The sequence below is a fragment of the Danaus plexippus genome, chromosome 11, assembly GCF_018135715.1.
Source record: "Danaus plexippus chromosome 11, MEX_DaPlex, whole genome shotgun sequence".
Taxonomy (NCBI): domain Eukaryota; kingdom Metazoa; phylum Arthropoda; class Insecta; order Lepidoptera; family Nymphalidae; genus Danaus; species Danaus plexippus.
In genome coordinates this window covers 9,359,079-9,431,167 of record NC_083544.1, presented here as the reverse complement: position 1 = coordinate 9,431,167, position 72,089 = coordinate 9,359,079, and the positions used below count along the sequence as shown (strand labels likewise).

General features: G+C 30.4%; 1 protein-coding gene and 1 long non-coding RNA gene across 3 annotated transcripts; one reads left to right on the top strand and one right to left on the bottom strand.

Moving 5' to 3' along the window:
• The first annotated feature begins 17,451 nt into the window (after positions 1–17,451).
• On the top strand, positions 17,452–18,388 carry LOC133319055 (uncharacterized). The gene is made up of 2 exons (XR_009752749.1): positions 17,452–17,654; positions 17,786–18,388. It is a non-coding gene; the product is annotated as an uncharacterized LOC133319055 (long non-coding RNA).
• A 13,478-nt stretch (positions 18,389–31,866) lies between these two features.
• LOC116765880 (lachesin-like) lies at positions 31,867–71,263 on the bottom strand. 2 transcript variants are annotated; one of them, XM_032655513.2, is made up of 11 exons: positions 71,111–71,263; positions 58,878–59,010; positions 54,537–54,643; positions 45,116–45,323; positions 43,219–43,380; positions 40,818–40,946; positions 38,528–38,702; positions 37,546–37,655; positions 37,107–37,169; positions 34,646–34,783; positions 31,867–32,765 (listed from the first exon to the last, which is right to left on the bottom strand). In XM_032655513.2, exons 2-11 carry the CDS (start codon positions 58,948–58,950, stop codon positions 32,668–32,670), a joined length of 1,263 nt encoding a protein of 420 aa, XP_032511404.1. In that variant the 5' UTR covers positions 58,951–59,010; positions 71,111–71,263; the 3' UTR covers positions 31,867–32,667. The 2 variants fall into 2 exon arrangements, with proteins under 2 accessions (XP_032511404.1, XP_032511405.1); XM_032655514.2 differs by lacking the exon at positions 34,646–34,783.
• Between the last annotated feature and the right edge of the window lie 826 nt (positions 71,264–72,089).

Genomic DNA, 72,089 nt, shown 5'->3' with positions numbered 1-72,089 from the left:
AAGTGGAGGGAACGCGATTGAGACATACAAATGTTTGGCGTTGGATTACTTTCCAATTGGAACGTGCCTACGAAGACAGCCGTGGATACTACTTATTTGAGTTTCAATTATCTTCCATCTCTGAACAAATTATCATAGAATTGAATTACAAAGCATAACACTGTAACTATATTGAATAAGAGATTAATGTTAAGTGATTACTAAAATTATTTCGTGCCACCGATAACAAGAGGTTTTCAATGCTTAGCAATCACAAATGAAATGTGTCTCTTGTTATACTCGTATACAAAGACGTGTAATTTGATATCTTGGAAATTGTAAAACTAAGACCGAGTTTTGTTTTTGACTCTATTGGTATTTGAAAAAAAAATCTGAAATTTTGTGTTTATTGATTTTAGAATAATTAACGGTATCATTTTAATTTTGTACTTCAAATATTTATCCTCCAGTTTTATTTTGATACCATTAATATTTCAAATTAATTTGTTATTAGAGTTTTCTGATGTAATTTGGTTGAATTCTGTGTATTTCTTACGGAGTGTTACCGAGTCATTGTTATCTTTTTCTCATGGGCTATTGTTAAATTACAAATGATATTTATATCAGTCAGGGACAAGTCTGATAACAAAAGTTTAAATAGATCTAGAAAATTCTTTTTTTATTTCATATATAAATATTCCTTATATAATATTATTGTAAATGAAGAAAGGTTTCGTCTTTTGTAACTTTTTTTTTCATATGCATTTTAACTTTTCTTAATTTTTGCATCATATTTTTAATGCTCAGCCTCATAGCCTGCACAATATCCAACTGTTATTTATTGCTTAGACATCTTTCTTACATATTTATAGCTCACTCCAGCGATAGATCAAATTGAAATTTCCTCTTAAGTTCACCTTCAGCTAATGCAACTTCTCCGTTCCGTTATTTATGACCAAGTGATATATAAAATGTAAGTTTATTTACAAAACCTATTTTTTTAATGAAGAATTTTTTTTTGAGATAAATAAATGAAACTTAACAGATTCTCGTCGTTACTCTTTTATCATTGGAAAGTAATATTACTTGCAAGTCGCAAGTTAAAGTACAGTTATACATACTAAATTCACTTGACTTATTCTTCAGAGATTAATAAAAGATTCTTTACATAGAACACCATCTTAAAATATTCACGTAAATATTTCTGATTTGTTATTTTGATATTAGGTAATTAATTAAAATCTATTTCGCAAATGCTACTAATATGCTGTTGTAGAATAGTCTTATAACGAATGACACTGCTGACTCCGCGGACTAAACTTCTTACCGTGTGTCCAAAACGTTCCTGATAACATCAAGTCATATACATATAGATTATACGACGCAACCATGTAGTATTACTTATAGATTTTAAGTTATAGTCGCATAATTTTTATTATAATATACTTCTCAGTTAGTTTCTTAGTTTTCCTGCAACCTCTGGATGACCGTGAACCGCACCTTACACAACGCATTCCTACAAAAATGAAGATAAATAAATATGTTTATTAGATTCCTAAGGCAGGAAATAGCTCAAAACCTTAAATACCAGGAGAAACTGACTGCCCATGTAAATAAACTGGCACGCGCTCTGGGTGAAGAAGAGGCTCTTCAGCATAGCCGGCTAAAAAGAAGTGACATTCCGAGCCTACATAAAAGATTTACTAATTGACAACAAGAGAGTCGTGTGAAAAGGACTTTCACACAAGTATGGTACTTGAGGAAAACTTAAACTGAGAAATCAAACAAAAAAGTGGCTTATTGTAGGAAAACGGATCGCCATGAACAAGAAATCATCAAAAAAGAAAAAGTTTCCTACGTTTTGTCACCATAAAAGTGCTCATAAAATATTAATTGTGGGGCTTCTTCTGTCCTTAAATAGTACAGCTTACGTATGATACAAAATATTCTTAATGCTGTTCCAGAAAAACTTAGTAATTTAAAGTCCATATCAATAATATTAACAATAATTAAACATCCATAGTATATTCTGAACACAGATAAAATTTAATCGCGTTATAATATATAAAAAATGTAAATTGCAAGTATGACAAAGAGGTTCTCTACAAATAAGATTACTGAGGAAAGAATAATCTTATTGATTACAAAAATACAAGGAGATAATTTTTCATTTATCTTTACACTTTAAATATATACCTCTTCTATATATTTCAATTATTTTATTTGGAATAAAACTAGTTGAATCAAAAATAATTCTAAATAAATAAATCTTTTCTTGGAACTAGAAGACCTAATTATTATATATACTATAAAATAAAAATATTATAATATCAATAAATGACGTTTTGTTTTTGTTGAGTTTGTTCACAAATTTCTAAGCGAAAATAACAAATTTTCCAAAAGCAAACTAAGGTGGGGAGCTGAAGTTAATTACATCGTCGTGTTGAACAACCGCCTGCAGACTTAGGAATACATTTAATGTATCACGCTATATTATATTCAAGTTTCATTGAATTTTGTATAACAGTCCTTTGTTTGTTGTAAGGTAGTTAACCGGCTCAGATGCGCATACTAATGTTTAGTTAATTATATTTTTATTATAAAACATAACATAACATAACATAGATAATTAGTTTTAATCCTAAATGTTAAAACCGTTTCCTCGTATAGCAGTGTGAGGTGCTCGGGTAACATTAGACTTCACCGAGTCCATTTTCCGGAAAGTTTTATAAAAACTTTTAACAAGCTAAAGTTTTCATAATGGAGAATTAATATATTATGGAGGCAATGTATGTTTATATGACTTTGCCATTCAAAAGTCACAAAGTTAAAAGGATTGAAAAAATATATATACACAGGCGATTCTTTGCTTACAAAAGTCACCGACGTCGACAATACTTCCTAAGCGACTTATTGCTAAACTAAATTAGTATAATTTTGGCTTGTGGTGGGTTCGTGTCTCGACTCTTAGTTAATTATATAGATTAGATTCGACAACTGAATTATGTGTTTAATTACAGTTATGATTATGCGGTGCCGTATTTAATTTGTATGATAATCAAGCGTAATTTATGATTTTTATTGAAACACGAGGTGCCTTAACTGTATTTCCTTATAATTTGCAAAGCGTGTTTATTGTTTATGTTCCTACATTAGGCTTGTTGAAAATGCGTACAAAGTCTCATTATTTTTGAAACAGGTACCTTCGTATTTTAAACTTCTTCGGGAATATTTTTTCTCTTTACGCAAACTCAACTCTTTTATGAGACTAGTTTAGCTTTTTATTTATAGTCATTTACTATTTCGACTCCGAAGCTTATACCGTTACTAATCTTGACACATATGAACGTATGTAATCAATCCATTAGCTCCTTTTTGGTGGCCAATTCTTTGTTATTCTCTCCCTGATTTCTACTGTTTCAATTTTCTGATACTTATCTCATATACTAAAAAACGGTATTTTAAAGTAAGTACAACAAAAGATAAACAACACTTTTAGATCTTTGCTATGCTTGTATATCCTCATTGCCAATATCATGTTTTATCCTCGAACTTCTTTATCTAATATTATTATAGATTTGTTTTTTTTTATAAATATTTATATAAATAATAATTTAATTTACTAATCACATGCTAATGCGGCGAGTTATGTTTCAACAACAAGCTACAATATTTGCCTGCGGTTTAAAATTTTCATAGAATAAAGACGGATAATCAGATTAAATTACGTTTACTCAGGATTTAATAATACTTTTATAAAAAATATATGTATATATTTGTAGGAATTTTTGATTTAATATCGCAGCTTATTTAATGTACTACTTTGCAAATAAAATTATCATGGCCCAAGAACAAACAAAAAGACTTACAAAGGGTTATAACCTTCGTCAATGTGATGTGTAATTTTAATACTTAATTAAAATTTGGTGGACTGAGCTTCATATAAGAACGTTTGCATATTGTCGGTGAATTTAGAAATGATGTTTGCATGACAAATTTAATTTAGCGTACTTATTCCCGTTTAGGCGTAAACAGTGGATACGTAATGAATAAAACATGCCCTGCTCATACTTCGTTCAAGTTTACTGTCTTCGGCCACGAAAACGGAGTGTGAGACAAGAAATACCAGATTATTTATTATTAATCTAAACTTCTTTCCAGTGTCTAAACTGCAATTAGTTTAAAGTTTCATGACAATGTCGAGTTAAACTTTATATTTCGGTTAATTGTAATCGAAAAATCTCTTTATTTTCAAACTTAATTACACAAACATTGCTTCTATCAGTGTTTTTTTATAATTTTTAAATTTGATAGTAAGGAATCCTTACACAGCTATTCTACTGGCCATAATCGGGCAAGTCAATATAGAGCTTTGACGATTTTCTTTTCAGAATTTCAAGCGATTCTAAACTCTTTTAGAGTTGTATGGCGCTGCATTTTATGGAAGCGCTTGCACTTTATCTATGTAAATAGGTATGCCTTATTGAATCAGACTGTATACGGTCATCCTTCAGGCCTTATTATTATATATTCAAATACGTTCTATTCCTATGAAGATGCAGTTTCAATATTTACTTTTCGAAATGTCACAATTCAAAATAGATATAAATATGTAACTACACATACGTTAATATTGCGTTCTATAGTTCATTTAATATTTATGTTTTGTAATAATTGTAATATTTCATATTTCAAGCAATAGTGATCCTACGTTTCAGAAGAGTTATAAAATAAAATTTTAAGGTGAAATGAAAATATGAATGAGTATTTATTGGTGGTGAAAAATGAGTATTTATTGGCCAGGCAACGATAACAAAAGACATTAAATGGATTGAGAAAAATTAATGACGTAATATGAACAAATAACAAAATATTCTCGGTGTAATGTTCACAGGTCCTCTAAGAAGTTTCGAGTCTATAACAAAGGTAATTGAATCTCCGGAGCCGATCCCCCGAGACAGCGTCGGCGCTACATTTGCATACAATGCAACGTTTACGTGTCGCACTTTGTATTTATAAAAGAATTTTGTAGCAAATAACATTTATCACTTTAGTGTCTTTGTTTTTTATTGTGTCACTTTGAAGTTGAAATGAGGTCGTTTTGTAGAAATTATAATTAAATACGCTAAAAATATCCTTGTACAGTTGTTGTTTTATGTGCTGTTTATTGCGTCTTTGGTAGTTATTAAGATCACTTAAAACTCTCACCATTTTCAGCCTTATTCATAAACTAGATTATTTAACTTAGTTACTTGAACTTTAAGATAATGACATTGTCGATGTCATGGAAAACCTCAAGATGAAAATTATCCTTATCTTGTAAGTGTGCACAAAGGAACATTATGACTCACGTACAAGATGTGCGATAAAACCCAATCTGGTGATCAGGATATGGGATCTGGCTTGTGACGAAGAATTTGCTCTAATTAATAATTCACCTCTTGCTGAATACATGAAGTAGAGTTTTTGTTTTGTTACTAAGGTTTTGAAGCGTCCTTCTTATTGTTTGTCGAAACCTGGGTTTTAAAAGTAAATACGCAAACAAAACCGTAATTAAAACGCGTAGTTTCGTCCGTATATAAACTCACTGATAAAATATTTGTTGACATTAACTATTTAATTTTCATGATGACATTGATGAACCCATATTACTGCTACGTTATTTAAAAACAAAAATTTTAACACTTTTGAAGTTTATATATATGTTAAAAATGACTACCATTTTAAAATAATTATCATCATCAAGTAACTAGGAGAGCCTGTCCATACATACAGGTAACAAGTCTAGAGAGTGGCCGCATTTTTTTTTAAGTTTTGCTTAATACCGTAATGAAGCAGTTTTACCGGATGATGCTTTTTTTTAAGATTTCCATCTAGTAAAGATTGGTTCTACATTACACATTTACTCACACACTCTGCACTATAGTAGCAGATCTGTGCCTAGAATATTCCAGATTGTTCTATTTTGATTTTAAAGGGATAACAACAATTTTCCCTATTGCCAGTAGAAAATCAAATAAAAATAATAAAATAAAGTCCCCGTTATTACGTATAATGTTTTTGGCAGTTATCTAGAGAAAAATGAGGTTAGTTTCTTAATATAACAAAAAAAAACGTAACAGCTGGAACTTTTTAACTGAACTTTGGAAATTCCACAAGTTTATGGTTTATGTAGATACTTATATACATATAACAAAATAAGCACTCACGTGGTGTGAAGCTATGAAGCAATAATGTAGAAGTTAGCGTAGTTGTAGGCACTCGAGACGGAATAAAAGACTATATCGCAAAGAAATGTTATGAGAAAATCCCATAATATAAAGTTATAAATAGGTCAATATTATCCGTTTCCAATTCTCAATATTAATATCTGAAACTGAATACGTCACAATGATAGGAATAAGTCGCATTGAATGCATTGTAAATAAACGTAGGAAATAAGTAGCGTCTTTGACGGAAATTCAATCGCTCCTCTCATAACACGCCAATCTTGAAAAAACCAGACAGTGAAAAATAAATACATTTCAGTTGTTTCTCGTTGTAACAAGAATAATGTACTGAAACATCGAAATTATAAGTTAGTTTACGAAACAGCTATGAAAATAAAAACAAAATAAATTTAATCTAAAAATTCTGACAATTAATACATTTCCAATTTATTTTCTTTATAACATCTAAATGATAAAGGCCCAAGGTTTAGTCAAAACAAATATAATATAGATATCGCTCAGTATTTCTTAAAAACCAAATACCGTAAATTTCATATACAATATTCATAACATGTCAAAAGAATATCAAATTCCAACAAATTGTGGTTTACAGTAAGAAGCAAATCAAATAATACGAAGGAGGTGTGCTCAAAGTCCCAAGATAATTCGCACATTCAACCGACAGAAATATTATTCGATAATTCTGAAAACAGCGAAAGAAAAAAGTCGGGAACAATAAACAGTATTCAAATAAGGGGAGGTCTCGCGGGACGATGCTAGGAAACAATGATGATATTACAAACTTATTTAAGGGTTGGCCATGAACCAAGAGGTAAAGTCTAAATACGGCTGTAAATGTTCTTATGCTTGATGTTAATTTTATATGTTAAAGATACCAGGGAAATTTCTGCTATAAGGGACGTTGTAAAAAGCGTTTATGATTTTTTGTCCGGGAAATAGAATATAGGATTTTAAAATTTTAAAGGATTAATAGTTCATAACCGCCTATAAGTATGAGGTCGTTGAATATGAGGTCTCAGAGACCTTTTCTAAAATCAAATATAGGAAGTGGGTACTGCTGAGCATCATTATAAAATTTAATTCACTACCTATAGTTTTTAACCATTATTTTGATGTTTTATTTTGAAAAATAATTTCATTTATTATATAAACAGAGAAGACTTTAGAAAAATTTCTTAGTAAGGTTTTTGGTGGTGATACCTATTTATATTATTTACTTCTTTGTAAGCATCTTGTTTTTATTACAATCAAATGTAAAATTTCTTTTATTAACTTAGTCATTATCTCCTGTAAATATTTGCAATACAAAAAACATATGCATATGTTAAAAAAACATATTTTATTGACTTCTCTTCATTACAGAGTTCATTTGATAGCTTGATATATCCGATAATGAATTGGATAAATGGAGCTTAATATAATTTGACCATTTGGAGTGCTTGTAAATGCAAGTTTGAAATACTTTTAATTAAATCAAATCTGTATTACCCTTGCTAGAGAAGATGAATCCCGATAAATAAATAAACTAGTACGTAAGTCATCTGTAAGTTTGGGATGGTCAGCAAATTGTAATGTCCAAGTTTGTTCCCAGTTAAAAAAATTCAATGAATAATAAAGGTCCTGGATTGATGAGTTCTTTATAAAGGTACAATTAATATATATAATATATTTGTTTCGATGTGGGACAACGTTTCGTATTATTTTGAGTTTCTAGTTTTGAGGAGACCAATAAAACTTTAAATTTCAATTAATATTGTCCGCCAAGATTCCTATAGGTTTACAGATAATAGAAAAATAGAAAAATGGTTACAGCGATTGTGCTTTCGGTGATAATAATTAATGAAATAATCTCAACCACATAGAACGGACCTGTGCATAAACATCTCGTAAAAGCACTATTGAAGGACAAGTTAAATATTCCGCAAAGAATTTTATAATACCGATTATAAGTTGTAGGGGCTGTATTGTATCTGAATTCTGTTATTGTAATTCAAAACATCTTTATGGTTATTTTCTTATTTTTGTATCAAGTAAAAGTTAATGGCCTCAAACGCCAAGCGGGTAAATTTGGAAAAAATTGTGAACGCATCTGTAACCTTGAATATTTACGAGACGCCCGAAAGGGTTGCCTTTCTGTCCTCGCGACTGATATTCTATGTGATGTCTTATGAAATTTGGTCTCAGATATTTACATTTTCACTACATAAAATTATTATTTAAGTACATATATACTCGTTCAATTATTTACGCAAAATCTTTTTCTGCCAATTATATAATTAAAGAAAGATTCACGAAAGTTATCTTTTAACGAAACAATAACTAGAGGATAGAATTAGAGTCTTTTGTTGTAGAAGAAATCCACTTTCTACAGACATTAGAGATAATCAACACATCGACATTACAAACGTAGCAGAGGAAAAATTGCTAATAAAAATCTTTTTAAGAACGAAACAACCTTCATGGTGATTATTGTTTTGTTAAAGACGATCGTTAAAAGTATTAAAAAGTTAAACGTCCAAAGAACAATAGCCTGCCTTTATATTTTATCAAGAATCTAGCAATAGGATCTATCGTATTCAAAAAATATTAAAACTTTTAAAAACCTTTTAATAATTGTTTTTCTTAAATTTGAAGAAAATTGATAATAGTAAGTATAGATGAAATTAATAATATTTAAATAAAAATTTCAGTATTAGCAGGATTTGAATCTGTTACCTTCGGAATACGTGCGCCAAGTCTTTGACAAAGCAATTTTCATTCTTTATTTTATTATTTTAATCGAAGTTTTAGCCCAGCATTGCTTTAATGTTAAAAACATAATTAAACAATTTTATCCATATAGTACCAATACTCGTGAGACGAGGTACTTAGTCCTTTTAGCTGAAACGCAGATAGATAAAAAACGTGTTTAATAAAGACTTACACACACGAAACTTTTATTTTTATAAAAATATTTGTCTGTTTAATACGGCGTCTATTAAATTTGTTGTTATGAAAAATATTTATAAAGCATCGTCGAGTACATTTCAAATATTTGTCTAAGGTAAGTTTTCCTTCCACCGACACTTGTTAACAGCTGCATTAGAGGACGCCCTTACCTTTATTCCTCTAGTCACGTGCTGGCACATTGATGTAGGAATATAATATGAGGTGCCATACACTGGAGTTACGTTAACACATTGTTCGCACCGTAAAACTTTAGTGCCACGATAACTTAGTATCTCTTCCCTTTTGTTGGATAGATTTTTTATTCTATTTACTATTGCTATCTTCGCAAAGTTTACCTAAGTTACCTGTTATATAATTTCTTTAATAATTTTAGGCTATTCTTTTTTTAGATTTCAAGCTATTTACGACTGTAGCTTAAATATAATCATTTAATTATGATAACTAGGAAACATAGCATGCATGAGTTTCTTCATATGATTAGTGTAGTGAAAATTTGGTGAAACATTGGATAAAATTTATCCGCCCGGCGGGAAATTAGCAGGTGTGGATAACAGCTTTAATGTGACCTGTCTCCACATTAGTTATCTTCGCTGCTAAATTTACTGAATAGAATTAAATATCTAAGTATTTTAAAGTAGTGAAGCCAGTTAAAGTGTTAACTAAATATTCTAGCTTTTCATGATATATATTTTTTTTGGCAACAAAAGATAAGTAAAGAAAATTAATTATAACTTTAAATTGGAAACACCACATCTTGTAACAAGAATTTATTACTTGAATTAACATATTCACGTAGATATTACGATAAAATTTCTCTAATAAGTTAATAAGACGAGGCCATGATAGAAACTGAATAGTAAAAATAAAATAAATAAATCACGCTTACATGATATCTATACATTAAAAATTAATCAACAAACTAATAGCACAATTATCATCATGTAACAAGTTAACAAGTCATTTTAATTTTTTTAGTTTAAATAAAGTCTATCGCTAGCTCAGAATTATGTTTTTACGGAAAAGATACCGATATGTAGACACAATTTAAACAATAATCTTGAAGTTAACATAAACAGTCGACCTAGAACTAGAGTGGAAAGTTAGGAATCTGTTATGATTTCAAGTATGAAGTCTGTTTGCTTTCGCATCAGGCAGCTCTATTGAAGGAGACGTAAGGGTTTGACCCAGAGCGGCACTGCGCAAACGACATTTTAAAGGAACATGACCGCTCTGGACTATGAAAGACGTAAACACACTAACTGTAAAATAAAATGGAATCATGGAATAAACTAGAATTTACGTTGTATGATTATAATTCACTGAGCTCATCTTGAAAATAATATTGATAACTTTAGAAAATTTTGAGCACTGTGAGGTTATATTTTTTTCTGATGTTAATATCATAAAAGTCACTAATTTATTAAAATACTATTGATATATAATGAGCTAAAATTTCATATTGCTATATATGGAACCGTCTTTGAATTAAAATTTCAATAAGTTTCACGTACTATGAAAATCACGAACAATAGCTCGAACGAAAGAATAACAGAAAAGTTTTTCTTTTGCAGCACAAATTTTCATTTCTATGAGAGTAATAATATCATGATACAATAAAACTGACAAAACAATGTAATAATAATAAAAGCAAACTGCTCTAGCTGACTGAACGTGATGAATTTAACATATGCAACGGAATTATATGTAACCGTTATCGGTCACACGGCATATAACAAACATGATATAAAATAGTATCCGAATGGTACCATGACACAACAAATTATATTTGTCAAGGATCTCTTCGTCTGGAGGATTATCGTAAGCCCGTAGCCGGAGCAAGACAGCCGACAGCTGAGGTATTATTCATTGAAAACCGAGCTGATTCTCGTTAAGCCTCGATTCTGGCAGACAAACATTTAAACTGCTGTAGTTTCCTTCACAGATAGATGACTGTCTTAAATTTATAAAAGAAACTAATTAAATTTATGATTAAGAATTTGAATAACAAGCATGAATGACTATATAGATGTGAGAGATTTATAGATCATTGTAGTTAGTTTTAGTTTTGTTATATTTATTATTTGTAAAGCTTTTTATTGCAACCATCACCAAATCTAAAATATAAAAAACGTGTAACAGACAGTAAGTATGTATTGTATCATACGTAAAGTTCACAGTACGTGATCGTAGGGTGGTTTGTTATCTAAGAGCGATTAAATATTATATTTCAGAATCCCATTCAAAGTTTCGATCACAATAACAATTCTAAGCCACCTCAGTATCACTAACTACATATGAAATTGCCGCGATCCAATTAAAGTAAATCCCTGAGTCGGTGCGGTACAAAGCGGAATGAAGTTAAATAATTAGAGTACGAGAGCGGAGCTTGCATGATTGACAAACTGAGCAGCCTTCCTAATTAGTTCACTGAATAAACTTGATGCACGGCTCTCTATTACACCGGTCGAAAATAAATTATATTCATACCTTACTGTAGATTTGTTACAACATTCAACAGCGTAATTACCTCCTAATTATTAAATACACACAAAAACTTCTTACACGTTGTCATTTATGTTTAAAATTTAAAAAATGGATTTAATACAGACAAAAAAATATAATTCTGAATCACCTGAATTGATGTTGCTCAAGAAGGAGGTCAACTTCGTTACAGTCAAGAGCGTTGCACTTGTTCGCTTTAATCTGCATGCTAATATAATTAAGACGACCCTATTTTTATTTTTAAATTCTTTTGTATTAGGAGATGTCACTTGGAAGTTAGAGTGAGTTCTCGTAGTTGTCTCCATGAGATAAAAAGTTCAAAGAGAGACACAATTACACACTTTCTACATCTTCTAACCCTCATAGATTTGATTTCTGAAATCATGCTAATTTTTTTTTCTGTTCCTGTTCTGCTTTATTGCATGCACACTGAAAATTTAAGGATTTAAAAATTTTTATACCAATACCTTCCCTCTTACAATCTACAATCGTTGTAAAACATCAATTAAGCGATATTTGTTACACGTCAGTGTGACAACCGTCTATCCTCTAGGTTTGTATTCCAGGAACGCATTATCCATATATCTTTGCGACTTAAATCGCTTGCCTTGCATACATTGCTCGCGCAGCGCTGTTTAACGAAAAACGAGGTTGTAACACACATGTTGCAGGTTACATACTCAATAATATATTCATCTGCTTCGCAAATTAGTAACGTAGCATTTATTTGTCTCGCAATAAATAGTTTATCCGCATTTTCGTTTCATATGAGTATGACACTCGTTGAGGTAACTACTATATGTCTCTGATAAAAAACACAATTTGAAGTCAGTAAATGATTTATACTTTATTTTTTACTTTAAAGATTCACTTCATGGAACGCAGAAAGCTCGAGTTAAATAATTGAGACAATTGATAGAATAATAAAAACATTGGTATTGTATTGGTATTGTTAGTTTCACAGATTATTTAAAAACAAATTAAAAAACCGTAACATGTCAAGATTTACCACAAAATGCATACAATTTTCACGTTGAGGAGTGTAGTAAGAAATAGCTCAACTAGTCTAGTAAAGTAGTACCCAGAATACCAGATACCAACTCCTCAGAACGTGGTGCTACAAGAAAGAGAAATTCAAAAGTATCGAACGAAGAATTTTTTTTTTATAGTCAATTATCTTTTGAATATTTGAATAAGTCTCATAAATACTTATGATGAGGTGATGGATCATTAATAGTTAGACCGCGAGCTGCGAGTATACAGACTTTGAGATTTACGACCTTGTTTGTACATGTTAAGCTCACATTAAACGCTATGTGCCGCCTGGTATAGTCTACAGTCACAATGATATACATTAAACTTAAAACTGATTCGCAAACTTCCTACGAAAATACAATTTGGGTAAAGAATAATAAAATCGTGAACAGAAAGCAATATAAAATTCTAAAATGTTGTATATTTGTACATAAGACCTGTATATTTAAAACAACCAAATCCTCGTATCGGGTCTATACAAGACCCCTAAGTAATACTTTACAAGTCATGTCAATATTACAGCGACATAAACAGCAATAAACAAAGCGTAATCCATCAAGGACCTACAATAAAGTGGCGGAGAGTCATCAAATGCTCAAGTTGACTACGAGTTCCTAAACTACCGAGCAAAGCTATTCCCATGTGAGGTGGAGGGTATCATGCACGGGATAGCGGAAATTATTTATATTTAGGTCACGTAATATCTCTATCGTACCCTTTTTATATTAACTTTTTTAAGATGTTTTGAATAAAAAAAATTGAGGAATAAATAATGTATGACTAAACGCTAATCTTATGGCAATGTATACATACCGGCCCTAGACAATAAATGAGTGGCAATCGCGAAGAGATTACCGCAATCGAGTAGGGCTTGAACTCACCCGCGAGTGGGTCACGGTGAATTAGACCGGGTGTATCAGGAGTACGGCTCTGTGATCAACAATACAGAGAAAGAATTATCTTAACCATTTTATATATATCACTATAGTTACTTATAAATAAGACTTTTATATTAACTTTAATAAAAATATTATCCTTTTGTAATCTACTTATCTCGAACTTTATGAAAATATAAAGATAATATTTATTAACAATCCCTTTATTGATATTAAAGTTTTGATGTCTGAAAAGTTGGAAAAGAAATCCTATTATAAGATTTTCCTAAATAAAAGGTTCCAATCTGATCTGTAAGTAGTGGATATAATCATTTCAGATTCTTTAAAGGGATTACACATAAAAGTGGAAGTGGATAAACAGTCAATACTAAAGATCACTTTTTTTGGAAGTACGAGCGTGTTATTATTGAAGTATATTATAACACAAACAGCTCATCACACTTTGACCAAAGCAATATTAGTTAGCATCTGCATAATCTCGGTCAGTACTCTGAGAGCAACGGTCTCCACTCCGGATTACACAGGAAAGCAATCCTGACTAGCCACTATATAAACTTAGCACACACGGACTTTGATGGTATCATTTCAAAAGTAAAACCATATTAAAAATAATTAGGCGTTTTTGAGTTTATTTCATCATGTATTTCTATTCATCCAAACAAAATGTCGGAGGAATTATATTTCAGTATAGCGAACAGCCGTAAAGAATTTCATAAAAGCATCTTTCATAAAGTAACGCTTTAATCTTCACAATTTCATAAAATAGATGCCCTCATTACCTTATAGTCTATGCGTTAGTTTGCAGCTATTTGTTAAAGTATTTGACTTATAATAGAATGTAGGTTAAGTGGTTTTGAATTAAAGATCTTGTAGAGCGTTCGAGATTATAATAAAATGAGAAGTAAAATTATGAGAAAAACCGTCACGACATTTTCAGTATTATACATTCGTACGGCCTTTTAGATAACGTCCGTGCGCAAACTACGTTCAATAACAATAAATATTGATTACACTGGAACATAACCGCGGAACGTTCGCGAAAATATGACCCTCGGCGCGAATACGAACAAGCGGGGGCATATCATAAATAATGAGGGACCCCTCGTATAGCCCGGAAGATAGCAGTACTGATGCGTCACTGTTAACTGCGCTAAGTTACAATATTGAGAATACTTTATTGTAAAATTTACTTATGGCATCATGGCATTCAAACAATCATTTCAATATATAAGTGGCGATGCCAATTTAATAACTTGCTAAACTTTTGTAGCATAAGTCAATCTTGGAAGAATTAAAATTATTGGAAACATTGGGAAATGTTTTTAAAAACCTACTGACGAGTATGTTACTGATGACCGCAAATTTCCCAAAGAATGAAATGGTTTATGGGGATTTTGTCGTGGAAAAACAAGCAATTTCATTGAGTTCACTCGTACCCTTGTCATGGACGGACGGACGGATCGACAGATTAACGCTTTAAGTCATATTGACGTAGTATGACGGACATATTCAGCTTATTTATTGTAATGTTATATCAAATGATATTCAGTAAGAATTCGTTAAACATTCAGATGACCTGATAATAAATTCAATATTTAATTTTACTTCTTGGATGCGAAGACTACTGCGAATTTATAAATTATTACAGAATATTATGAAGAAAATTAATTTTAAATGTATGAATATATAAAACATATTGCTTATTACTCTCTGAATTTTTAATGTTTGTATCATTGTGTTCCTATCTTCCTACTTACCTACATACGGGTAAACTAAAGATTTTTAAAATTAGGTTTGCGTCAATTTCTTCAAGTCTAAGCGTGATTGTCTGGTTTTATTCTATACATTCCATAAAGATTATTGCCGTTACCAGAAGCTGTTCTATCGAGTTAGGTGAGTTTTTATGTAAATGGCTTAGCATTGGAATTTCGATGTGATATACAATGTGTCTGATCCTTTTAAAATTATGGACATTTATTTGCATGAGTAATATTTTTGATTCTCTTTCCGTTCAAAAAATATAATCAAAATAAAAACGTAACTTACTTTCGCGAAGGCTAAAGTAAATTTAAGCGAACTAAAATAAATTTAAACTTTTTTCGAAGTAAAACTTGCATTCCACAATGTTGCCACTACATTAGCATTCTACCGTTTAAAAATTTTTGCATACGAAAAAGTTTTCATTCAAACACTCCATATTTATGGATTTTTATTCGAATGGGTTACAAAGTGGTAACTTTTAACAAGTTCACACACGGTTACCGGGAGTTGGTACGTTATGCGTTGCAGTGTTCACAAAGCGCAATCGACTTGCTCGCGAGTTACAATAAATCTTGCTTGCAGCGACATGGGCCCGGTAGGGTCTTGGACTAAGTGACGATTGAATAGCGAATTTTCGGTTATTACTTAAACTTATATTACTTGTTATTTAAGTTATATAGATACCCGCTTCCATCGTAACTAAATTTGGAAATTTTATAATAAAATTTAAATTTTTCGTCACAAAAATTTGCAATTTGAATTCATTTTCATTAAATCAATAAAACGAAACCGAAAAAGACAAATCATAGAAAACTTCAAAAAAAAAAACTAGTTCCTAGTTAAAGTTGGTAACTCGCGCCAAGTATTAACGGAATACGAGGCGGGCTGCAGGCCGAACTTCGTGGCAAACTTAGCAGTTGAGATTCACACCTTCCTAATTGGGTAAATAAAGGAGACGGAGAGAACACACAAATTGAGATGAACCAAACAATACGCGAGCAATGGTTTCAAATTTCCATTATTATCATTGTTATGTAAACGACATGACAATTTCAGGATTTATATATTAAGTAACTTCAGTAAGTATTGCATTAAAAGCCACAGAATTCAAATAATTTGCGTACATAAATGTATTTAAACATTAATGAGGCATATGCTGTGACGAATGTAATTCACGATATTATTTATGATGTCAACCTAATTCTGAGCAGCGGTTAAATAATTAAATTAATAGACACTCTGACAGCTGTGAATTATAACCTGTGATATAATAATGGTTGAATAAGCCTCCGCAGAACAGATAACAGATTAAATGTTATTGGTATTATAGAGCAGTTCATATCTACCTTACACCTGTTCTAAATCCTTGCAACTTATTGAGTTTGACTATTTTTGACAGGCATGTATTATCATATTTTATTTCAAAATATCTCAATGTTAACAAAATGCCAACATAATGTCTACTTTAAAGATACCTCAAATGAGAAGGGTGTAACAGAAATAGGATACCTTTTACTATAATATTATCTCATCCTTTGGGCTGCTTTGGTTTTTTTGATTTCTTTTCTAATGTCTTGAACTTATCAATTTAAAACGCAATAATAAAAACATATACTGACGAATCATTAAAAGGATGAACCATAACGTAGTCTAAAAAACGCTTGTTGAGTCATTCGGATCAGAAACTCTTTTGTTTTCCACAAATATTACTTGTTTCGTTAATCTTTAAATGAAAAAACCGCATTAAAACGTCCCTATAAATAATCTTTACCATACAATTTATAAATGATATATTTGATATGACAAAAACCGCAAACATAGCGCTAATATCCGGTATTAGCGGTGTCATCGCGTTAAAAACATTCGCAAACAATTCACGATAATTTAAGCAAATCTATGTGGCTATGAAACTCGAACTGTTAGTTTTCGATCGATCTCTGTTTCGACGCGTCATGGACAGGAATGGTTCCGTAACAAATTGAATTAATTTAAACCTTAACCTTTTTCCTAGTTTAAAAATAGGCTGCTGAAAAATTTTGCACAAACCACAATCTAATAAACTTACTAAACAAAGAAATCTACTACATCAAATTTAGATTATGGAACGTTTTGCGCTCAAAGAGCATGACATAAACAGTATGATTGCAAGTTTGTTGTGTTCAGGACACATAACGAAAGCGTATTTCAGAAATACCATCAAAGAGAGAATGCAATTTTAGTGGAATCTAAAATGCATATACATACCGTTCTGCTAATCACAATTGTGTTGCAAATCCTCACGCTCGCTGGACCATTGGGAATCGTAGGTGTTCTGATTATGTAATTATGAACTTAGTTCAAAATCTGTTCGTTTGACGGAATATAATCTGTGTGTGTGAGATTTAAAAAAAAATGTTTATATTTTTAATTACTTACAAGTTGTATTATTTCTAGTTCATTTTGCTTGGAGTTTTGCATACACCTTTTCCAATAGCGGCCCAAAAAACTACTAGTACTGAAGCATACAGGAAGCTTTCACCAGATGTTTTTCCCCAATCAGAAGAACAAACTTTTCCTCCTACAGAGCAAGTCTCAAATGCTACAATCCCCTCTGAAGTTACAAATGTAACAGTAACAAATGTTACAGTAACAAACGTTACAAAAAACTGTTCACATGTAGCTAGGTGTGTAGCTCGAGTGTTTAAATGATAAATAATTATTTATTACAGGATTATTCAAATAATTACTTAATATCAACATTTTAAAAAATAAACTAAAATTATATACCAAAATTTGTCTGTATTATAAAACCAAAAAATTAAAATTGTAATTCAATGAAAAATATATACCAATTGCCACGTATTCTCACTTGATACTTTAGGATGCACCGCCTTGTAATCGAGTTTCTTTTTTACCTATTTCTATTAAAATTCTAGCCATCAATCCTCCTTATTATTCTGTATTCTCATTTTGTTTGTAAGTATTTATGAAATTGTAAAACAATAATTCATGTTAAGTCGAGGTTAAAATTTTAATAAACATTTGAAATTAATAACACAGGTTGCAAAACTTGTTGCTTATGAAAGTTTATTTTACCGTCTAAAAATTTATCAAGCATCATATACTTCGTCAATTGGTAAAAATATTAAAAGTGTGAACCCAGAAAATTCCATATTGAAAATTTAAATTTATCTCAAATAATCGTCTTAATAATTTTTGACATTAATCGATTTCCAATCACCATTTTTATTCATCAATAATATGTACATGAAGTAAATATAAATGCCATTTAGTGAACTGTAAAGTTGTATAAATTTCTTGTTCTACAAAATAAATAATAGCAGCGACGTCTTAAAATAATTATAATATAAAAATATAGGATCCCGAAAATTGTTCATTCATTTTAAAAATATCAACCGCCACTTCTATTACTTGTCTTGAATATATAGAGAGATTTTAAAGAATGTATATATTTTTTATTTCTGTTTATCTCTATAGTTATATAATAAGCACTCAAATTATTTTTGTGTAATTGAATATTACTGTAAAATTTACAGAAACGCCCAATATACATCCTAATAATACAAAGATACAATTATTATAACGTATCACGAAATACTATTTATATTAAAAAAAGGTAAAGTTATTCAATGCACCAAGAAATCGTCATTTAATTTTATCATATAATTGAAAACCAAGCAATAACTATTACTTCTACCAAGAGCAAAAAAAGGGTTCCGTTTGGTCTGAAGTTTCCTTAAAAGTGCCTGCGTCAGTAACAAAAGTACTTAATGTAATAAAAAAAATATAATCTACACAACTTGACCATAAAATAAACATTGATTGTTTATTTTCATTAGATACTAGAAATACCAAAGAAGTTCTGTAGTATAAGATATTTATTTGAAGTAAATTTGAAATGATTATATTTTATATTGTGCTTATAATGACCACAACTGCCATGAACCTTCTGGGAAAAGAACCTTTGGGAATTGTAAGTTTCTAAATAGTTGTGTTGAAAGAATAAAAATACATTTTTTAAAGTTTTACGACATTGTGCAACAAATATTCAAACATGTTTCAGACACTTCTTATAAAAACTATAAGTTTATGTTCGTCAGTGGCTGGTCAACTCGAAAAGTATGTACACATTAAAGGCGAATCGGGGACTATTGACCCTAATATGTTCACTATACAGAATAAAGTCAATAAGTGTAGCGCTCTTGCAAATTGTAAAATACGTATTTTCTTGCGTGAAAGTGCTCACAAAATAACCACATCCAAACCAGTGCGATTGTAAAATTATATTTAACAAAAATGACTGGTATCTCATATGAAGTGCAACTTTTTGCTTTTGTAGAAATACATAAGAATTTTTAATGTTTATTTGACGTTGAATTTCCTATTTTATGTATTACATATATATTATATATACATATATATCATATACATTATAATATGAAAATAAATGTTTTTGAATCAAATTGAGTGCTTTCAGATCTAACTCTCACTTTACATTAACACTATCTATGTGTTTTTTAATCCTATGCCGAGTGAAATCTATGCACAATCACTGTCACTAGAAGACGAATTAAGATTTTTTTGTCCTTTCTACAAATAATTGTTTTATTGTCAAATTTATATTTTATAATTTCTTCTAAATAAATACATTAGTATAACAAAAGATCTGTACATTTATAGAAATCTTAGGAAACCTCTTCAATAAACATCATCACTTCGCAGAATTGTCTAAGAACTATGGCGAATTAGAGGATTTAGCCAATTTCATTTGCCCAAAACATTTCAATTCTTTATTTATGCTTACTATTTCAAGCCATTTAGGTTATCTGCCTTTTAAGAGAATTTTAGATTTTATGCAAATAAATATAATAAGTTTATTAGCCTTATAATAAACGGAAAATCCAAGCTAGAAATTCAAACAATTGTCTGGTCAGTAAAATATAAGAACTGAAAATTTTCTATATTATAATGTTGTTTCCGAGAACAATATTGCTACTAACCAATGCAAGGTGGATAAGAAAACAAACATCGGGACTCTTTCTTGGAAATAGCCATAATAGTTCAGACTACTGGTTTTATCAGAGTTTTTGATGGAGATATGAAGATGGATGTTTGGAGTTCAATTGGAAATTAATGAATAGTGTTCAGAGGTCGAGTTTCAATTCGTTGGTATTTTTGACATGTAAGTTTTTAAACAAAAGATATTGAGTTCATGACATGCAGAAGAAAAGCTTTCATTGGAACCTTCTGAAAAGAAACATCTGAAAACCGATTAAAATCAAGTAAGCATATCTGTAAAACATTACTGCCCTTCTAAATAAATATATGGTAAAGCTAAATTAAACATTTAAATATTTTAGTCTCTTTTAGGCTCTACATCATATCCTTGTATGCTTTTTAATTTTGCTGAGATATTCACTGATTCGTTTTAAAAAACATAAAATTAAAATTAAGGAAACAAAATGTATCATAAGTTAAAAGAACTTTTTAGGAGGTGAATAAATTTTTTATATTTTCGAAATTTGATCTACCCTGAAAATATAATAATGAAACTCAGAAATTGTTTTACTCTATTTATAAGTGTTATTAAGAGCAAATGGTTAAAATCTTTCCCTATTCCAATATAATTTCATGATCATGATAACATAACCGATGCAATCGATGTTCGAAGTTTTGAAGGTGGTAGAGCCCACCTGTGGTCAAGCTACTACAGCTCGAACATGGGCTGGCTCGATCGGGGAAGTACCACCCTCTCATAGAAAATCGGCGTAAAGTAGCTTTTAACGGCTGCGTCTCGTTCGATGACTGAGAGAACAGGTTGCCCTTTCCCTGTTCCCTCCCTTTCCTCTGCCTCATCCACAATCAAGGTCGGTAATACATCCGCAATATCCCTTATGTTACAGATGTCCATGACCGACGGTGACTACCTTCCATCATGTAGGCCGTCTCCTCGTTTGCCACCTTTAAAAGGATTTAAATATGCTTAAGACTTGAGATTTGAATAAGTTATGTATTTTTGAGTGACTTTTAAAGAAGAAACGATTTTTTATGAACATATTTTTGTAAACTTATTGAAATGTAGTGAAGATAATAAATATTTTCCAAACTGGGTTAAAACAGTTTATCCAAGTCTAAATTGTAACATTGTCATATGGGTTTAAATTATACACCAACATAACATGACGTGAAAATGAGAAATATATCTTTTTCTAACAATTTATTATTTGAATGTGGAATATATTTTTACTTAATTAGTATATGGCGTAGTATTTTCTCTATGAGACAATCTTTTCTTCAAAGCTATTTCAACTGCTTTAGCAGTACCTGATACCATACGACATTTAGCATAATCATTGCAACGTATTGTCCAACTCTCAGTCGATGTCCTCGATTTCTTCTTTTTTGCAACATTATCATTTAACAGTAGTTCCTTATTCTTGTCCGTTTCGTAGTCCAAGCATCCAAATAGTTCATCTTCATAAGAATCTATACCGCAGAGCGGTGTAAACTCTTTGAGGCATTTTTTTCTTCTGAATAAATTTCCTTTGCATGTTATATATTTAATTTGATTTCTTGTTCGTTTTAATATAATCGGTTTCGGCGTGGAAGGTAACAATGGATAAGAAACAGTACAGCTTATCAATAAAGTCGCCAAAATAAGTATCAGTAGCATGTTACCATAATTTGTTATTTATTTTCTCTTGCTTCATTTCAACTAGAATTATTATAATAACATATGCATAACCGAGTATCATAATCCATAAGCTGTAAGCTGGTAATTATTATATTTTTATCAAGTTGTGAGTTTTTGTCAAAGAGCATATCAAAAACATTCTACGGTCTGAGAAGATTAAATGGTGACGTCACAATTTCATGATAACAAATAAAGTGGCCACTGTTGATGATAAAAATACGAAACACTCACACATTCATATAAGACATAACGAGTAAGTGGAATATAATTTATAACCCAAGAGTATTGTTTGCCCCGAAAATGTAGCTAACTAACATATCAAGAGTTCATCGTGTACTGCTTTTATCTCGGTTCTCTCAGTTATTACGCTTCCCGTCGTCCGCTTGACGAGGGTAAATCCCCTTTCTTCATATACACGTCCTATGGTTTTTATGTCTGTCCTCGCGAATATGACGCGAGACACATCGAATATGGACTCTGACAGTTCAGAGAAACTATTTAAACGTTTTTTCTTAGTTTGGTGGTAGACTCTAAAAACTGAAAGTTTTACTTGTTAATATATTAGAAAAATAGTGAAAATTTTCATAAGACTATTTGTGCAGTATGTTATGCTTGTAAGGAACATTTTATTCCAATTATTTTCACAACAGTGAGCCATCTAGAGACCAACAAAAAGAGGTAGAGTCAAGCGAGCGGAGTGAGTTGCGTCGGATGACAAAGCAGTCCCTTGAATGATCATTTTTGTCTTCTGACTAAAATATACACTATGAACACATCCATACATAGATCATTTCTTAGACCAAAAATTAATACCAACAGAGTCACTACATATTATAGATCTTATTTAATAAATTCTTACTTTGTATTTACCTTTACATATTTTTTAAATTTAGCAATTATTTATTGCAATAAGATGATGTCACAACTGTTAATTATCTCTTTTTTAAGGACATTTTATTACATAATATAAGTATAAATAAGAAAACAATATTACAAAATGAAAACAATACTGTTTTGTAGCAAAAAACTTTGTTTTGCTAAGGCAAATTTAAATTATACAGAATTCTAACAGCTGCAAGTCAACCCATGTCAAGCGATGGGTAGTTAAGGATTACCAATAATATAATCTTCAATATTTTATTTACTCAATGTTTTAATAATAATACCATTAAATCTATTCATACGTACTCAATCAAAGATCATTCACATAAATAAAATATTCTCAAATCAACAATTATAAGATTATTAGTGAAAGTGATATGAAATTTTATTAGTTTTTTTTATTTTCGATTGCCATCGCATTTGTGAATATACAATACCATAATAAATATTTTAGAAATCCTCTGTGATTGAAGCCATAGCTAAAATAAAAATAAATTATTTGGGGATAAAATTATTGCCTGAATTATTTAATCCGCTAGTAAAGCCTTAATTTTGTTGTAATATTTCACAGTATTAATTCAATAATTACTCGATAATAGGATTTATTTAATCGTTTTAGATTCTGATGTAACATTAGCAAGCTTGAAAATTTCAGCTTAGGAGCTGATACCTTAATACAGTAAGAGAAAGACAATAATAAATAAATCAATGAATTTATAGTTGGTTATTATATACAGGATTTTCTGGTTATTTGATATAGTACGAAGCACCCGTGAAACCTAATAATGTTGCGCCGGCACTGAAATACGCGTGTGTGAGACGACAAAGTTTGAAAGTGCAAACTACAGCACTAACCTGGAGCAAAGTTATTAACTTCGCAACTTACCATCTTAGTTAATTGCCCTGTCAAATATAGCAACCTACCTTAACTTCATGTTTATGATTTATCAATTAGGTTCATATCAATGAGGGTAGCACAAGAAGGTATGTACAGAACAAAAAATAATTAACCTCTTTTGAGTGTGGAGAAAGCATTTCGCTTCGTCCTATTGCTAGCAACGTCTTTAAAGGTTTACTCACATTTTGTGAGGCAAACATGACTGGACAAGTCTGTTGTCAAGGTGAATATACTCCTCTTGGTGGTGAAAGAAACGCTTGACTTTCGTTATTTTCATAAGATCGGTATCGCCCTATTAGGAGACTGTCTGATGTGTGAAATTAAAATGTTCTTCTAAGGACCTTTCAACTTTATTCGAACCTCGCTAGTCCAAAAAATATATTGCTACACACTGAAACACTGTTGTCACGTGCATTAATAAAATATCAAGTAAAATCAGATCGTTAACTTGTAGAAAAAAAGATTTTCCAAGAAGTCAGACCTAAAGTATTTTTGCTTTGGCCACTATTAGCTGGCTTTGGCGGTCACAACGACGCCTAGAAAATGGTCTATTAGAATGTCACAAATTGAAGATATCAGTTAAGGGGTTATGTCGTAGCTAGAAAGCTTACGAATAGTCTATTGAGCCAGACTTTATAGAATCTGGATTTTTCTCTAGAGCCTTCTCCTGTAAGTACACGGAATAATTAATTATCAGTCAACGGATTTTGATTAAATTTATATTGTCGGTCACTGAGAAGATCATCGTCTTCTAAAAATGCTGACATAATGGAAGGTTTTTGAATCTTTGGAATATAAATATAATTTAAAACAATATAACAAACATATAAAATTCGTTAATATTTTTAAAATAAGATGAAATTACTACTTAAATTTACGTTTGTTCCTGGCCACATTATATTTTTTTCTTAATTAAATAATTTGATTCGAATGAATGTTCCAGTCGCAATGTTTAAATAGGCGCTAAATCTCAACAAACGCTCCTTTCATTCGTAAATTCCATCAATTAGTCAACTCAAATCTTATGCAAATCGGTCCTTAATTACAATGTTCTTTGTTCATTGGCAAAAGGCCTTTCATGAGTTTGAATTTACTTAGTATTTTAAAATCAAAAAGACAAAGGTAAAACGCAGCACTTAAAAAAAAATATATAAATTTTGTATGAGACTCTGTCTAGGGGAGCGTTTCCTTTCGTTCCCCTATTTGGTAAGAACACACATTATTAATTCATATTATGTATTTAGTTGTCCATATATTTTCTTAATGACTTAGCTTCAAAACATTTTCAGCTGCCTCTTCTAGGCTATTCCACTTTCATATCCATAATTTCAATATTATTTTATGTGACTATGAACACACACATATATGTATAAATATGCATATCTGGGATTTTCGCATGTACTTGTTTAAGTAAAACTAAGGTTTTTGGATACTACCCGTTTTTATTAATTTGAAGGGAAATCAACCGAAACGCAGGGATAATGAAGTTTTATTTTTAAAACAAACTAATTTTTATTATGTTATTATGATAAGTATTAGTTAACTTCACATTAAAATGAACTAAAATCATATATTACTTTATTTTTCTTTAAAATCCTAGAGATTTATTTTTCCGAATAGAATGTCAAAAAAATATATCTGTTTTGAAAAAAATATCTTTAACCTTTGTAGAGTCTTAAGATAAGTCTCAGCCATGTGTACATAAACGTGTCGTGCAAAATGTTTTTGTTATTCTATTCATGTTGCTGTACAGTTTATTTGGCATTGATAACACGTCCTCGCTGTGGAGTTTTAACAGAACTCGTATACACGTGAATTTTGTAGTTAAAACATTCAACTTCACCCGTAACTTCCTTTGAACATTATACAACTTACAGTTTACTTGAATTTCACATGGTTCATACTTCATATTTACAAACTGACATATATTTTGTTTGCAAGAAATGTTAATGAGGATTTAATTTCACAAAATAAATGATTTTACTGAAGTGAGTCATAAACTAGATAATGCTAAAATGACGTTGTTACATTGGAAATTATAATCTCCAGTATCTCAGGAGATTTCTTGAAACATAAAGTGTTCTGCGTGTGGTTATGTTGTACCTTTATGACGTTTTTATTTAAAATAATCGAAATTCAAATTGAATAATAAATGTCATAAATATAAACAATAACAGTATTATAAAAACACTACTGCATGGACTGAGGCCAGTAAACTATAAATAAAATAAAGTCATTTGTCAGACGTAGTGAATGAAATAAACAATTTCAAAGTATTTCAAGACCCTGAATAGTTAAGCGTGCAAGGCGCAATGTTGCAGCTCGAAACGCTTGGCGGAGCACTCGGAAAGCGTTGCAACTTTTATTGGAAAACTTAGCCGAATTTACATGTCCCGCACATTATTAAAAACGCTTGTAAAAGTTAAAAAGGCGTCTAGAACTTCTACCTTGCACCCGAAGAGAATTTATATCTGCAGAGTAAAACCTAATTTTTATTGTCCAGGTTAAAACGCTTTGTCGTTAAAGTTAGGCATAAAGTTAAGTTAAACTTCTTTAGGACAAACATAATTTCAAATTTAGAGCTAAAGTTGGCTAAATTTATTGGGTAATTTTTAGCCTAGATTTATTGGGTAATTTTTTTTATCTCATGTATTTTTAAGGTATTTTTCAAAACAGGTACAGTATGGGACATTTTTATTTCCTAGAAATCAGAGTCTCCACTTCTGTAAATGTTTGGTTTTAAAAATATAAAATTGCAAAAATATTTTTGCGGTCATAAATAAAATTTGTTTACCGACATCTAGGTCAATCGATGAAAAAAAAAAACAACCAGCTATTCCCATGACCACAATATATAAAACCGTGACGAGAATTTTTAACGTTACAAAAAAACAAGGAAAAATATGATATTGCTTTTAAATATGAAATATTACGCCAAAAGTGTTCTTATGAAGAAAAAGGGTTTACCCGTGTCATGGCGTAACGGACACGATGTGTCTTCATTGTGAAAACAATGAATTGGTATTACATATCGTATATTATTAGTTACTGGTTAGATTTAGGAGTTGAGGATTTTGGCCTTTTTTATTTTTTGTTTATTTATTTTTTATACACATTGTGATTTTTATGAAAAGTTAAGGGACCTTGTACTATTACAACTTCAACTCGTTTGATATTCATTAAATTTAATCGAACGATGTAAGTTGTATGAATAACTTAAAATGTATATTTAATATTTAATTTGCACAGTGATTCCACGACACAAATTAATATAACCTGAAATAGATATTCCGAAGTGGAGTTGATAATGAACCACGCGTAGAGGACGACGACACAAATAGTATCAATGACAATCAATGGTGAATTAGTTGAACTTAAATGTTCGCCGAGCAGCCGCCGCGCTGTACCGATATAAATAAGATTACATTCCTCACACATCACGGCTACGATACGACCTGCGATAATATCGTGCCTTATACATTTATTGGAAATTTTTTATTTATAGAATAGTTCATTACTTCCCTGAAATATGTAATTTTATATTTCCTTTTCTTTCTTAGCTGTCTCGAACTACTTTGTGAGGTTGTTATAATTATTTTCATTGAAACTAAAAATAAGTAAGATTTTTGTCAATGTGTCTTATCTAAGCTTCATCGCAATCTGTTGAGTAATTTAAAATAAACATAACTAATAGTACAAAGTTTCCTGATTAGTACAGGATGTCATTCATTGAGACACAGATAAATTCGCTCAAATGTCATTTTAGGGATTTGCTCCTAATAAATTTGGTATTACTCATTTTGGACGCAGTGGCTCAATTTAAAATTCTAAGTCTCTTGTTGAGATTCAAATAATTTTGTTCTTTTAAAATAATAATAATAACCTTGCAATTTGTCTTTATTTGATTCTCTAAATAGTCTACTCTAAAGTTGGTCAATATAAATAAACGTAAGCTTTATTAAAATACAAATCGTGAGACTTAAATTTCCATCTACCCACTGTGGTCCGTGGAATCTGCGAATATCTGTCTGGAGAATCAGGAGTCAACACTATTGTATTCTGTCTTCTCGCAGTTAATTAAACTTAGGTATTTATTCGCCGGTAAATATGTCCTGGGTTAATTGTTTCTAGTAAATTTATATAGAACGTTATCAGGTCGTTAAAGCCGTATTAGATATAATCTTAATGTACATCGAAAAATATGGGATCTGTATAGCGTATTGAGTGTTGTGAAAATTTAAAGTTGATATATTTTTTACTTGTAGCTATAACTACGAAGGTTTATTGCAAATTTTTCAACAGCTTAAAGCATTCATTACTACAAACACGACGTATCACCAGGAGAATTGATTAATAGAGACAGTAATAAAAATATTTCTCGTTTAATTACTCGTTGGCTTTAAATAAAATAAGAGTTTACTTAATGTTATTACAACAGCAGATTTCTGTTTTTTTTTTTTTGAATGTACGCCATTGAGGAATATTGGTTTTATATTTTGAGTTACATAAAATATAATGTTTTTTAAAAGTTTTCTATATGTATGGTGTACGTTTGTTTCAAAAATTGACGTTCAGAGCACCTCTTATTTCTGAAAACAGAAAATTTTTCTGTACTTTATTACTATTATTACTGTTGATTTCTATTTATTTTAAACTAGTTTTTGGCCGCGACTTCGTCTGCGTTAGTTTCAGAATTAGAAATGTATAGGTGACCAGGCGAACTCTAATCCTCCTTAAAGACAGTTGATAAGAAGATTTTGGATTTGATCAACTTATTTTTTTTCTTGTTCAATCGGATGAAAAGTATTCTATCTCCTTTTCGTTGTTGTAAGCTATCTCTCCACCAATTTTCAGCCATACCCGTACAGCCGTTCTTGAGTTATAAATGGTGTAACTAATACGACTTTCACTTATATTTAAAGATATAACTCATAATTCATAAGCATACAATAAATAAAACAAGTTAATTAACTATATAAAAAGAAGTTTCCTTATCAAGGATGAATAAATTTGTCTCACAAAGATAAAAACTAAGAAAAATTTCATTAGTGTGAAGACATGTAAAGTTTATGTTTGTAATTTTATTGCCAAAGTTTATGGACGCCCGTAACTGCTTCCCCTACATTTAAAACATCTGCTAGTCTCTCGGCTTTATGTAAAATACTTTTTTTCTAATTACAATAAAATTTAATAATTATTTGTAAAACTGAAGACAAAACATGTTTCTATGATAATGTAACTAAACTATCAGAAAAGATTTGATTACATGTCAAGTCATAACCAAATGCTACTAACTGGCAACTTTTGCCTGATTAAAATAAGACTATAATGAAACTTATACTGTTATACCTCTATTTAGGAACAATGCTCATTAAAAATTCCACGAATGAGGTATCTGAAAGCACAGAAGTTCCTAGAAGCCTTCCTTGTCCGTCCCCATGTTACTTTGTACATAAGCCTTAAGGGTAATCGCTGGGGCTTTGAGTTATATCTTGTAAAATTTACGGTGTCTTTACAAACGCGGAATTACTGCTTTCTGCATTTTAATAAATATGGAGGTTATTCCAGCGCTTTCATCTTTGTCGACATTTAGATTCGCGTGGAAAAGTAAGAAGTATTGCTGGATTTAGCAGTATTATAAACGATCATTTGTACACATCGGTGTTAGAGAAATTCTTTTTTACTAAAGTATTATTCTTAGATTAAGTTTCGTTTCTTGTGATAGTTCATTTACTATTATGAAAAAGATTTGCCATTTTAAGTACCAGTATACTGTCAATCAATATTTAAATTGTAATTATTTTAATTTATAATATTTTATTCATAGATATCCAACTGACATAATAGTAAATAAGACCCGGCAGTTTTCAAGATCCATGACTAATAGTCCCAAAAGTAGGGATCTCGTGGTCTTCCTTATCATATCATATTATGTTAGATGTGAAGTAACTGTGCGTGAAATTTTACAAGTGTCGACGGGCTCGAGTCTTTCACTGAATATTAACAATCAAGTGCTCCTTGAAATTTCAACCTTAATCCGCGGTCTTTAAGTTTTCGTATAAAAGGCAGGCGTGAAAATATAATATACAATAATTTATTTCAGTTTAAACTCTAGTGCATTGAGTCAACATTCAAAGTGTTTAAAATATTCATTAGAATTATGCATTTTTTTTTTGCAGTGAACAGTCGTATAAATTATACGCTGATGTGTTTATTTGATCTTTCGGAAACTAAAAAAGGAAACTTTTAAATTTTATCCTTCATTGAAATATCTAAATAATAAAAATAAAACGATGTTTTCATTTATAATTTGGAAATAACAAAAAAGCTTCTATGGTTTAAAAATTTGTTTCATATATACAATAAAACTGTTATTAAAATACATTTTTGGCTGTGTTATATTTTATAACCATCCACCTATGCCTATGTACATGATTTAAGATAAAAAATTGTTAGACCCCACGATATACACAATTAAAATATTAATTATATTGAGTATCCAAAAATAGTTATGACAATTAAAATTCAATTCCCGATTCAATAAGCATACGTAGCCACGTATAGCAAAACAGTATGAGGCTGCAGTGAACTATTCTGAGGCGCCTCGGGATGCGGTAGGTCGTGTCAATTAAACTTGTTCTGTCAGAGATGTGGTTTTGTTCTCGAAGGCTGTGCCAAATTTACTGCGGAACTACGAGACTTATAGTTCTTTAAGGCCTATATGTTTTTGGGTTACGATTTATAACGTTGCGAAATATAAAATGGATTATGGATAGTCCCCTGGAGGTGCCCTAACTTCTCCTAGATTTGAGTGCTGGTGTTAACGTCACTTTGGTTATAATATTTTATATTAACGCAAATCTACTACATTACCGTCTCTGGTGCATCTTAATGTGATCTGACATAACAGGAGTCTTAGTAATTTCTTATAAATGTTTATTTATTTTGTAATCTTTTATTTCCTTATTATATCAATGGTGCAAGTAAATCACTTCTTTTCATTTAATTGCGCCACATAAATAAAGAAGAACAAAAAAAATGAAAAAGTCTTAATCATAATATTTCACGACGAAAAGTAAACAACTGAACGTTTCAAGAAAATCATCTCTGAATTTCTTTATTGGGGTGAGAAAATTAGGTTGAGCATTTTGAACTTGTTATCGAGGTTAGAATTTCCGAAGTGTCAAATATTAGTTTACCTAATGGGAGGAAATTTAATTTGAATCGAGAATTAGGTAACCAAGATAAAATGAAGATCCCGTTGAGTTGAGCTTATATACATGTATATACATTTGTTCGAGGAACAACAGAGGCGGCTGCCACGAGAAATGTGTTTAAAGATTGGGTTTGTTTAACTAAGTAATGTATTTAATGTCATTCTTTAAATAATAATTCAAATAGTTTTTTTGTAACACATTCAGTTCTAATCTAATATATTGACTATAATGATATTCTTGCTTTATAAATTATAACTTGGTAAAGCTTCCAAATAATATTATGTTCGATTTGAAGTGTCTATAAACAATCGTAAAACCCATTCCTCTTGGCATTTAAAAGGCCGGTATTTATTTTCAGTTTTATCGGGTTTTACTTTTAAGAAAAATTCATTACTACCGCATTCGTGCTGAATTCCGATTACAATAAAACAAAGGAGGTTGGGACCGTTAAAAGCGGGGAATCAATTAAAGAGCATTGATTCAGTGGAACCGATAACGTCTGTCAGATCGAGTCGGAATGGCCACTTGATAAGATTGTCCGACCCACAGATATCGTTTTAATTATTTCAAATGTAAAGATTTCCGATTTTTATACATTTCCTTTTACTTTTGCCTTTTGATTATTTTTTATTCCAGGATTTTTATTAGTAAATTTGTTGTTATTTCTTTTTTTATTAAATGTGCTACTAATAGCATCTTAAGTCAATCATAAATAAAAAAATTGAGGTTATCAAGGGCTCATTTTTTACTATTATATTTCAGGTATAAATTAAAAAATATTTAAATTATCTATTTTTTGAGGAATTATTAAAAAAAAAATAGCTTTTTCAATTATCATATACTAGTTTATTTTAATAACATTATTTACATCAAAATTGTACGACAGTACAATAAAGGTTTAATTATATTTCTTATATCAGGAGATAATATTATACATTCAAGTACATAATCTATTATTGGTTAACAATTTTTACCAACCGTTTAATGTTTACTTATGTGCAGTATTAATATTTACAATATTTAAGCGTGAGGAGCAAGCCGGTATACACTAAAGGTAAGCGCACATTAACCAACATCATATCAACATAAGTAACTCTGAAATTTGAATTTATTGTTAGGTGTGCACTGACCCTAAGAAATAAATGATATACACAACTGGTGATGTTTTGGCACATTGGAACGATTCGACGCGAAGCATGAGACCATATTTTGGACAATATAAATTCTATTCTAGATGTGATGATATGGTAACTGTGATGGTGAGTTCCAAAATACGCGTACATATTCACATAAGTCACAGGATGAGTCAGAATCCATAATTAGTAGCGGTAACAAAACATAAACAACAGAAAACTTAGCCTAGTGTAAAGAAAGCGGATGTCGTTGGGAAGAACTGAAATTCACTTAATTATACAAACATTTTAAGCAAAATTTGTTAGTAAATATATGTATGTATACAATCTCACTCAACTTAATAATGGATATGACGCAAGTATTGATATGTTATCTTATTTACTTTTTAAAAATAAGTATTGATATGGTAGGTCTATGTTATATTTTACAATCTTTGTATATAAACCGACAATTTGAAAACGAAAATTGAGAACAATATAATATTGGTCTATTAAAAACATAACATTAAGAATTCGGAAATGATGTCCATATTAGCCAGTATCATTACAGCCAAGAAAGATTGACGCCAACATAGCAGACTCCGGGTACCTAGAAACAGCGAAATAGAAATAAATTAATATATTATAAATTAATCTTTTAGTTACTAAAAATATTCAAAATTGTGCCAAAATGACAAACAAATATTTAAGAAGTGATTTCACACTATGTAAATATTATTTATGGAGCAAAACAAATTGAAAAATAAAATTGTGGTTCTGAAACAAAATGAAAAGTAAATGAGACTGAACAAAGCACAGAGACAAAATAAAATGTGCATTCAAGCGCGAAGAAGCTGAAAGAGGACCGCATTTTAGTTTTAGATTTATTTATTTTGAGATAGAAGTTTATTTAATAATTATAAGATGGAATGCTACTCTCCTATTGACGTGTCTTTACAATAAAATATATCTTATTTATACATAACTGTTATATCTATCGAAGAGAATTTATTGAGCTGTTTATAAAAATTGGATTTTTGTCTACATTTTAATGTGTAAAACGATGAAACAATCTAAAATCCATCATATTTCTATTATTAGAAAACCGATTTACTTAATTAGCCGTCACACGATAAAATGTCGTGTGATATACCGGTTCATTAAAGTATAAAAAAATAAGATGAAGTTTAGAAATGTTTCTGTTACTTTTAACAAAAACAGTCAAAATGTCTAAATAACGTATAAATAAAAATAGAACATTAATATATTTATAAAACCTCTATGGCTCTAAATACATTTTCCAACGTGACTTCAAATACAATTACTGGTAAAACTTTTCCAGTTTTAAGGTATTTAGAACATGCCGTATTTATTTTGAGGTCTATTTGAGTCAATTGTATTACAGGTAACAAAACTTGCCCACAGCTTGGGCCCTTTCAGGGTTATAGTTAATTTCGAAAATGGATTCCCCCTTATATTTTATTCAAGCGCTCTTCTCTATTTGATATCATATTATTCGGCTGTTCAAACACTTTTTCCTCAAGCTTGGAAACTGAAAGAATTGATTGTACGCGGTCTGTACTGAATATTTATGAGGGTTAAGTGTATATGCGAACTCGTTGAATGTTTAATCTCTATTTGACGGTAGGTGGAAAGCGACCCCGGTTCACCGCACACCTACTTCGGATGGAACTCCTCTCAAAACCGAATGGATGTTTTAACAAAACTATGGCCTTCAAACATTGAAATAAAACCCAATGAGGAGCATTAACTCTGATACTCTTAGGAGATTGCCAATCGATAACGATCGATAATTGATAATACCCTAAGAGAACGCTCTCCATATTTTTTACGATGCTGGTTTAGTTAGTTTGTTTATTTAGGGTCTATTTTGCACTTTAAAGACACACCTCAATTATATAAATGAGTACAAACAGGTTTTTTTGAAGTATTACTTTTGTTATTTTCGAGGCCACATCTAGTTTTTTTCGCTTCTTAAAGATTTTTGATTCCTGAACGCGTTTATTTTTTACTCGAAGGGCGAAAGACGTCTTTAATAATGCAATGTATTGTTACAAAGAATACAAAGCGGTGAGTGAATCCCTTACGGTTCAATGTTTTGCAGACTATGGGATTGTAAACGGAGTAAAGGATTTTTTTTCTTCATTTAGGGTTCAAATAAAACTCTCAAGTAATATATTGCTAATGGTTAGGTTTTGTAAGTGTAATGGATGAAAAGATGGTTTGCACATATTGAGTTGCAAAAGAACATATTCAAACTAAAAAGGTGTGCATCGATAGTGGAACCACGAAGTTGTGTGCATGATATATAAAAATAGTTGCACTGAAATTCTAAACAGTTTTTCTTAAGTTGCGATGCAGTGCGTGTGATCTGAATATGTTCTCTAGGTGTATGTCTAGGTGATTGCAATTTACAATGTGAATATAATGAAGTGCTCTTGTTTATGTGATTTTATGTGCTGTGCGTACCTGATGCCTGGTGAGGATGTGGCGCGCGGTAGACATGCCCGCGGTCCGGTGCTCGGTCAAGCTGAGCGCGCACCACACTTGGGCGCTCGGTCACCGACTCGTGAGAACCCGCACGCGTCACGTTCATGCGACGCACGACTGCAACGCCACGATTTACTAGCGGTCTTGTTTGCCACATATTTAAAAATCTTGGTGTTTGGACTTGGGACTTTGTGGCATCGTAATTTATATTGGCTAATTAATTTAAAGCCATAAAAATCACTTTACTTTATCAAAATAAAATTGATCTCGATGTTTATTCTAAAATAGACTTTAACCACATTTTTTAATTTACATGAGTGCTTACACTATAAAGTCTTACTCTCCGTGAATTTTAATTTATTCCTCTAGAACTGCTAAATATGGTAGAAGATTTAGGTTACAATAATTTTAGGTATATAATTGTATGTGTAAAAGAATTCTATTAAAATTGCATGAATAAATTCTGTGTTGACTGAAAACTTCTGCTAATAGATTAATCTATGAAGGCCGCATTGTCTACACTTTTTCAATCCTTTTACATTAACATTTAATGTACTGGTAAAATGTGGTTCTATTTTGCAAACAAGCTTTTCTTTTTTCGGCTGTGATAAATTTTATAAATATAATGATTTTTTTATTTTTGCTACATTAATGGTAGAAACTAAGGCAAGAAAATGGTCAAATTTTGTTGCGAACTTTTCAAATGGCAGAATCTCTGATAAAAATGACTTTAATTGGAAAAAAGCCACCATTGGAGTTTCTGATTTTAAGATCTTATAAAAAACATCAGAAAACACATGACGACGAACCCTTACAAAGTAGACTTCATGAAGAGACTTGCAAAAAGGCTTTTTGTAGGCATAGCTTGCTTAAAACCAATATATTCCGCCTTGAACACGCGTGTCAAATGTCTCTCGGCATTCAATAAGAAGGAATTAAGATCGTGTTTGCTGGAATTTCATACTTTAACTCCTGTATTTTTATCATCAGACCACTAGACACTCGGCGGGCATCCATATTTTGTTGTTGGCTTTCCGCGCTACCAGATAAAACTAGGATAAGCTTCCTCCTTCCCCATGAACAAAGAAAAGGATTGGACTAATTTGCCTGCGTCTATATTTCCTTCCACTTACAATGTGATTGTTTTCTAGGCTAGACTGAATAAGGCTGTTAAAGAGACATTTCCACATTTTGAACGCCATATAGGTAAAAGAGGTTGTTCATTTAGCTTGAATATCAATTTTTTTAGTCTTCATCCATTCATGGTCTTCATTTTCCGCTAAACTATCGGACTTTGAATGAAAGTGGATCATATTATTTTTGTTCATGGATAAAAAGATAACTGTCCATGTTATTTGTCAGCTTAGCAATAAATGGCCGTATCGAGATAAAAAAGTTAAAATTAAACTAATTCAAGTCTGCAGACCAAAATAAGTTTTTTCTTTGATTACAATATTCATAAAATTTTGGAAATGCCTATTTTATCAAGATACAGAAATAATAAATTTCAGGGTTCAAATAATAATAGGGTTATTTTCTAGTAGTAAATTTCTGTAGTAGTAAAAAAATTTAAAAATAAAAACTTTTTTAGAAAATATTTTTCCATTATTTCCACTGGCTTTATAAGAAAAGAAATATGTGGCACCAATTTAATTATTTTTAAAAACTAATTTATTAAATACTTTATCTTCATAGATTTGATTCTATTGATTGCATGACGTATTTTGTGTAAGTAACAGATATGAAAATTACCATTAACACGTAATTTTCTGTAGTCAAGTGGCTAAATTGTACAATCCAAGATTAAAAAAAAATGTCATGTATTATTCTATCTTACCTTTTTATTATTTGAATTATTTTAATTAAAATGAAGAAGATAATGTTATTCACCAAAACAGAGTAATTTTTAAATAAAGATATATTGAGTATGCACACTGCATTGCGGAATTTAGCAAACACGGCGGTACTGTTTATTGCTTGCTTATTCATGTTTTATTGCCAACAGTCGCCGCTTTTTAATGCTTGTTATATTACAAGTGCTTTTTGTACAAATTGCGCAAAACTTTGTGTATTAGTGTTAATGCGTTAACATAAGCTATTTTTTTCAATTTATTTTGTGAGTGCTAGTATTAATATTCTTATTGTTTGTTGACTTCACATTCATATTTGTTTAGGATTTTCATTATATTTTTATTATGCGGTTAAATGAAAACATGAAACTAGCAAAATAAGCTAAGTATGATTTAAAATAAATAAGTAGAAAAGTAGTCTCGGGTGAAATAATTGTTTTTAAATTAAATTAAATTTTGATTCAAATAAATGTCACTAAGTTAATTAATAATGTGATTAGTGGTGATGGTTCAAAGAGATGTCACTATTACTCGTATGAATAACAAATCTATTTTTAAAATTATATAAAACAGATACCTATATAACTTACTTTCTTTATTGGCGTTGCTCTTCATTTCTGTAGCTTTAGGCGACGTCGAAGGCATCGGGATTTCTGGGTAAACGAAACAAAATAATTATTAAAAATTGCATTGTGCTGATATTATATTACAATGGAATATAAGTAGTTACTGTTCGTGAAATTAAAAGAAAATCCTGCTAATATTAAAAAAATGATACAGTTTGTGAGGATATATGATATTGATGAAATTTTAAACTAAGATAGATTTAACAAGAGAATAAGACATCGGCTCAAAATTCGATGTCAACGCTTAACAGTTATATTCTATATAAAATCACTTGACGCAGACTCGTAGATGTCGCTGCTGGTTCGTTATTATATCCTATTTTTAACACACAGCACACTACTTTGTCATCCTTATTAAAACAGCAACTACCGTAAGTCTTAATGTATGTTAATGTATTCTTACCATACAATCTGATAGACCCTTCGGTTTCTCCGAGAGAATTTTTGGAAATGCATCTGTAATTGCCAAAGTCGCCATTTTGGAGATTTCTGACAGTCAGCTTCATGTGGGCCCTGTTCATATGTGTTTTAGGATTATAACATATTATTTTAAGTCCATTAGAAAATAAACTACAAATATTTCATTAAATAATATTTCTTTTCAAACGTCATATTTTATTATGACGTTAGTGAAAAGGTTTGAAATGAAAATGTTTTCTTGGGAGTAATAAAGAACTATTTTAACATTTTTCCTTTTATCAAGGTTTCCATGAATATGTAGAAAATAATTAATTAGTTAATGCCTGTTTCATTACTCATTTTCTTCGTAATAATTACAGCTCGTTGTGTTTTTAATATCGCGTGAATTATTATCTGTAAAAGTTGCCTTAAATATTTTTTTAATTAAAATTATGGTTGTTTTCACAAATATGTATTTACTATATATATCCTACTAATATACATTTTACTACGTTAGTGCATTACAAGGTATTTATATGAGAAACGTTACTCGAGGCTTTTAGCAGGTATGCACCTACTCGTATTGTTAATGAGTAACAAAACGTGTCTTATTAAATTTTAATATTGTCTTGGAATATAATGTACGAGAGATAAGTATTTATAAGTATTATAATCTTGTTGTAATAGTCTAATGATTGTATTTTTTTATAACTCTTAAGAAATAAATTAATAAATAAATTAAAGAGGCACCTTTATTACCAAGGGAAGGTGAATTAATGAAATGTCTAGTAGTTATTTATAAAAACGATACTTGATCATCATTAATACAATTAAATTTTACAATCTTGTCTACATACATAGTTAACTTATAACGGTCTAACTTATTGATTTCTATTGATTTTATGAGAAGTGTGAAAAAGTTTTAACATAAAATATATTACATAATTGAGTTTAGTGTTGTATACCTCTGGAGTCCCTATGGTTACCTGTATGAGTTTTCCTCTGTGTTGATGGCGTATTTCTTGGTTGGTAGAACCATAACACTATCGTATACCCAATATGAGATCGCTCGTGGATGAGCTTCTGTATGGCAATCCACGGTAACGTCAGTGCCGGCAGGCGCGCCGACTAGCTGGTTGGGTACCCATATCATGGGAGAAACTAGAACAATGGTTTGATATATGTATTTATCCAGTAAATATCTACATAAGAATTGAATTAAATACTTTATGTTGTTTTATATCACTGATATAATTTTTAGTTTTGTTAGACTTAAGGTAACATTACCAACAATATTTTCATTTTCATTTTACAATGATGACAATCTTAATCTAGTTTATTGTATTAAAAGAACTGTGTGGTACGCTCAGTTGCACATTACTGAACCGTCGCCTGGATAACAGAAGATTTTCTATAAAAGGAAAACACACAGCATAGTTACTTGACATGTAGCATATTTATTCATTACAGAATATTATATTTAAATGAATATATACTAATCTGTTTACAGGTTCTCCTTTTCGTAAACAAAGCCAATAAATAACAAATTCTTTACAGAAGATATAAATCATATGAATCTAAAACGAACCAATGGCGTGCAACGTAAGTAAAACTATTGGAAACTGCGAAGCAATTTATAAACTCTCAATAATGATAGATAGCCGCGAAGTACACCGAACGTCACCGAACGGGACCGAACACACCCGAACGCCGACGATTTTTCACATCTCCCTCGGATAATAAAATCCACAGTTTGAGATCGTAATTCACATTCCCGGAGTTTATGGCGGCAATTTTCGGGACGAATATTACTCGTGCGATACGGTTTAATATTCTACGACGTTTTAAAATATTTATAAAGTCCACCATTCTTTATTCGAGCATAGGAGATGGCTTCATTATCTTGTAGTACACCTCGGCTGGTCTTATTTCGTTTTTTATTTATTAATAATATATGGCCCTTTATACCGGAGACGACGTTTTCTTTATAAATATGATATCATCTTAAAGTTATTATTATGGTTTAACATTTCTTCCGTCTGGATGGATTGACTGGGTTTAACAGCCTTCTTCATCTGATGGCATTTCATTTACAATAGAAACAAGCAAGGAAGTAATTACATCGAGTTCCACCAGGAGCGGCACGTGTCTTCGTACTTTTAAAACTATGAAGCACCAATCATATATTTTACTAGTCAGTGACGAGCTATAGTTGCTCGTGGAGATGTGCATAGTGTTCAAATGTTATTAGAACCTTTGATGGTAGAAGGGCCATTAAATCAATTAAACACTCAAATACTAACATTATATATAATCTTCTTTTTCGAAAAGCGATAACAGCCATAACAAAAGCTCGTCTATTTATAATAAATAGATTTATGCTCGGATACACGTTATTATTATAAGAGGAATGAGTATTAAAATAAAAAAAAAATCTTTTTTGATAAAAACGACGATAATTTTTACTTAGAAACATTAAAATAAATACGACACATGCCTAACAGAAGAACTGCAGGGCAACGTCTAGAATAGAATTTTCATTATTACATTTTTATAAATGCTAAATGTAATATATGAGACACCTGTTGCAAATTAAAACAAAAAAATACAACTGCATTCATCAAACAAATTTAATTTTTAATACGAGAATGCTCCTTTAAAATGCCTACTAAACTCTTAACTTTTTAACATGCCATCATAACATTTCGATTTTCAATTTTTCAACAAAATTAAAGTCCACCGGATCGCAAATTAAGGTGTTCGCTTGAGTTTTGATATCGATCACATTAAGTGCAATTCATAAGAGGACACAGTTTTTAGATGCTTGCGGCGGTGCACGATGATCTCCTTTTTTAGTTAAAATATTGCAATGTTGAAAAATATTTTACATTTATATATAACTAAAAGTATTTCTAATTCAATATGTGTACATTTTAAGTTCCATTTATAGAGCACCCTTTCTCGATTGTTTGCGTCGTGATGAATATTTCTCCTTGAAAAATATTATCTTTCAATTACCAGTGGACGCTTATTTATTCAGCCGTGTCTCGAAATAAAATGGAACCTAATCATCTTATTATTATAAACTTCTTTGGAAGAGAAAGATTTTGTGGGATGGTACAAAATATCATTATAATCTGAAATCCTAAGTAGTCGTTTCTAATTTTGTACCTGATAGGTTGAATGTGATATATTTATACACTTGTGTCATAATACAAGTGGTTTAATTAAGTTTCTCAGTTATTAAACTCCGATCTAAACAGATATGTGACTCACATTCAACATCCACAATGATCCTCTTGGAGACGGAGGGTGGCACCGCGTTGGTTGCGATGCAGAGGTACGCTCCCATCTCTGTGCGACTGATGCGTTGTAGACTTAGCGTGTCTCCTTCGTAGACTGTTACTGGATAAGGCAACTTTTATATAAAATAAATATAAGATAAATTGCAGTGGTGTGTTCTCTTTGCCTGTTTCAACATTTTTATTTTGACATAAACGCATCTGTGTGTGAATAATGTTTATATAATCTTTTTGGATAAAAATTTGTTTATTTAAAATGAAAACAATGATTTCACATTTGTAATGCCATTTTCTTTAATACCTTTTATATGTTTGGTTGTTAGTCAGAAACAAAAATATTACATCTTTTAATAGTACAAATATAATTATCATTTATATTTAGAATATTTTCCACTCACATAAATTATGACGCCTCAGCAAAATGAATTGTCTCAAATATTATATTCACCATTATTTATAATATAATTATTTTGCCTTACAAAGTGGTGATATATAAGGGCGAGATTGTGAAAACAATTAAAACAAAACAGAGATTAGCTGAAACGGATAACCGCATACGAGTTATTAGAGTGAACGTTAATGATGATACGATAATTAGCGAGATTCCATGAAAATATTACAGAATTAATGAGAACGTGATGTTAGCGTGGATGTTACCTTAGATCTCACAAATGATATAATTGGAAATTAGCGCATCATTTCGAATGTAGAGCTTTAATTTTGTCATAAATATGAAGTTGGTGAATTATAATATAGTTATATAATGTGAGTGTATAACAACAACAATCCAAAAACTCAACAATAATACGCACAATATTTACAGGCGAGACTCCATAAATATTCAGAGCAAACCGCCTAAGTTAGCTCCAAAGTCAAATTAGTTATTTTCTTAATTCACAATCAAATTCATTAGGTAAGCTTAAAAAGTCATAAGAATTTCAGTATTCCGGACACGTTCCCTGTCCGCCAGCAAGTGGCCAAATGAGTCTGTATTTACAATTAGGAAGCTCGGTAACCGCAATGAATGTAATGACCGGCATGCGTCGCCGGAATATATTAAGCAATTATACTTAGAATTGCATATAATTTTGGAATTAGCTCACTTATATGATGTTCTGAAAGTAGAAATAATGATACAAAGTTTTATATCGTAGTATGAAAACAAGACTAACGTTTCATTCAAATTTTAACAGCAATCATGTTGAACGTGATCTACGAGAGATGTTCTCTTAGAGAGACTGACCTCCATAATTCGACCAAATAATTTTATATTCCACCGATATTTTATTTGTCAGAATTCATTTTTAACACCATTTAAGAAGATTTGCCGATTCGATGTCAATTATCAACCATTAATTTAATGAAATGCTAGAAAAATATGAGATATATTTTAAGATTTAACTTTTGTAGTTTGTAATTCATTTGTATTTAAGGTTTTGACAGAGAATATAAGATATTGAAATTAGAAATATTTATCTAAATGTAGTCAATGGCAATTGTTAACTAGAATGGAAATAATTTCAGATTCCATTAATATATTAAACGTTGATTTCTAAAACAATAGAATCATGAGTGTGAAATACAAATACAGGACTAATCCGGTATGGATTGCTGTTAAGTATAACGTATTTGACAAACGACATTTCATTCAAAAATAAGAGTTTAACCAGAACGATATCTTTGAGGGATGAAATTGTAAAACCACGTAATGAATAGGCTCTCAAAATGCCTCGAGCGGGAAAATGGAGTCAAACGTTCGGTTTGAGTCTTAAATCGCAAACGCTTTCATCCACTTTGAACGAACTCTTTCCATTAACGCGTTCAATAAAAACCGGATCGTATTAATCCAAACAAAGGATTAACAAGTACCGAATTGAAAACGAGAACAGTTTTGGACGCGTAATTAAAACATCGGTGACGTCCGCAAATATACGTGGCAGATGGATCTGACACGACCGCGAGGGTCACATACAATTACCGATGAGTACCATTCACACGTAATACCCCCACCGACACATCTTCATTTTGAACCATATTTTTAGGGATGAATTGAAAGGGTGAACACATTCAGAGGCGTATTTGTTTAACACCGATTTTTCCACAATTATCTGGAATCTGATTTTCCCGGTCTAATACTCAGGGAGAGAATGGGTTTAAAGGACTTAATTATCACGTCAACAACAGCTGCATTCCGTTAAATGTATATTTTATGCTTTCAGTAACAGTAATTCAACGCTGCTAAAATAAAAACAAAACGCTAACGGTTGTGAGGTTCATACTTTTAAATGTGATAAGTATGTTTAAACGTTTTGGGAAATCATTTCAACTATTGGTTTTGTTATTAGTCTTCAACTGATGTAATATACGTGTGTTACCTTTCTTTCTCCTGTCAACGGATATAGGCTGGCCATCTTCTCTTCGCCACATAATTTTCGGTGTCGGGAAGCCATCTGCCTTACAAATAAGGCTAATATTCTGGTTTTCTCTAACTGCCACTGCTGACTGTGTGCTTTCTTCATCTAATATATTCGGGGGTACTGTTGATAATATTAAGTATAAATTAGGATTGTTCGTACTTCATACACCAAAACCATATTAACTTAAACTATATTACTTATGACCTAGAGTGAGATCTAATCTCAGTTTGTGACGCTTGGTGCAACCTAACAGTAATGTTATCACTGTATTTCTCATAGTTCAATATCGTTTTTGTGTTTTCCACTACAATAATTTTGTTTACAACAACTTTATTTACATTTTATCAAAACTATATAATTGTAGAAATAAAAGATGTAGCTCTCATTATATAATTATAGCTTATAATGTTCTCATTTTAACGGCGTATTTTAACAAATGTTAGCTTAAGAAGGCAAAAGTAAATTATACAATCTTAAATTCTGTTTATTGTTAACATATTCACATTTTTATAAATTTTTGCAGCACTTTTGCTACGTAAATAATATTTTATTTTTATTTATGGCTGTAATCTTTTATGAGTTTTAATATTATCACTACTTTTTTTAAAGTAAAATTGACTAGTTAGTTGATTTGTGTTTTGTTTATTAATATATTTGTGATGTTTTCGATTTTTACAAAATTAAGACGAGTTTATAGAGCTGTAACATTGTTTTAACACCGATAAATTACCAACAGCCAATAAAATACCAAAACTATAATTATTATTTCCAACGCGTGTTCAATTATTATTTTAGGTAATTAGCCATTAATTTGGAGATTAAATTAGAGCGAAAGCATAAAACTGTTATAGTACATTTAAAGCCGAGTTGTATTTTATATTGTAAACAGTTAAAGAAACGAAGGTTTAGTAAAATATTTCTTTGTTACAAGAAGATCTGAATTGCTATTTGAAATTTTGGCGCATTGCAGAAAAGGTCGAATAATTTATTATAATAAAATATTTCTTATTACAATATTTAAACATAGTCTCAGTAAGTAATTCACGTATGATATATTTAGACAGTAGTTAAATTGGCTTCTGACATAGTTTACGCAGCACTTGAAAATACTTATAAGAATTTTAAAACTGGTTAGTTGATAAAATTTATCTTTTATTCCCTTCACATAGCAACTTAAAGTTTTACGGATGAAAATCTCAAAAACTTTAAATTCTCGTGGGACGTGATATTTCAGCAGTTACTGTACAATTGAAGAAGTTTGCGTTACGGGAATTTTTAAAGAATACGTGAATTTAGGTTTGAAGTGCAGGCAAATGTATGTATATTAAATAAATACTTTACAAGTATTCGTGTCTCTATAGCAGCGTAGTGTTGTTCAATTAGTAACTTTGACTGTCCTTTCTTTGGCTAGAAAAAGGTTACGAATACTTTTTATACCCTAATGTTCAATACTCCATATCGGTAAAACAACAGTTCTACAACTATTTCTAGAATTGAATCCGCTTTTATATCTTGTCGACTTTAAGGACAATCAAACAGACATAAAAAATGTCTCCAACGTGTTCCGGGTTCCAAGTAATACAAAACCCTCGAATTTATTTCCACTTAAAAGTTTGTAGAAAATTGTGGTCGTATAAAAAGACTAAGCGCACCCCAATCGGTGGTCTGGGAATCGCTTCACCACGTCCTTTGAATGAAGTTATAGTCATCGAGTGAGAATGGTTTTTTAAACATTTGACGAGAAGCACAATTCTTTACTTTCTACAGAAACATTTTATCTCCTGAATATTGCATATATTGAGAAGGTTTTTATGTACGATTTAAAGAAACAATTTTTTAGTAGAAACGAACTTACCAACAACTTGTAAGTATCCAACTTGACTGATCATTGGATTCGTATTCACTTGGCACATGTAATACCCTCGGTCTTCTTGCTGTACTTGGCTGACGTGGAGCAACCAGGTCATGGCGTTGTCGTGTGAGACGCTGAATCTGGCGAGGCGGGTGATCACGTGACGGTGGATGGTCAGGATCATTTGACGATCGATGTGAATCCATGCCACCTTGTTAAATATGAATATATTCAACATTAGTTTCACTTTCATTACTGTAGTCAATTTTTTGTAAGACACATTTTTGTGAGATAGTATGGATAGTAGGTTACAGTATAATAAAGCCTACGACTTTATGTATAACATTCATTATCTTTAGTGAAGCTGAAAACACCTGTTTATTGTATGTTTAATGTTTATGCTATTGTCAAATAAATTTTGTATGACCTTGTGAAAGATTATGCAATTTGATATAAACCATTTATACAAGACGAATGTTATGTGGCTGGCTGCTAGGAACAAGATCGTCTCAATAATGTTTGTGTGAATCAATATTCAAGGAATAATCCAAACCATACTAAATTCGGTTGTAGCTCGGTAGGAAATTAAATTCTAACCACATACTGTGCCATCCCATTATGTGTTATTCGTAGTTCTATTGATTTTATATTCATAATACATTCTACAGGAAGCTCAGGTGAAATTAATTTCAGACATTGATTAAATTGGATGCTGACTTTGAAATTCTCTCCTACTAAGATATGGTTCACCTAAGATTTTTTTCTTTTACTGTTAGCGTAATTTACCAATAACAGATAACACAATATAACAAAAGTAATCTAAATGTCTTTCTTGTTCTAGTTGATTTATTTATTTTACCTGTATTTATATTTATTCTACTGTATCTCAGATAATAATTTAAGTCAAATTTCACAGAGTATTAATTAATAAAAGTAGCCGTTCATTTTGAGGATTAATTGTAACTAACCTTCGATCTCAAAGAGTTACAGCTGAGATTCGTTTTCCCATCAGTTTTGTGGAAGAACCAAAATTCTATACGGTAATATAAAATATTTTTGGACTACTTTTGACGATTTGAATTAATATGGTTTCCTTGGTATTTATGTCCTCACTTTTAATTTAATTTTATTATTATTTTATATCCCTTGTTTTTCTAAAATTATGTTTAAACTTTTCTTTTATTACATTTAAAATTTATTTCCACGTATCATGGTTTTTATTACCAAGAAAATCTAACGAAAACTCTTGATTTATTAACAACTTTCAAATTATTGAAACTCTATCCGTATCTGAGAAATGGTCTTTGGTACAACACACACAAATAACACTTCCCAGACAACCAGTTAATAAACAACATACCTATAGATTAACTCGTCTTGCAAATTATTATTGTAACAAAATTAAAAATCGTCACCATTACCATGTTGAAAAACAAAAATATTTAAATCCCGAAAGCCAAATATTCAAATGACAGTAAATATTCCTAAATCCGCATAAGTTACGATGTAGCGATCCGAATCAAACAATACCGGATCAAAATCTCGAAAACCGAAAGACAAACAACTGTACATTAAGCTCGGAAACTAGAAAGTCAAGCGAGCACGCATCATTGTTTACTTCGGAGTCACAGCCGTTAAATTTGGCCGGGTTACCGCAGAACCGGTATCGTGCCGCACTGCGCACCACTCAATAGCTTGCATATTTTATGAGTTCTCAACTTAATATCGACTACTCTAGCAGGAGTATCCATCGATCTACAGCTATCGGTGATCGATTGTATTGTTAACAGTTGCTACCACCTCGGGGGCTTTGTGTACGTACAAACGTAACTGTTGAGAGTGGTGAGAGTGTGATAAGTCAAACAAACCTTGAACTCACGCCACGTATATAAATCACTAATATCCCCCTCACAATATCATAATCTCATTTTGCGACATAAACATACCCTAAAATTGGATACATTTTGTTAAAAATTATCCAGTTCCATTTTATTAGCGACAAATTTTTAGCCTTATAAAGAACTTAATTAATTATAATTAAAAAAGTGTGATGAAAACATAGAATATATTCTATAAATATTTTTTTTATAATTTGCACCTGTTGCTGAATTTGAACGTGGTGATTGACTTGACAACTAATTTGACAGATGTAACTTGAACAAGATGGTTGCTATCAATTATCAAGTTCGAAATTCCCTGTTGAGTGAGAACCCTACATTTGGATACGGTCAAATTGTGGGAACATCTCCATACGGAATCTTATAACAGTGAAAATTTTCAGTTTCAACTGAACAAATGTCTTAAATTGTATTGGAGGTGACTGTACCATTTTAATTATTAAGAAGTGGGAAGTGAAGTGGAAAGGAGGGTTTTTGTTCTTCTCAATATTTTTTAATGCTACTAACAATAACTACTTACTTAACAAAGACAATTACTTGTATTATATGCTATTAATTAATTTAACTATGACCGCCCATAACGCTGACGAATTTCCAATTTTTGGGAGTTTATGGAACATATGGAGGCGAATGTATTACTAAAGGACCATGAAATATGATTCCAGACGGTTTTAATGACCTCGGCTTGTCGATTTTACACCCATTAGTATCACCTGCTCCTCAACGAATATAAAGATTTTAAGCATCATCATATTAAATCTATCCATATCCCTACTTTTCTGCCAAGTCATGCTAGAATTTGCATATTTTTTATATAAAATTTCATTGCTTTAAGAATATTGTTTTAACTTCACAGCCAATATATGGAAAGAATGACTGGTAACTTCAAATTTGGTAACTGGTTACTGGTAACATCAAAAATATTGTACGTTCTTTTAAAACAAACACTATTTTGTTATGCAAATGTCGAGTCAAAACATTCTCTCCCAAAGTAGAACTTATGTAAGAGCTGCAAGCAGGCGTGTGCTTTAATTACTTTACTCAAAAACTTAAATGTGCTGAATGCAAAATAATGAAAATGTTACACGAGAATGCTGTTATGTTTTGTTAGTATCTATAACATTATGAACATTAGCTCCGATTACTCGTTACAGTTACAGAACTTCAACCAGAAAACTATAATTAGTTTTCTGGTTGAAGTCTTTTAGCCTATTTTAATGGTATTAAAAAGTAATTATTAAAATGTTAATGTTAACAAAATGGTTGCAGTGACATTACGAGAAATGTTTACACGTCTCTACTCGAGCGAGTGTTTATTTAACGTAACCAATGTTACAAGTATTAACTCTAAAAGTTCATAACCTATTTGAATACAATTATGAATTAACGAGTTATTGGACTAGAAATAGACAGGATACATTATGTGTAATAAACCATCTTAAAAAAACTCTACAATAAATTTTAGAGAAGTAAGAGAAACCACAGTATTAAAGGACTTGATGATAAAATATTATTTTATATTTATTTAGTAAAATTGTGATCCTGTTTTGTGTTAAAAACTTTTCACAAATCATTTAATCAGCTTGTAAATATCTAAGGCAAACATGAAGAATCGCAACTCCAACTTGTCTCTCGCGTAAAGCCACTAAGCTTCTTTACCCCTCCCTACCACCACATACTTAACGCCAATATTAAGTAACCTTCGCGTTATCTCGCGAATTACCTCAACTTTGCCTTAACTTTGTTTATGCCTGCGATTGTTATGCTTAAAAGTTGTTGCTGCTTTGGGGAATTTAATTTTGTTTTTCAGACATATTTAATAAATGGAATGAATAGGTGAATTTTATTTCTTTCATAACCATGCCTAATTTGTCATATTAATTTTTGAACGATAACTAAATTAAATATAAAATAAGTTACAGCTACTACCATTATTCTTTAAAACATGTTTCTTTTTTGTATGTATTTTCTCTCAAATTCCAGAAATATCTAGTTCCATAGAATGAATTGGGTTCAAGTTAAGGTATATTTGATTAGGGTCTCACGGCCCCACGTGTGCTCATATTTATTTTCCCCTTTTATTAAATCGATCTCAAGTAAGACTTTTAGAAAATCGTGACTATTTCAAATATTATATTTTTATATAAACATTTTCTTCTTCAGACAAATATATTTTTAATGTTATCTTAAAAACTAGGTGTTTCTTTACAGCTCTTTAATAAGCACTTTATTCAGAAATCCAGCGTGACATAAAAATAAATGAAGTAACTTAACAACCCGTCCAATTACTTTAAAATTCTAAGGCACTCCATTGCTGCTTAAGTATTTACGAGCTGGCAGTATCACGATAATAGGTCTCGTAAAATAAAATAAATAATTAGAGCCGCGCCAAATTCATGAATTAGTAATTTTGGGTACAAGATACTATGAGGGAGAAACCACACTATATCGCAAGAAAATTATAAATTGTTAAAATGTCAGGTAACATTTTTGTATTTACAAAAAAAAGTGTCATAAACTTACAAAAAAGATCGCACTTCAAACCCATATATTCGTGATACTAAAATATTAAAGTTGAATCTGGATAAAGCTGTTAGATATCGGTTTTTTCTCACACGATCATGTATGAACGAAACACAAATAAATTTCACGAGTTAACTGCTCTCACCGCGAATATCTCGCCTGTATGTGAACAATGATTACATATGGCCCTATTCTCCTTTACTCTTGATAATGTCTGCTTCGTAAATTTTAAACAGTATGTATATCGATGTTTATTCTGCAAAGAAATATTCTTTATTCTTGTCAGTAATAAAAACTGAAATGTGATGAGGGATGTTATTTCACGCTCTAAACATGACAAAGGTTTTTTAAGTTTTTTATATCATTTTTGTTGACGATTGTTTCTACATAATATAACAATACTCAATAATTATAGTTATAGTTATGTTTGTTATTCATAATTACAAATAATGACTGATGCTTCGTCTTAAGCTATAAATATTTACATAAAATGATCGATATTTAATGAGATGTAAGACTTTCGCGAGTTTTCAATTAAATGAAATTAATATTTTTCGGATTACTACGCGTATTTTGTTATTATTAAAACTACACACTCCCAACATTTCGGTTACTTTGCATGAACCGAGATCACGGGCAGATGAGATGTGAATGTCTGCCAGTTCTCCCTGTTATGTATCGTCTACCGCCAACGATTTCTTAATTTTCTGGCGTATCGCTCTGGATGCCGGCAGAATGCGCTTACTGTTTCGCGATGTCCTGCGGTGTGGTCACGGATATGGAATTTTATATTTTTAAGAAGGGGTTCCCAGCTATTCGATAGATTCCAGCCATCTTATCTATTAAAATTGGGATGTTTTTTAATTTCAATAGCCTTGTGGATTAACCTCAGTGTGTGTGTTTCGTAAGTGAAGTTTCATTACTTATTAAGTGATCGTGAATGTTCACATTTCGGCTTCACAGGTTAGGATTGCTAGTACACGCTGCTTAAAAGTTCTGGTTTCAAGTGACTATGGGATTAACAATTCAAAAATATAACGCACCTTCCCAAACACCGCCTCACATAAAATAATTTTTTTGCTGGCTTCCTTTTCAAAGTCCTTTCGGCAAAGCTAGATTAATTATTATTTGGTCGAAATAAATTATTTCACAACTTCGAGAGAACAACCATAATTTTGGTCTTGTCAACGTTCATCCCGAGAAAGAAACGTTTGGAAGATTCTCTCGAGATAATCAACATGAATGAGATGCTTATGTCATTAGCAAATCACAAACGTGTGCGGAATAGGCCATTGATGTTAATGCAAGGCCCATCCACAACGATCGCCTCGACGAAGTCCTTCAACGCACTGATAAACTGTTTAGGATAAATTACTTCTCAATATGTTATCACTTTTTATATTAAAAATCTTCTAAAGAAATAGAATTTGCTTTTAGTCCAAAAAATTACACCGTTTCGAGAATATTTTTTTGCAAGAAAAAAAGTCGTAGCAAAAATAAATATGGCCAAGTGTGTGTTCTCCCAGCGTTTAACCCCCTCTGTTTAATTACCGCTCGGGTGAATTTTGACACCCAGTTTATTCACGCTGCTTGAACTTATCGCGGCTTGCTGAGATGTGGTTTGCAATTCAGTATTCTAATCAAGAATGTCTAGAATTTTGCTACTTCATTTTAATCTCAAGGGTTGCTTGAAGACCACATCTTAAGCATTTCCGGTTATTACGGGCTTAGTGTTTATTCAAAGAAGTTATCAGAAAAAATTAGGTTCTTAAATAATTTTTAAATATTTTAGGTTATAAATATGGTTACCGCCCTTTTTTGTACAATGACAATAATAATAATAAAATAAACTGGAATTAATATGCCCCATCACAGCTTAATTATATTATTGCAGGAGCTGCACAGGTCAGAGAAAGTATTTAAAATGCTGTTTTACAATTCGAGTTTAAAGCGCATTACTAATGCTCAGTATAAAAGACAATTAAATATAAAAAAATATATTCCGATTCAGGTTAATTGAACGCCTTTGTGTGGCTTCGCTCATTAAGTAAGTCTTTTTCGTTTTATTGAATCGTAATGTACTCCAATAAAGTATTTAAATAAAATTAAAAGTCAACATTAAATTGTAACGACAATTTTTTGAGAATAATATATTTAAGTGAGCATATTAATGTTATTCCTCAAAGCAAAATTATTAGGGCAGTTTTTCAGCAATTAACATCAACGATTAAAAAATGTTACGTTCGTACTATTGTATATGTTTAAAGTAATCGTAATAAATGTTATTATTTAAGTTGTATTTGCAAAAATTTATATTATTTTATTATTTTATCAATGGTCTGTTAGACAGACATCAAACTATTCTCAGACAGTTATTTTTTCCTTTGTGAAACTGTCTTCAATAAATAACGTGTAAAAAAACGTTTACCTAGGTTTCATAGAATACAATAAGTTTAGTATCATGCTAAATTAACCATTTTCAACATATATATAGACGTCCATATATGATTGGGAAATAACTTTTCTGGTAATCATTATCCACTTTACAATTTTATATTTCTCTTGGTTAATGTTTACTTTGAAGGATATTGATAATTTATTTATAATTCATATGATGGTTGGTTAAAGAGTGTAATATGAATAATAATAAGTATCAGGTGTAAATTAAAATAATTCTTTAGTTTGAGTTAATGGTAATAACATAATACACATATGTATTTAATTGAGAGTATATCCTTGTTTTAAGTTTTAATTATATAATGTTGAACAGTCATTTTATAAATAACTTTATTTGTAATCGTAGTGATGACATAAATTTTTACAGCATATTTTACTTTCAAGATATTAGATGTTCTCGAAAATTGAGTTCGAGTGTTAAGGATAGAAATGAAAATAAATTAAAAATCTTAATTAAATATACTTTTAGTAAGTACAAGAAAAAGAGATATATTTAGTTGAAGTTAAACAATATTATAAATTTATGAAACAGCGGCGAGACTTAAATTATGACGGCGAGATAAGCTCGGCATCTCTAATTATTATCTAAACGACAACACACGGCCGCCTCATGAATAATTTAATTGGTCCGCTGCAGTCCAAATGGGGGTTAACTGGTCCACATCACATACTCATTTTCTGAAAGCCTGAGGGTTCTACGAAGCTGGGTTTTGAAATTGGCTGCCGGTCTAAGATTGAATAAAAATCTATTCATTGATGGTTGCGACTGTTCACACAGTGTTGGTTCCTTTTCTTTTATACAATAATCGTCAAAGGGTCCTTGTGGAGAGTATTTTCTATTAAAAAGTTAATGTTCTAATGCTATAATTTTATATCTCAAAAAATATTATAATAAAAGCTTTCTAAATAAACTAGCACCATTTAGGAATGTTTCCAGCGATCTTCTACCAATTGCCGTGAAGCCAGTCTCGAGGGAAATCTTGAGCGTCTGTAGCGAAACGGCACATTTTGAAATGTGAATGACTTTTCATTTGACAAAGCCGTTTGTTTATTGAATGTAGGGAAGGCATTTCAAATTAGACTACTAATGGGTTGGTAATACAAAGGTATTCCAAATTAAAATATTATAAATTACTGGTTCTATAATAGACTGCTGTCCGATACTCTCGATATTAAAAAAGCTGAAAGCTATTTTATATAAAATGATGTAAGGAGAAATATACAGTTTTTAAATTAACTCTTCATAAAATAAAACAAAGAAAATATAGCAGTTTATTTAAAACTTTAAGTATTGTGATTTATTTAGATGTCGGAAGTTGAAAGCAGCAAAATAAATTTTGAAATTTTGAAATAAATTTTGAAAACTTTCATTTATAATATATTAGTAAATATGATAAATTATACAAACGTAAGTAAATAATATACTATATATAATTAATTATATAAAATGTTTATCAAATTCCCTTGTACATATTTTACTTCAACCTAAAGCTACCGTTTTTATTATAACCAATAAATACTAGTATCCAGCTAATGCTCTCCCTTTCATAAATTTTGTATCCAAATGGCACTCCATTTTCAGAACAGTCGTAACTTAAACCGAAATACTCGTTCGAGATTAGATACACAGGGCACAGAGATTTTACATTTTGTAAAGGCAATTTGCAGCTCGACACCAATAGTGTGGCTGTTTGAATTTTTTTCCGCATAATAGAGCAGCCTCTCAGCTGGTTCAAAACATGTTGAAATATAAACTAAAAATGGGCGAACAACTGTATTTTACGCGATTTGCAATTTAAAATATTTAATCATATATCTTACACTTATGAGCCAAACCAATTTTCGTTTCCTATATCTGTGAATCGTTATCATTGGGGACAATGATTCGTATAATGAGATCTAAGACTTACGCGAGTATTTATTTAAATAAAACTAGTATTTTTCGGATTACTACGTGTATTTTATTACTTTAAAACACATACCCCCGACTTTTCGGTTACTTTGCAGCAACCGTGATCTCGGTTTTATAACATTAGTTTCATTTAAATGAAAATTCGCGAAAGTCTTAGATCTCAATATGTGAACTAGCACGGACTGGAAATCGCCAACAAAATACGCCGGTTGGAGTAACGCAACACGAAGAAATCTAAATTATGACCATCCTTGAATTTGCTCAAGGATGCTGGGATCATGACTTCATATCAACATGAGTCAAAATTTTACCTAAAAAAGATATCAAACATAGCGGCAGGATACACCACCGAGCAAGTAAAGTCGTCTGCCCGTGATCACGGTTGCTGGAAAGTAAGCGAAACGTCGAGAGTATGCAGTTTTTTAAATAATAAAATACGCGTAGTAATCCGAAAAATATTAATTTCATTTAAATGATTTCATATTATTGGTAAATTTAACAAATTATTACTGGAAAAAATAATGTAGGCCAGGAGACCGCTCAGTAAGTATTCATGAAACCAATATCGTACACTACAATATAAACGGAAAAGACTATATAACATAAAACAAAAATTGTTTAATTATTTAGGTACCTTGTAGGTGCCGAGGTGTTCAACCACGCAAGGTAAGCTGGCATCTCTTCCAAGCGCTACCGTCACGTTAGGTATGGGTTCCGCAAAACGTGGCTCTTCAGTCAACACTGCCAACAAAAATATTGTTTCAATTACACATAATCCCTCCTGTAAATTTTTGTATTTTATTTAAAATTAATTTGTATGATTTTTAAGTAATACATTTAAATGATTTTAACAGGTTATTATTAAAGGTAATAATTTGAAAATATAATTTTCTCCTTGCAAAATCTTAGCCTTAGTGTGAATTAAATGCATACTTAAATTATAGAACTAAATTTTGATAATCTTTTAAAGCTAATATTTTTCTCATTTATTTATTCACTTATACATTAACAATTACATACAGAATATGAATTATAATATATATATTCATCTGCGTCTAAGATACATAATTATAATTCTTTATACTAATTACTGTTCATTTATTTACAAACAAAAAACATTTTTTACAAATTACAAATTGTGTAAGGGTTATCGATAAGATAGGATAGTATGTAAGACACTGTGATTAGATTTACATAAAAGATAAACGATTTTATTGGATCATCCCTAAAAGAGCACGAAATAAACAGTGTTCTACATAAACGGCTTTTTAGATACATTTATTCCATTTTCTGAGGATTTAAGGCTTCATGATACTAGGTTTTAATACGCAATTATATAGATATGGCTTATTTGATGTGAATTTCATGATATTATATAATTTAAACAGTGTACTGTGTGTTCTTTCTTTGTAGTTTTTGTGAGACAGTTGAATGCTTTATTCATATAAAGTAATTGTAGTTAAAAACATACGATCCTTAATCCACGTTTAAGAAATATTTGGTGATATATTTTAATATTGAGCAGGTAAAGCTCCACATTTTTAATAACAAATTAAACTCTCGACGTTGACAGGCAAAACATTGTTTATTAATTTCTTGAGCTGATAATGCCTTTGTAAGAGATATCGTTGATATTTTGCTCGAGAAAATTTCATAGTACGGAAATTAAACAATGAGGGATTACGTTTAAAATATAAACCCTTTAGCTCAAAACTAATCTTGATTACTTGAAGGTTATAATATTGTTAAGTTGCAATATTGAAAGAATAAGTAAACTGTTACTTGTTAGAACCGGGACTTGTTAATTTATAGTAAATTATAGGTACATATAATGACACAATGATAGTGATGGGACATGGGTAGATGATATGAAAATGTCTTAATGTACACTTTTAAAATAATAAAAAAGCATAGTATATCTGAAAATCTTTGTTCTTTTTATAGGTACGATGTACCTATGAATATTAAAACATATTATATTAGTTAAATAGGTAATACATTAATACTAAATTAGAATAATAAAATAAAAGTAAATTATTGTAAAGATTAAAGACCTCGTTGGAGTTCACGGCAAGCGTCTATTGAATTTAATTGGAGAGCCGCGAGATTGTTAAACGTTGTAACAAAGTTTGTTAAAATTTTAGATACTAGAAGTTGTAATTAATCTTAGGTGACCCAGCATTCTTCTGTCGCATCGCGACGCATGTAACATTAAGAGACATCTGATTTTTCTGAAATTATTTTAAATTTTAATGCCTTTGTAGCCGATAACAGTTTCTATGAAACAAGTGTCTGGACAGACTTAATAAATTGGGCAAGCATTATAAAAATTTTAATATATTTTTTACGAGTTTACATAATTTATTCTCAGTTTATAAAGTTTTAAACGTAATGTTTACATTATCCTTGTTCATAACCCTAAAAAGATAGGCATATATTAATGTACTTAAAGGATAAGTATGCGTTAAAGTTACGTATGTTAAAGAGTAGCTGTTATTGCTAGTTATTAGGGTATTAACTTTCAATAAGTAAATATCATACAAAAAAATAATGAAAATTCATTTATTAAAAAAAAACACACTAGTAAACTTCTTACTTCTCATTGTTCTCTGTGGCAGCGGAACTATTTAAAGACAAGCTGATTAATTTCTGCTTCGGAAGGTTGTTCCTTTATAAGAAAATTTGGGTTCCTCTGCTTCTCTATAAAACCTTTCTAGGTCATTGTGCATATTGTTCTCATATTCATAGTCAACCACCTCACTGGCGACGTCATTACATGTTGATTAATTATTTTTATTTTCTAAAGGAGCTCTCATTATAAACTCGTCTTCTGAACTTTTGACACTCCATGATTATGTAGGTAGATCAGTCAAAATCTTAAAAATCAATTCAAATATAATGTTGAGACAATATGAAGCCCTCAGTAAGAGTGTTTCCAGTGCGTTGTTACTGAACACAACAACATAAGCAAACCTCAGAAGGAAGAGGTGAAAAGAAGAGCTGTCCTAAGAACAGAACGAGCGAGGGAACAATATTTCGTAAATGTAGACATAAATTAGACAGCGATTATCTAACCTAAGTAAAGGTAACGTAAATATTTTCTTTTTTTATTTGTTTCCGAAGAAGTTTATATTGCAGATTAAAAAGTAGACAATGGACACTTTGGCTTTTTGTGTTTACTATAAAACTGTCTTAAATATAAGAAAGTAATGTAGATTTATATAGTTGAGACGATAAAAGCTTGAGATTAAATTCACCAAGAATTACAGACAATTTAACTTCAATACACTTATTATATAAGAAAAGTTGAGGTGTCTGACAATACAAAGTTGGCAGAATATTAGTGAAGCATACAGGGAAGTTTTAAACTTAACCTAAAACTACATCATAGTTAAATTGATTGACACCGCATCTCATACTGAAACCGATTCACAAAGACACGAGATATGAGAAGCCAGATTTAATTACAGAAGTTGGGAACCCTTCAAAATATTGTCTTCATTAAGACTCTGCGCCCTTTGAGCTCGTTTTATTTGAAAAGTTCGAGTGTAATTTCGAAAAGTTAGTTAGCCTATTAACAGTTTCATTTATGATCATCTCACGTCTGACTCGCTTGAAAATATTTACTCCTCAAATACATTTTATTAATTTGATCTAGTTAGCATCAGACCGTGGTTGCTCTTCAAAATAGTGAGAAATTTAAAATGTTGACAACGTCGATGTAGAAAACAAAACAAATATACATGTTTAGTTCGGTAGTAAATATTCAATCACTTAGAATTTCATGTATACTGATTCTTTTTTATTTTATTAATAGTAGCATGTTGTAAGTTATGAAGTATAAACTAATTAATTCTTAACCTTCCTGACTATTGATTTTCATTAATTTTGCCCAAAAAACACTTTTTAGGATTTGTCTAATAATTTGTCTCTTTAAATTATATGATTCCCGAAATAATTTAGAAAATTCTCCTATTTTATACTATTTTGTAACTCATTTCGACTAACCTAACAATCATTAATTTTATGAATCTCTTTATTTTTTAATTTAAAATGCTGTCACTTTTTGAAACGGTCCTTATAAAACATATTTTTTTAAATCTCTAGTTTGCAAAAGATTTTTTTACTAAACATATATTATGGCAACCTTTAAATTGTAAATAGCTTAATTCGATTCATTTCCGCAGCACTGTCTTATAAATTTAAGCTTAATTCAATTCCGTTACCTGTCTTACTTTTCTCATCGTTATAAGAGGTGAAGTTTAGTTCACTATCTAGAATTAAAAGATGAGTATTCTTCAGGAGTTTTAATATAATATGTTACTATCTGTGCAATATGTAAAAATGCCTTAATTTATGTGCATTAAATTAAAAAACAAAGCTTATTTTTTAATTTATTTAATATTTTTGTTTTTGTTGTAGTTACAAATACTACAACTTCATTGCATTGGGCACATAAAACAACTTAATAATCTGTCTTGTCGAAGTCCTTGTCAAAACATAACATTCCAATTTTTTTGTATTATTTACCCTTGTAAGTATTTGAGGTTTTTTTATTAAACGTAGGTGCAAAAACCCAAAACTCAAGTCGTTTTTACAGGCAACTGCATTCGGTTGTCTACATGTAAAATATTTAAAGTGGAATCAGATTTTAAATTCCATGAATTAATACTTCATTTATCAAGTCCTTCTTTTAAATATATCTGTACTTTTATTCTTATAATACTCATAATACACACGACGTAATCAATAGTGCATACAATATAGAATATATATTTTTTATCATCATATTAATATAATGGAAGATTTTTTATAGTGGTACCATAAGTTTTAGAGAACATTTAAAAAACGGAAACGCTTGAAAATCACAAGGAATATTAATCAGATGTAACTTAAAAGGCACGTTGTATAAGAGATAAGTTAATGGTGTCAGGATCTTAGTTCAGTCAGATTAATTTTATAATCTTAATATTACCTTGACATATGATGGTGATAATTTGAATGATGCTGATAGCGAAACTCCTGAAGGGTCCGCGTCTTCCGGTCATGGTGGCATTAGAAAGTCACCAGCTTTTAGGAAATCCAAGCCTCTTCATCTTGTTTATATACTGAAAATAAAAATATATTTATTCAAAACATGAATAAGAGGAAAAACGCGATTCCTAACAACGGCTCGTCGAATGTGTCCTTACACATTATTTCACATTTGTAATCTTAATAGTTTATTTAAGAAATTTTTCAATTTAACATTATTAAATATGTATTTTTGATAACAATGAAGGTGCTACATGAACAATGAAGGCGCTACATCTGTGTATGTTTGAAATAACATAATAATAAGAAAGTTGAAAATATAACTGAACTAATGACATTAATTGAATAATTTTAATACATTTTTATATTTTATTGCATCTTATGTTAATTTTTGAAGTCGTAACCCGCACACAGAGTCAGACACAGACAAGTAACACACAGTATCCAATTCAGTCGCTGAACTCGAATCGATAACATCTGCCAGACTTGCACTAACTTAAAATGACGCTCTTTTGTAAAGGACAATGTATAATTTAGTCGTCTCTCTTTTTTAAACGACTTTTATTTTGTGTAGTAAAATGTTTTTTTTTATGTTTTAACATCGTCTTTTTCGCTGTAACGAATTTTTAAAATAACACGATAATGAGAACGATAATATAATTTATGATAAGTTTTATTTTGAATACAAAAGAAGAAAAATATTTAATATTTAATAAAAATATCTTTTTATGCAACTTTCTTATTGTATATTGTATTAAGAAACCGATAAAAACATAATAGTTTATTGCTTTATTATTTGACATATTTTAAAATTTCAGCCAATTTGGAGGCTGACTGCTCTTTAAGCGACTGAACCAAGTACAAAGAGTCGTTAAGTAGCCCCAAACGATTGATCTGAGGTCGCGGTCGAGACAAAGGCCTTTATTGGGTTCAAGATGTGAGAAAATTGAGGTTATAATGTTGTATTAAGTATAATCTTCGAAATTATCAGTAAAATTGGTATTTCGGATTTAAAGTACATAAATGTTAAAAGAAGATTTATTTTACGATACAGAAGACCTCAATCTTATTCCGCATTATCTTGCCCATCAGAAAAATCAAGGAATGTTCCTTTATAAATAATTTCTAGGGTAATATTTCGTTATAAATAATAAGAATCTATCAAAACAGTCGCAGTCTCTCGTGATCTGAAGCCAGCCGCCACCGGAAGCCGACGTCGTTCTGTGCGCCGAAACTTGATTTACTCGTAGATCAAATTCAATTGTGTCAAACGAGAAATTGACTAAAAATTCAACTGTCACCATCTATATAAGGTTTTTATGAATTTGAATCGTCTGGCCTCTCGCTGTCGAGTCGCACTTCTCTGATTTATACTTTGTAATTTTTTTCAGTTCCGACGAGGCTGTGACCCTTAAGAGGCGATATCTAGTTACGGAAATTTATAATAATGATTTATTCTTTACGCATTACGATCTGCCTTATTCTTTTAAATATATCTTGTGATCCTGATGCAGTGTTTGCTCTGAATGTTAATTTACATTATATATAATGTTATAAAATATATTCGTTACTATTGAATTTCACCTAGAAACATTTTTAGCACATTTTTTTTAATTAAAATTGTATGAAATAGAGCAAAGAGGTATACAAAAAACGTTTTTAGACAAATAGTTTTAAATTTAGAATAAAAAAGTTAAGTATTTAAGTGTTGGTTTTGAGCATAGTCTAAAAGCTATTGAGCTTACGAAAATCTAAAAAGGCGTCCCGGCTGATCATAAAGATGAATTACAACCGGACAGTATACGCCTTGGGCATTCATATCTGATATCCAATTTGCAATTTTATTATTTAGAGGGTACGATTTTATTTTCCTTCGAGATAACTGATCAAAATTTTTGACAAAATATTTGGGAAAAACATTTTTATCGTCCGCGATATCGTTGTTTGCTCAAGTTGGAATTAGATTTGACGATTCACATTTGTTTGACCGGCGCGCCACCGGAATTCATAATGTTTACACATCATTCTTTTATTATTATTCTCTTTGAAATAATCATTGATCTTTTATTCTTTAAATAAGATTGGAATTACATAAAAGCAGTACTTAAATTCTGTTAATTAATAATAAACTAAATGTAAAGTCCTTTATTATAATGATTGTTAATGATTTAATATATTATATATATATTTTTTTTATTCTTTTAGGAAAAAAAATAATGAGATAAACTCAACTACCTACATGAATTCTAACAAACCTCCTGTTATTTTCTAATAAGCAATTAATATATATCGGAGACAACAGCAAATATTTAAGAAGTAACCTAACGTTATATTCAAATCTTTTTGTAATTCAGATTAAAATGTTTAAAACCAATATTTTAAAAACTTTGGAATAAAATAAAAGTTCTTCGACATATATTCTTTATTTAAATCATATTCCATATTCGTCAGTCAGCCGCAGGACATGAGGGCTTTTACGCTTAACTTGTACAGCACTTACATTGACTTGTAAGAAACAGATCGCATTGTACATATTCAAATATTTTTATATTTTTAGGAACTCTATAAAAAAAACTAATTATTCCATGCCCATTATATTAAAATTCATCTGAATAATCATCTAATATATGAATCCAAAGTGAGATGTTACTAGAATATTTCAATTTAGAAGCTCGCTTCGTATACCTACTTCTGTCACAAGAAGCGGGTTTGAGTATTGGAGCCTTTTAAATTTTTTGTGCAAAGATATGAATATTTCCAAGGGTTATAATGCTATTAGAGAGAAAATCTCAAACCTGGAGGGTAATAAGGAGCGTGACTAGGAACAATTTTACCTCATCTTGCTATATTAAACGTTTAACGTAAACCGGCAAATGAAAGATATTATAGGAGAAAATTGGGAATGAATTTGATCATCCTTTTCAACAACTTTAAATCGTATTTTATGGTTTTAGGAAATCAAATATGACAGTACATTTTTCAGTAATTTTTTTATCATATGTACCGCTAACATTATAATGTGGATATATAAGATTCTCAGAAAAGTCGAATATTCATTGATATATTATAATATTTTTTAATGTGATAATAACAGATCCATATTTTAATAGATCTTGAAAACAAAATATTTTATAAAACGTATTACCACGGGTCGCGGTTCCATCACATGACGTCACTCATCGCAGACCACGTATCTCACATTATTTTTAACGTTTAAACTTTCATTCGGCGTGTCAGAGGCAGTGCTCAAAATGTGAGGGAATACGAATGATATATACGAGGTTGTCCTCGGCTCGACGAGTTTTTATTGTCGCTATGTGTACAGCTCGTAGAGAAATTACTTGTGACTTACTTGCGTCTTTTATTTGTGACGGAATCCTGTGGGATGGGGCGATAATTTTTTATATCCTCCCCATCGAATTACTGGGGACGTCTCTATTTGTATCGTAATTGTGGGTCGGATTAATTCACTCCACATTGTTTAGTGTTATTATTCTCTGTAAGTTGTTTCGTGTTTATTTCTTTTGTATGGATGTTCGTCATGAATATGAATTGGCTGGATTGTACTAAAATGTACTAAAAATGTCTAATATAAATAATAATACTATATGTTTTGACATGGACATTAGAAAGAATCGAAATTTCAAACATATTTTTCCACTAGACTTCCGTCTTAATTTCTCTTCTTCATCCCTATTTAAGAAAAATAAATTTCTCTTCTTTTTGACTCCTATATTCTGCCTGAATGTTTGTAGATAACCCTTTTAGTCATTTTGGGAAACAGAGATTCAGGAAAAAGTGAATAATAAATTAGGAAAGTGGGGGTTTGGTTTCTGTTTTAGTAGCTTAGTAAAATACTGAGACTATGAACCCTATTTTATTCAATCTTTTGAAATTGTGTTTTTTTTTTTCACACAGTTTTATTATTATTCATTTCATGTACTTTACTAATAGTGATTGATTTCCAAAAATAAAATAAAATAAAATGTTCAGTTGACCAGAGCTGAAAACCTTTTTAAGGCGGTAAGATTCGATATTTTTATAAATTAATGATAAATTTATACGTAACAAATATTGATAATAACTTTTTTGGAGAACTATATATCATTTAAAGTTATATTTTTTTTTATCTTAAACGAAAACGCGGACATGACATACTTAAATTTTATACAGCCCTTAAATAATGATGAACATCAAATAAATTTATTAAGTTTCATATTTTATCACTCCGAGGTTTTGTTTAGGCAAATTTTCACCTTGAATTTATATTGCAAATACACCTTCCCTTATTACATGACGGGATTACATTAGCAATTCTTTATGAATAAGTGTGAGGACGGGGGTCCATTCGCTAAGCTTGGTTTTAATTCTTATGTACAAAGTATTTGTTTGCATATAACATTGTTACAGAGAATAATGAATTGTAAAGAAAATCCTAAATTGTATTATAATCCACATATAAAATTAATAATAAAAATATCATCGACACGAAGGAAATTCGAATCTGAGTAAGATCTCAGAAATATCGTGTTTCAGCTGCTATAGCATTTAAGCCATCTTACAATTCGAAACAAGCAGGATAATTGGTAAATCAACCAGACAGATATATTCTGGAGTTTGTAGGATCAGTTTTTGGAACTTTCGATGAATTTCTATTCCATATTTTTTATTCAATGATATGATTAACATTGCATTAATGCGTAAATTAAAACGTAATTCTATGAAAGTTTCGTTTGATACATTAATAAAGATAGTTTGAAATATAACATAATAAATAATATTGCTAACTACCATGATTTTATTAAAATAAACTACGTCACTATTAAAGTTCCTAATTTGCCTTAATCACTCTCATGAATAACGCTCTGCGTCGAGCCTTTATTACACTATTTTATCCGAAACATTTTCTCTTTCAAGAAAAATAATGCCATTATATACTTTTTATTTTGATCTTACTAACATTTTTGATGCAGTGTTTCTTAAAATACGTAAATATAATCTTTATCACTTGTTACTAAGAACAATCTACCGAAACTTGAGCAAAAATAGGAAATGATAACAAAGCCTTGAGCTAAGAGATAAAATGTCTGCAATTTTAGAACATTACAGAAATGCTTTTATGAGCCTGAAAGCTGGACATGGCCAATCATAATTGTTCATTTTGAAGCCAGTCAACTGTCCTTTTGAAATATAAAACGGGTTTCTACATTGAGATGATATTTCATTTTTGCCGTTCTTCGATATTAAAGAATTAGTAAAAGCTTACGTCAAAGCAATGAAAAGAACAAAAAAGAGACTGTTGATAAGATAACGATGTAATGAAATGACAGTGAAAGGCTGCTGATTCATTTTATGCATTGAAAAATTATATATTTTATAAAACAGAATCGATGTTTTACACTTATGAATATAGCTGATATAAAAATATATGCATTCAAATTTAACGCAGCTCTGCTCTTGTCTAAAATATAGACCCTCCATTTTATACATCTGTCGAATAAAAGAAACCATGGGATATTGTTTAACCCAAATCCTTTTCAGAATATAATTTAATTTCAAATAATTTCAGAAGTTTTTGAAGGATTAAGTTTTGTATAAATATTTAACAAACACACATACATCAACAAAAATTTAGTATTAAAAATGGTTACGAAATCGGAATTTTAAATAAAAGATATCTTTATACATAAAATTTAATGAGAATTATGAAAGTTGAAAACAAATCATAAGCTATCGTGCAATTCATTGAAAGTGCCGTTGAAATTTAAAAACGTAGTTAAGACTAAAAATAAAATAAAATAAAATAAAACACATTAATTAAATTATTTAAATAAACAAGAGGAAGAAAATGAAAATTATTTATAAAAAATAATTTGTTCCGATCGTCTAGTTTAAATAATATTAAAGTTTTGAGTCCGAGTCTCGACGCAATTTTCTCTATAAAATATACAGTCTCTGAAAGTGCCGGCTATTCTGCTTCGTGTCAACGATATTTCATTTCACCCACTAGTCTCTTCGTTTTATTAGATTTTCATTCAATGTTCGTTTCACTTTCGGAGTAATTTTAAGAAATAATGGTATTTTATAATAATGACTTGCTCGAAATTATATCTTTCATTCTCCACAAATGGATTAAATATCCAATGTAATGTACCTATATATTTTATTTATTATTTATTCTATTTAGGAGCTTCTTATCAATATCGTATATTCATAGTTTTTATAATGCACATTATTATAAATCCGAAAAAACATAGCTTCAGAAAAATGTATAATCTCGGAAGTTTTAGATTGTTACTGTGAAATCTTTCCTTAAATGAAGAAAATGTTACATAAATTTTATTTTCATTATTCCAATTGAGAGTCTTTGTCTTTTATATTTTATAATTTTAGTTACAGACGTTTATTTCCTTAAAACATAATATTATGTAGATTATGTTTAAAGAGTACTTGATACCTTACTGGTGATTTATAACTAACTTGAAAGTTAATTATAGTGCAACATGTAGGTATGTTTTGGCAAATCTTACTTTTTTCACTTTTTTAATAGTACAGGACTATAGTTTTAATATATTCTACAACTTTAATAGTTATTGTATTTAAAAAGTAAAAAAAGTAATCCTTTCTGAATTAAAATGTATTACTAGTATACTTTTATGAAGGACTTTCTGTTCTGATTCTAATTAATACCAACAATGAATGCTGATTGCGTTTATTATGTAAATGTTGTATTTATTCACAACGCAACAATTCTAAAAGGAACATCAAATAAAATTTGTGAAACAAACGTTAGTATCGTGTAAAGAAGCTCTCGATAACGTAGGTATGTTACGTTGTAATTTTTATGTTCGTTAGTTTATCTCTCTTTTTGGTCTCAAAAACTACTTAACAATGTTATTTTTTTGCCTCAGTTTTGAAAAAAAGCTGAATGTCAAGTAAAAACCCAAAACATTATTAAGTGACATCTGACATTATCAAATATCAGCTGGCATCGCATAAGTAAAGAGTAGTCAGTTGAATACTACTAATTCAGTAGAAACTACAAGAATCTGATCTGAAAATGTTTTTATTGTATATAAATTTTATAACAATTAAGTTTAAATATGTTTAAAAAACTTCAAAGAATTCTATAAAGACATTTTTGTTGGCTCCAAATTATCTTAACATAAAACATCACAGAAAAAGTTACACCTTCTAAAGAAAATATTAAAAAAATACAGACAAATTGTAATTTAGGGCATATTTGGATAACTAAAATAATTTTAAATAAATAAATAACTAAGACCAACCATTTTATTTTATCGCAGTTAACGGCCAAAAGTCTTTGCGTTTTAAAAACGAAGTTGTTTCCATTTGAAATTCTTTTTCTAAAAATTAAAAGTTATTAAATCTGTTTTCTTTATATAAAATAAGCTTGGAAATGGATCACTAACACTACCCGCTTCCTATAATGAGATTTAATACTTTCGCGAGTATTCATTAAAATAAAACTGATATTTTTCGGAACAACTACGCGAATTTTATTGAGACTTGAAGCTATTGAAATTTAAAAAAGCATCCCAATTTCAATAGGGAAGATGGCTGGAATCTATCAAACACCTGGGACCCCCTCCTTAGAAATAAAAAATCCCATGTCCGAAACCACACCGCAGGACCTCATGACACTGTAAACCCATTCTGCTGGCATCCAGACAGTACATCAGAAAATTAAGAAATCGATGGCGGTATATGATAAATAACAGGACCAACTGACAGACATTCATATCTCGTCTGCCCGTGATCACGGTTGCTGAAAAGTAACCGAAACGTCAGATGTATTTAAAGTATTCCAAAAGAGACGAAACCTCTCAACAATCCATGGATTCACCGTGCGGGTGCCTGGTCCATCGCATTGGAGGGAGAGGAGCTTCAACAGTGCCTGGGACTTGCGACCCAGGTGTAGGTTTAAGGGGCCTATCTAACGCGCGTTAAACGCTCACCTCCACTGTCCAAGCCCCTCCCCCTACCTAAACAAATTTAAAAAGAACCTACTAGGGCTGCCTTCGAAGTATGTTCCAAGAATGAATTGATGTCAGGTTTTGGACAGGCCGAAGTCTTTTAGTAGGTTGTAGAGAGATTAAGCCGTTTTACCTCTTGCTCCTACTTCTCCTACTTCGAAATAGGTTCTTTGTGGATTTATCCACGACGAACCTATTTCGAGTGAGTTCGTAATATTTGTTGACCTTTGCTGTTATAGGTAATTATATTTCACGTCAATTTTAACTTTTTATTTAAGCTTAGTTTGTTTTTAAGCCAGAAGCAAAGCAACAGGATGATCCTGTACATATTTATGCATCGACAATAACTGACGATTAATATTATTGAGATAAAAAATTGCCAGACTTAAGCTTTTTCATTCCGAGCTACGTCAGCGACGGGGAGGGAGATCCATTTCGTTACTTTTTCATAACAATACCCAATTTAGTAGCGTAATTACTATCCGGAACATACTTTTCATCACATTTTAAATATTCACTCACTTATGTTTTATTAAACAACAACTCTTTTTCTATATTATGTGAGTTGCTATTTTTATATTTTTCTCTTTACTTTTTGTTTCTGTTTTATATTCTAGTTCCAGTAAGAAAATTAAGGACTACAATATAAAACATCAAAGAGAAGGATAAAACAAAAATATTTACCTAAAATTAACCAAAATATCATATTAATCTGGTAATTAAAGATTTTAGTTTAGCTTTATGTTAAAGTTATTTAAAATGTAATTTAATTTGAAAAATGTGAAACCAAATAACGGATTAATTGTATAATTAAAATAGAAGAGAATTCTATTTTTTTATTACTTTAATAGGGAATGGTTCCACGTGTATATGAATTTTTTCTATTAAAAATAATAACCATTGTTCAACTTTTGTTTATTAATGATTACAAAGTGAAATAAGAAGCGTTATATTTTTTTATATTCTGAAATAAATGGATAATTTAAATTAAAAGGTTTCACAAGTCCTTTATCCGATGTACTAAAAGGTAAAGCAAAAACTTTCTTCCCCTTTTTTATGAAAATTCGCGTAATTTTCATAAAAAAGGGGTAGAAAGTACGGAAGTACGGACGAGTATAAACTTTGACATAGTAAAAGTTTGTGTACAGAAAAAATGTATAAATATATTATTTTCAAAAAAGCAGACTTATGTTACTGTTTCTGACGCGAACTCATTACACATACGTCAACGTCGGCAGGTTTGTCTATAAATTTACTGAATATCAAACATAATTATGAGTCATAGCTTGCGTAGTCTATTTGTCTCATATATTTGTACTTGTATTTATAGAATATACATACATATATGTAGTTATTATGAAATGCAATGATATAATGTATATGCAAAAAGATTTTTTGTTTCATGAAAGATATGTCTTTCAACTTAACAAATTGTAATAGAAATAAAATATGAATTTTAACAAAATAATAAGTGGGACTTAAATCTACTTACTTTTGAAAAATTATCAACCATTTATAAAACTTTTGTATTAAAACAACTTGCAGCAATTCCAAAAACAACTTCCACAGCTCTCAGAACTTTTGTCTATTTTTATTAATTCTTAAGATACAAGTTTTAATTAAGTATTTTTTTGTGGGATGAGCTTTCTAAATATATTAAGACAAATCTAGATAAATAACTTTAAAAACAATGAAAAGACGATAAAAGTTCTCAAGTACTTAACAACAGTTTAAAAAGGGTCAGTTTGGGAACAAGGATCGGAATAAAAAATACTTCCCAAATCAAGCCTCTTGTGAGTGAATAGGTACCATTTCTTCCCTCGAGACCGACCCGCAAAGTTAGGATATACGTGAGCTCTTAGACTACAAGACTTATGAATCGTGTATAGAAAACTAAAGTTGTGATCTTGATTCCTACGAATGCACTGTTACGGTTCGTTTACCTTTATATTTTGGGCAACTGAATGTGCACTAATGCAGGCTTTTATAAGGTTAAAACTATTACATATATATACTTATGCATGTAGGAATATATCTGTAAATATTCTATTTTTATATATTTATATTTATGCTTGAGTATACATCTTTATTTTTTTCTGTTAATCCGTACCTACACCCTAATTGCTGCACTTGCATCTTTTGTCAAAATGGTTTTAGATCTCTATTAAGAAATAAGTTCTGCGTCACATTTCTTTAAGAAAACATATTTAATTATATATATTATTTTTTTCAGACATAAATTAATAAATATTTTTACATTGAATTATTATTTTAAATCGTATGTTTTAATTTTGATAAGTCCTAGAATCAAAGTATAAATGTGAAGTACTAATTTTATAAGATTGCAAATAACAGTAGTGTTTTGAACAAAGTCTACAAAACACAAAGGAAGTCAAGTATTGAGAATTCGATTTCCAAAAGAATTGGTTGGAGTTAAAAGGTCCATGGAAATTCCAATGAGTTTGTAAATATTTATGGTTTGTAAATCAAATCAAAGGGCAAATGGGTTTCGCGTGTATGTTCGACCTGCTATTTCCGAAACGTCTGAATTAAAGTTCATTTCGAATACTTTTAATATAATATTTAATGTTTTTCAGCGCTTTTGAATAAACTAATTATAGTGTAAATTACTTGATCTACTATCAGCGTGCTAACGAAGCTGAAGCTGTGTATGAATCAACGTAATATATTTAACCTTATGAAATTTGTTGCACCTGTATTATAAATAAAATATTTAAAGCCCGATATTTCATAAATAAAAATCATCGTTCTCCTATTGCACTTCTAGGATAAACAAATATTTATCAAGTGGCAACATATTCATAGCTCATAGCTAATCGCCGTCGCAAGCCTGTCTGTAGTAGTTCGTTTCTTGAAACAGTATAAATATTGAATAGCGCAGAGCAAACTAATGCCGTCGCTTAATTTGCTCTACTGCATAATCTTACTGCAAGACGTCCTCTAATGAGAGGATCTCAGGGAGTCCTTTATGATCGGCGCCGCTTACTTATTATTTAATTATTTAATACATGACTTCAATTCCAATTACTTAAAACTATTATTTCATTAAAATAATTTATAATGGTATTAAAATAACATTCTTTATTGGTACATATTTTTATGTTTTTAATTCAAATACGTTTAATGTTAGGAGTGAAAATTAATATACAGATAATAATCTTATTGAAAACTTTAACGTGACTTTTTATTTAACAGTTTTCTTTCGTTTTCAACGGATCAGATTTTAACTATTATGCTAAGTATAACTTAACTTTTTAGTAAAGAAAGAATTATGTAAGCTTTTAAACGATTTTATTATAATTCGAGTATTATCAAACAGCCGTGGGATCTATACTAGTGCTAAATATTAATCAGTGGTGTATTTCAATCAATCTCTCATAAGACGACATCTGTTCCTATTGTACTTGTTCTATTGTTGCTGTCCGTAACACGAGTGCGTGTGACGTGTTCACGTTCTCATTGTATTAACCCGTATCTATATAAAAATAAGAACTAAATTTGTATAACTTTCTGCTTTTTACAAAAATATTTTAAACACAACATAATATTAATTACCCTTAATCGGTATAGAGTATTATTTTTTATTTCTATAAACGTATGAGGAGAACAATAATATGTTATAATAAACATTTATAACGTATTGGAAACCATCCCGTCCTGAAGAATAAAAATCTTAGTTTTTAAAATTTTAAGAACTTCTCTATTTCCACAGTAAGCCATATTTTAAGATTTATTTTACCCGATCGAATTATATAATGATCATATAACGAATTATATTTATAAACAGAAAGTGTTTTATATTTTTGTAATATATAAATTACTGTCTCTCTGTATCGCTTATTTATATTGGCGTTTAAATAAAAGAAAGAAAATTATAATTGTTCTTAACGCTTTTTAGATTTAAAAGATTTGAAATGAAATTTATTAAAAATTATTTAATATGGACATATAAAAAAAAGCTTAAATATTTATTTTAAATTGGAATTTTATTAGTTTTGAAGTAATTTCAAAATAATATATATGAATGTTGATTTAATTTGATGAGTAAAAATAACCCATTGAAATTATTTAATAAAATTAAACTATTATATTCATCTAATAATATGTGACGGTCATAAATATCTTTTGAATGTCTATGAGTTGGTGAGTAACGTACCTGTATGTTAAACACATTCCAATAATCCATGTAGTGAGGAACCATGTAACATCAACGAACTAATCACGTAAAGTTTCAAACTTTGCCGATGTGGTGCTTAATGCGGAGGGACACGTCCGCAGCCGCTGACGACCGGGAGGCTACTGAAGCTGCCCTTATCCTAACTACGTGAAACGCACCCTCAAAAGGGTTCAGTTCGTTACATAGTAAGATCGAAATTTGATCGCAGTTAGAACGGGCGCGTACTAAGACAGGTCGTTGGCTATTTAGCCTGGAATATATAGGAGGCGCATGCGCCGCAGCTTCCTACTTGCAACCTGCATTACTTAGCTTTTGGATGCTTTCGTATAATTTGGTGTCATTCATGCTTGTGCTCTTTATACCGTTCTCATGTCTTGTCTAGATTTTTACTCGTGCTGTTTTCAGAAACATGTACTATGAAAATTTTATAACTTTTTTGTTAATGTATTTCTATACAAAGTTTTTCTCAAATTTACTTTCTATAGATAAGAAATAATATATATATATAACCTTTTTTTTCTTGTATATTTCGATACTCTATGTCGTAGACTACACATGTTAAAACAATTATTCTCTTACGATTAATCTAAAATGTTTCATAGTTATTCTGTTTATCTCACAATACGCTTTTAGCATTATGACGATTTTAGCATCCACATCACACCAGAATTCTCAAAGGTTACTCATCAGTTTATTTTTGTATATACGTACCAATCATTTCAGAATAAAACTACGCCTTCTTATTACAATGTATTGTAATTTTGTTACAGACAATTAGCTACGATTATCAAAGGACTTATTATTATACAAAATTTTGTTAAAAGTGAAAATTTTAACATAACATAAGGGAACTGTAGTTAAGAGGCTATGGAATAGGTTGCTACGTAACGTAAGACTGTAACTGTCATTCTGTTCGAATTAGAGTTGGATTCTTTAAGCTCATTTTATTCAAATTAAT

What these genes read in the sequence shown, in the direction of transcription:
- LOC116765880 (XM_032655513.2), bottom strand. Translation starts at nt 58,950, where the DNA reads ATGACCGGAAGACGCGGACCCTTCAGGAGTTTCGCTATCAGCATCATT. An exon ending in CGTTGACAGGAGAAAGAAAG is followed by an intron (nt 40,947 to 43,218) that starts GTAACACACGTA and finishes TGCCTTATCCAG; the next exon opens with TAACAGTCTACGAAGGAGAC. An exon ending in GATCATTGTGGATGTTGAAT is followed by an intron (nt 38,703 to 40,817) that starts GTGAGTCACATA and finishes CCATTGTTCTAG; the next exon opens with TTTCTCCCATGATATGGGTA.